The following is a 72,089-nucleotide window of genomic DNA, read 5'->3' on the forward strand; positions in this document are numbered from 1 at the left end:
TTTAATCGCTTGACAGCTCTAGGAGAGATATAACCTATTCCACTGCTTAATTTGAACTGCTAATTTATTTAATTTAACTGTCAGCCACCCCTTGCTCACCGTCATTTCATTTTATTTATCCACTATATTATATGATATTTATCCACAATGTCGTATGTGTGTATGTATGTATGTGTATTGTGGCAGCCCGGTTCACGAATGTTTCTAACTCACACGGAATGCACCACACTCAGTTTCCAGGGTAAGCCGAAGTCGGCGTTTATTCGGCGAAAGGGTACAAGGCAATGCAAATACTGTCAATGGTGGCCTCTGTGAGACTCTCAGCTATCGACTGGTTCTTTGCTGGTCCTTCTTGTTCCCCCCGGTGTGCGTCCACGATCGTCTTTTATGCCGACTCTCCCCCCCCCCCGGCCAGGTGCGTTGCATCCCGGTGATTGCGCCGGGTGCCGACGCACGCTCTGCTGCCGACTGGTGGGTGAAGGCGGTATACCCCGTCGACCACTACCCCGCGGTTCCCCCGGGTGGGGAGCGGGTTGTCACATCCCTTCCCCGTTAGATGAGGCCTCCGGTCCCCGGGAACCCAGCCCAGGCAGGCATCCCGGCATGACAAGGCGTCGGCGTTCGCGTGCTCTTTGCCAGGTCGGTGGTCCACCCTGAAACGAAAGTCCTGGAGGGCCAGGAACCACCGCGTCACCCTGGCGTTGGAGTCCTTGGCGCTGGCCATCCATTTCAGCGGGGCGTGATCGGTGACCAAGGTGAACTCCCGACCTAGGAGGTAGTATCGGAGTTTAGTCAGCGACCATTTGATGGCCAGGGCCTCTTTCTCCACGGTCGAGTAATTCCTCTCATTGGGAAGGAGCTTCCGGCTGATATAGGCGACGGGGTGCTCCTCTCCAGCCCGGACCTGGGACAGGACTCCCCCCAGCCCCACCTCCGAGGCGTCGGTGTGCACTATGAGGGGGGAAGTAAAGTCTGGGGTTATGAGCACCGGTTCGGAGCACAAGGCTCCCCGGAGCGACTCGAAGGCCTTCTCGGCCGCCTCCGTCCACCGGATCCGGTCTGGCAATGTCTTTCGGGTCAGGTCGTTCATAGGGCTGGCCAGGGTGGCGAAGCCGGGTATGAACCGCTGATAGTACCCGACCAGCCCTAAGAACGACTTTACCTGCTTTTTGGAGCTCGGTCGGGGCCAGTCCCGGATGGCAGCCACCTTGCTCTCCTGGGGCCTGACGTTTCCCCGACCCACCTGAAAGCCCAGGTAGGCCGTCTCCTCCAACCCGAGGCGACATTTGGCCGGGTTGGCGTGAGACCCGCCTTCCGTAGCTCGCCCAGTACGGCCCTCAGCTGTTGGATGTGGACATCCCAGCTGTCGCTGTGGATGATGATGTCATCTATGTAGGCGGCGGCGTAGGTCTGGTGCGGCCGCAGGATCTGGTCCATCATCCGTTGAAAGGTTGCTGGGGCTCCATGGACTCCGAAGGGGAGAACGGTGTACTGGAACAGACCCCCCGGGGTCGCGAACGCCGTCTTCTCCCTGGCGGACTTGGTCAAGGGTACCTGCCAATATCCCTTGGTCAAGTCCAGGGTGGTGAGATACCGGGCAGGCCCCAGTCGCTCGATCAGGTCGTCCACCCTGGGCATGGGATAGGCGTCGAAGTCGGAGACCTCGTTCAGCCGTCGGAAGTCATTACAGAACCTGTAACTCCCGTCAGGTTTGGGCACGAGGACGACTGGACTAGACCAGGCGCTGCGGGACTCCTCAATGACGTGCAGCTGCAGCATCCGGGCCACCTCCTCCTGGATCGTCGCCCGTCTGGCCTCCGGGACTCTGTAGGGCGGAACTCTCACCTTTATTCCAGGTGCCATCCGGATGTCATGCTGGATCACCGAGGTCCGACCCGGGAGCTCGGAGAAGACGTCCTGGTGTTGCAGGACCAGGTCAGCGAGGTCTTGCTTCTGGGCCGGGCTGAGGTCCTCTCCTACCGGAACCACCGGAACCTCTCGTCGGGCCACCAACCCCAGGGGTGCCGGACCGGGCGGATTCCCCCCCTCCTTCCACTGCTTCAAAATGTTCACATGGTACAGTTGGGTAGGCTTACGCCTCCCTGGTTGCCGCACTCGGTAATTTACCTCTCCAACTCTCTCGACCACCTCGTATGGCCCCTGCCATTTGGCCAAGAACTTGCACTCCGCCGTCGGGACCAGGACCAGCTGGGCTCCCTAGGCCGGAAGACGCGCAGCTGGGCTCCCCGATTGTAGACCCTCGCCTGGGCCGGCTGGGCACGCCCGAGATGTTCCTGGACGATGGGCCAGACCTGGGCCATACGGTCCCTCACCTGTTCTACGTGTTCCACCACGGTGCGGTTGGGTGACGGTTGACTCTCCCAGGTCTCCTTGGCGAGATCCAGGATTCCCCGAGGCCTCCTCCCGTACAGGAGCTCGAACGGGGAGAAACCCGTAGAAGCCTGGGGCACCTCCTGCACCGCGAACAGTACATGGGGCAACAGCTGGTCCCAGTTCTTCCCGTCTGTGTCCATGGCCTTTTTCAGCATCTGTTTTAAAGTTTTGTTAAACCGTTCCACCAGGCCGTCCGTCTGGGGGTGATACACCGACGTCCGGAGCTGTTTGACCTGGAAAAGTCTGAGCAGTTATTTTAGGACACGAGACATAAAACACGACCCCTGGTCCATCAGTACTTCCCGTGCTATCCCCACCCGGCTAAACAGAGCATGAGCTCCCTCGCTACCGCCTTAGCGGTGGCCGCGCGCAGGGGTAGGGCTTCAGGGTACCGGGTTGCATAGTCTACCAGCACCAGGATGTACCGGTGTCCCCTGCTGGTCTTGGGGAGGGGTCCCACAATGTCCAGAGCTATCCTGTCGAAGGGTGTCTCTATGATGGGCATGGGAATAAGTGGATTCCTAGCCGAGGGGCGAGGAGCTACCTGCTGACACTCCGGGCACGTTTGGCAGTAACGTTCTACGTCCCTTTTCACCCCTGGCCAGTAAAACCTCGCCAAGACCCGATCCCGGGTTTTGTCCATGCCCAAGTGGGCTCCCAGGAGGTGCGTGTGGGCCATATACAGCACCTTGCTGACATACGTCCGAGGGACCACTAATTGTTCGGTCACCGCCCCGTCCCTTTCCACCACCCGGTATAGCAGGGCCCCCCTGGTGCTAAAGTGGGGGTGTGGTAGGCAACTCACCGAGTCCCGGGTCTGTCCGTCGTGTGCGAGGACATGGCTCCAGGCGTGTTTGAGGGCGTCGTCCTGCAGCTGGGCGCTAGCGAACTGGCCCGGCCGAGTGGTTCCTACCCCCCCCTCCGGTAGGAAGTCCGAAAGCTCGGTGAGAGGGGAACTCTCGGCGTCCTCGGGTGGGTCGTTCAGATCTGGCGCCGTCAGGGTATCCGATGTGTCGGGTCCGGGCCGCTGTGGTCCAGAAGCGCCGTCAGGGGCCCCCTCCGGTCTCGTCGGTTCTCGGTCGGCCGCAGGTTGGTCCGGGGACTGGCGCTGAGTTGCTGGGCTACCTGCCAGTTCTCCAATTGCCGGATCAGGTCGTCTACCGTCTCGGGATGGTGGTGGGCCAGGATCCTCCGGGTGTCGGCCGGCAGCTGGCGGACGGTGTTATCAATGAGTACCCGATCCACCGGGCAGGGTCCCTCACCCGTGGCCAGCCACCTCCTTACTAGCCGCCCATGCTGGGCGATCTGGGTCCGCACCGCACCGTGGATGTCGAACCGCCAGTCGTGAAACCGTTGGGCGCGGGCCGCGAGGTTGTGCCCGTAGTAGGCCAGTATGGCCTGCTTGAGCGCTGGATACTGATCGGCGTCCTCGGGTGGTAAATCCTGGCTCGCCTGTTGCGCGGGACCGGTGAGGAAGGGCGAGATGATGTGGGCCCACTGTTCCGCCGGCCAGCTCTCCCTCCGGGCGGTCCTCTCAAACACCTCCAGGTACGCCTCGACATCGTCGTCCGGTCCGAGTTTGGTGAGCCGGCTGGTCGGAGCGGCTGTCGGCGCGGCCGTCGGCGCGGCTGGCGGCGCGTCGCGGACGGCATGCTGCGTGAGTCGGACCACCGCTTCGCGGAGCAGAGCGAGACTTTCCGCCGTCTCCCGCTGTAACGCGGCCGCCTGTGCCTGGAGCTGTAGTTGTCTCTGAACAACCGTGGGAGCGGCGGTGCCGTCGGGGTTCTGCATGGTGGATCGAGGGGGTACGTTACCGTGTGAGGTAGTGGCGTCGAGCTGCCTGCATTCTCCACCATATGTGGCAGCCCGGTTCACGAATGTTTCTAACACGGAATGCACCACACTCAGTTTCCAGGGTAAGCCGAAGTCGGCGTTTATTCGGCGAAAGGGTACAAGGCAATGCAAATACTGTCAATGGTGGCCTCCGTGAGACTCTCAGCTATCGACTGGTTCTTTGCTGGTCCTTCTTGTTCCCCCTATATTTATTTATTTATATTAATCCTCTATACAGTTCTCTACATTTATCTTATTTTATTTTACTTGAATCCTGTTTTACTTCTATTATTATCTCTACTTTCTATATTAGCTAAGAGTTTATTGTTTACTGTTTTTGTTTACTTTTTATAGTTAGTTAGTTAAGAGTTTATTGTTTATCTTATATTATTATTATTATTATAATTATTGTTTACTGTTTACTTTTTGTCTTACTTTTTGTAGTTATCTAAGAGTGTATTGTTTATCTTATATTGTATATAATTTAATATTGTGTTGTGTTTCTTCTGTAAACTACTGGACAATCAATTTCCTTGAGGGAGTCATCCAAAAAGGATCAATAAAGCCTAATCTAATCTAATCCTCAGGGGAAAGGGGGGGGTTGGGGGACAGAGAGAGACAAGAGAGAGAGAGAGAGTGAGAGAGCGAGAGAGAGAGACTGCATTACTTGTACTGAAACTTTGCTCGTCTCTCTTTCAGTGCAGCAAAGCGGTCAGTGACTTTCTCATTGAAATCACGCATGTTGAGGACTAGTTCCCTCTCCATGGAGAGCATGACCAGTGCATTCAGACGTTCCTGGTCCATTGAATTTCGCAGGAATGTCTTGATTCTTTCCAAGGTTGAGAAACATCTCTCAGCTTCAGCTCTTGTCATAGGAGTAGTTATGAGAATGTTCAACAAACTCACAGTCTCAGAGAATGTAACCTGGAGGTTGTAGCTCATGATGACCTGGTACAGTGCCAGTGCACCACAGCAGGCCTTGAATTCAGGATTCTCATAGATTAGAGACAGTTCCGTCTGGAGCTTTGCCTTGTTCAGCGTTGGATATGCCTTCACAGTGGCATTCAAAGCATCAGCAGGAAATGAATCGCAGTACCTGTCAAACATATTTCCTTGTATTAAGGTAGCAATCACAAGGTGGCCAGTGAAAGAGAACCTCGCTTTGGTCTGAGCGAGGATGGTGTCGCAGACCTCTTCAGACAGTCTCTGCTTCGCCTCTGCTGTCAAAGCCGTCCTGTGTCTGTCGGTTCCTGATGGCTCTTGCAGCTGGTCAGAGTCTCTGAATGCAAACAAACCAATCATGTGTTTGTTAGGCTGTGTACAGTACTGTAGTCTACATGATGCACAAGTTCACATTTTATCCAGTACAAAGATGTCAGTGAGTATACCCACTTAAAATGGGCAGGGATGCATAATGTTGTGCCTCGCCTAACCAGGATGTCCAGCACAGAGTAAAGCAAGCTAGATTACACCACTGGCAATATAGTATAAAAAAGAACAATATTATAAAAAAGAACACAAATACAGTCTCCTTTCATGCATATGTTCTCATAACAAAGCTTTGCTTTGAGAAGGATCAAATAATATAAATGTTATCTTGCCTAATGGTCTGCACACTGCTTGTGAAGCTCTCGAGGGCCCTTTTGATGAAGACGGCATCAATGTCCTTCTTCTGGAGCTTCTGGTACAGCATGTCGACGTGGGGCATGATGTTGTGAAAAAAACACAGGAAAAAAAAGTCTTCGTCCTGTAGCATCCTCACGTAGCCAGATGCCTTTCTCACGTTGAGCTGGTCAAATGGACCATGTGAACCCGTCTTGATGGCTTCAAAACATTCAAGGAGGTCATCTCGGTTCTCGAACACAGTGTTGACGATCCTGCTGTTAAAATTCCACCTTGTAGATGAAGCTCTGGGCAGTCTTCGTGAAACAATCTTGTCCAGAACGCTGCACCGTTTCGGTGACCGGGAAAAGAATGACGCAATACCGCTCAGATCGAAAAAAAAAACGTTGACTTTCTTGATGCGGGAGGTAGCTTGCTGCATGATCAAATTAAGCTGATGTGCATAGCAATGCACATAATGGGCATTCTTAAATTGTTCACGCACCTTTTGCTGCACACCAGCCTTCTCTACCCTCATCACACTCGCACCATCGTAAGCTTGTGCAACGAGTTTCATTTTTTCGTTGTCATCGGCCAAAAGCTGGTTCAGTCTCTCCAAAAGCACACTAGCAATTGAAACTGACGTTGAGTCCGAGATGGGAATAAACTCAAAAAAACGTTCCTGCACTGCCTGGTTGTCATCAATGTATCTAAGCACAATCACCAGCTGTGTTTGCGTGGAGACGTCCGTAGTTTCATCAGCTTGGATGGCCAGATAGCGAGCTGACTTGACCTCCTCCACAATCCTTTCCCATGCGACCGCTAGCATACATTCCAAAAGCTCGTTCTGCACCGTCTTGGATGTGCCCTTGGCAACACCGTGGCATTTTTCAGGTGTTCATCGAAAACTTCATCCAACTTTGCCACGAAGTCCACCAATCCAAGAAAAATACCTGGGTTTGTGGAGCCCTCCGTCTCATCCTTGCCTCGCAAAGCCAACTCGAACGCAAAACTTCACACATTGGATGAGCCGGTTGAGGATGTGTCGGTTCTTGCTCACCTCATCGTTGTGGCGACGAACAGCTAGCCGGTATCCCTCGTCCAGTTGAGTGGCAATGTTCACCCTCCCAATAGTCGCAAATCTCAAACTGCTATCCATGTGGATCTTTGACACCTCATTCTTCTTGATTTTCTCAGACAGATGATGCATATCTGTCACACTAGTCGATATCCAAACAGTGCTGTCCTTCGTCAGGGTGGAAGAGTAGGCAGTGGTAGCAGAAGACTGCGTTAGCTTCTTCACAACCTGCTAGCCAGCTTCTTTTCTCGTACCAATTTGTTGAAAATCCTCGGGTGTAGGACTTTCCCCCCTTTGTAGAAATTTGTTTAATGATTAATTTTGGTCTAGGAGGTCCTGATTGTTTTAATGCCAATTTTTCTGAATTGGATCGTCGACTAAAAGGAACTTCTTTGAAATACGAAACGGAATTGCGCCCATTTTCAGCCATGTTGAAATCAGCAAGTGAAGTGACTTGATCGAAGATATCCCTTCGCGCTCTTTGCTCAGTTACGTATGACGCAAGCACGTTAGGGCGAGTCCCAAATCCCCATTGAAAATGCATTGAAGGCTCAATTTCCGAAAAAATTAACATTAGAGTCAACGGAGAAGGCTTTTTCCACGTCGATGAATTTTCCCAAAAAGAGGCGGGACCATTGAAACGCGACTTGAATCTGACGATTCTGATTGGACAATGACAGATAATAAGTCTAGAACACTGAAAACTACTTTTGCCGTGCCTCTTTCTCCCAGTTGGTAGTGCGTCGCCCAAATCGCCCCTATACACCATCCGCCCCTGTTACTAAGTTTGCAGGAGGCGGGATAAGTGCTGCCGCTGTCACTCAGGTTTGTTTTGGTTTGACGCAGACAGCACGGAGGCAGAACAGACCGCAGAACTCATCGCGATCGTCTTCAATGTTGCTGCAACGATGCAGCATATATTCAGAAGATATTCAGAAGAGCAGTACTTACGTGTATATGTGAAAGCAGCTATTATTATTAATATTGTAGCGACCATGGGACATTGAAATAGTTTGCGTGTTATGTGTTGCATAAAGTTCCTTCATGTACTTATGACTGGACATCGTTATGTCACCGGCGAGGTCAGTACATTGGTGTCAGAAGTGAAAGCTTTTTTCTTTTTTTTCTTTGTCCTGCTCGGCGAGTCGGCTGAAGTTGCTATTGCCGTTAGCTCTGTTTTGTTGTCCCTTTTTCTCTCCAACAATAATGCTCCCTGCGGACTGTCGGGTGAAGATAAAGATGGACGACTATGGCGAGGGGGCGTGTGGAGTAGCTTCGGAGTCTCTGGTGAGGGGAAGAACCCAATGGGAACCGGCCGTCGTTGAAAAATAAGATTTTTCCCGCATAGTTCGCAGCCCAGGCTGCCCGTGGCCGCCACAAGACGGCGACAGACATGGCGGCGCCGTTCTCACATCGAGCCCGGTAAGGCTGACTGGGAAGCTTTCCATGCACAATTTGAACTTTTGGCCGATGCTGCCGGATGGTCAGTGCAGGTCAAAGCGCTGCAGCTTGCGATGTGTCTGGCGGACGACGCATTTTCATGTTTGTTGCTGCTTAGCCCAGAGGACATGGGGACTATGTTGCCCTAGTGGGGGCACTAAGGAGACGTTTTGGACAGTGTGTTAAGCCGGGGCTAATGCGCTCAGAACTCTGTAATAGGCGCAGGAAGCCGAGGGAGACGCTGCGGGCCCTGGCGAACGATATCGAGAGCCTGTCTCGGCGAGCATACGCCCACATGCCGCCAGCCGTGCAGAGCGAACTCGCTCTGGATCAGTTTCCTGGCCCTTTCCCCTACAGAACTACGCATGCAGACCCAGCTAGCCCACCCGCAGACTTTGCAAGAGGCCCTGGAGTTGGCCATAGAGAGGGAGCTGGTGTGGGCTGGAGCAATCAACAGTCATCCTGCTCCTCAGCCGATGGTGAGATCGGCATGGGAGAGGAGTGAGGACTCACAGAAGCCAGCCTGGGTGGACGAGCTCACTAAACTCGTCCGCGCTGTCTCTATGCAGGCGGACCGCCGCTCTCCGTCTCGTTTAGGGCAGAGGGTCTGCTGGGGCTGCGGGCAGCCTGGCCACCTTGTCAGAGATTGCCCTAAAGCTGTGAGAGCCCAGGGAAACGGGTCAGGGTCCGCGTAATTGGGGAGACGCGAGGCCCTGCCCCCTTACCCCCGCCGTCGTCGTCTGGAGGAGCCAATCATCGCAGCCGGGGGGGCGGGGCTCCACCCCCAGAAGCGACAGCATCCTGGAGCCTGTTGTCGTGGTGGCTCGAGGACTTCTGTCGCCGCTGTGATGGCTGCACAGCCCGCAAAGACCCCACTGAAAGGTCCTATGCCCATTCCCTATGGAGAGGGTTGGGGTGGATGTGGTGGGCCCGCTACCCTGCACAGAGAGGGGGAACAAGTATGTCCTCACGGCCATGGACTATTTTACCAAGTGGCCAGAGGCGTATGCTCTGCCTGACCAGGGGGCAGAGACCATAGCCGACGCTTTAGTCGGGGGGGATGATTAGCCGTTTTGGGGCAGCAGAGTCCATCCACAGCGACCAGGGGAGAAATGTTGAATCCCGTGTCTTTGCGGCTTTATGTAGCAGGCTGGATATGCAGAAGAACCGTACTACCGCCCTGCACCCACAGAGTGACGGCTTGATGGATCGATTTCATCGGTGTATGGAGCAGCAGCTGGCCATTGTCTCGGCTGAGCATCAGCGGGACTGGGACACTCATCTGCCTCTGGTGCTCATGGCATACAGGTTAACTGCCCAGGAGTCGACGTCCTGCACGCCTGCTCTGCTGATGTTGGACAGGGAGCTTCGTACCCCAGCTGACCTGGCGTTTGGCCGGCCGTCCGATTCTCCCCCTGTTCCTCCCGGCCCAGAGCATGCCAGGAGACTCCAGGACCGCCAGAAGACTCCTGGACCACCTGGAGACGGCTCACTCCTTCGCCAGGGGACAGCTGCTGAGCGCAGGGGTGAGGCAGAAAAGGAACTATGATGTGCGTTCTCATGGCAGGCACTTTGAGGCTGAGGAGCTGGTCTGGACCTACAGCCCGCAAAGAAAGAAGGGAAGATGCCCGAAGCTTGATAGCGAGATCGGGCCATGCAGGGTCCTGGAGAGAATGGGGGAGGTTGTGTACAGGGTCCAGCTACCACCTCGGGGAAGGAGGGTGGCCCTCCACAGTGACAGGTTGGCCCCTTATCGAGGCACCGCCACCCCTCGACCTGCTCCAGCGAGCCCTGCAGCTCCCCGCACCGGTGCGAATGGGCCCCGGACACGCACACCACAGTGTTCTGGCCCTAGGTCCCCACCTAACCCTATCCTTGTCTCCCCTCCCTGTCGATCACCACAGTCAGCAACTTGGCTCCCAGCCCCGCCCCTCCCTTTCCCCCTGCCCGCCCCCGGGCCTGACACTCGTGGGCCCCTCTCACCCCCAGGCGCTTCTCCCCAGCCCCCCGTAGCCCCGACACGGCCTTGTAGGGAGGGGAGAGCGCTGGGTCGCTTCCGGGACTTTGTTTGTTCCCTCGAGGACGAGGAACTTTGAAGGGGGGAGGCAATGTATCGACCATGGGACATTTAAATAGTTTGTGTGTTATGTGTGGCATTGTATATTGTTGTCCGTTAAGCCAGTTGTTCTATATGCATGCATTGCAATGTTCTTCTTATGACTGGATATCGTTATGTCACCGGCGCGGTCATTACAATATATATATATACAGTGGTGTATAAAGTACTCAAAAGCCATACTTAAGTAAAAGTACAGATACCTTACTGGAAAATTACTTGAGTAAAAGTAAAAGTCACCTTTTAGAATAGTACTTAAGTAAAAGTATTAAAGTATCTGATCTTTACTGTACTTAAGTATCAAAAGTACTTTTCTGATATTAAATGTACTTAAGTACTGAAAGTAAAAGTACAAGTAACCGTTATCGAAACTCCTCCCTATAACTGCCCTCGTCCAATCATGCCTTAGCACTAACTGGCTAGATAGATACCTCGCCAGAGATGGAATAAGAATAAATAATCTTTATAGGTTATTAGCTAGCTTGAAATATTATATACAAATATTACCCAGCGGTGAAAGAACCTTACTAGTTTAAAATGTTGTGCTGGTGGTATTTATTTTGAGGTCGTGAAGTTTCTAATTTTTTGATTGAGACCTGTATGATTTTGCTTTGATTATTGTTGTTTCCCCTTCGTTGTTGATCTTTTTTGAAAACATCCTTCCACTGCATATTGCAGTCCATTTTGCCATGATCTGGATGCTGTCGCGGAGTTACTCCAAAAAAAAAATCACTGACACTGACAGATATCATAGCCCGACCTATTATCCCGCAAGCGCTGGTACACGTTACTTAATATTGATTTTGGTGTCATCCAGGATCGCGGATTTTCGGAAAACTTAAGTCCCTGCCCAAAAAGGGTATTTAAATTAGCTTTGTAGCAAAAATGGCACATATACAGCGTATTGAAGTGTATAAGATAGTGTTGTAATACTGCGTGTACAAACCAGCCTGATACAAATAGTAGAATTTTGATAGCCCTTGCCCTCGTCCTAGCCATGCATTTGTGTGTTGACAGTCGTAGGAGTTTTGATCGACGTAGCAACAGTAACTAAGCAAGGGGGCTTTGCGAACGTGCGCTGGGACAGCTGATTCGCCAAACAGGCTTGCAGTCTGTGTTCTACCACAGTCCCCGACGTTATTCTCATATCTCTCATGATTCATTTTTTTTTTTCTAAAGATTAGTTGATTTTGTAACGAGTAACGAAGGTTTCAAGGGAAATGTAGTGGAGTAAAAGTATCCGTTTTCTTCGCAAAATGTAGCGAAGTAAAAGTAAAAGTACAGAGAAATATAAGTAGTAAAGTAAAGTACAAATATCCAAAAAAACTACTTAAGTACAGTAACGAAGTATTTCTACTTCGCTACTATACAACACTGTATATATATATACATATGTTAAAAAAATGTACGGCACAGAGATCCGGGGCTGATCCCAAAGATCCGGGGCTATAGCCTCGAATGCCCAGGTGTAACGCTGGGTATCAAGGGCGCTAACTTGAAGTTGGAGGGTACCACGCCAGAGCTGAGTGAGGCGTTGATGATGGTTACCACTGCAGGGCAAAGGGTGGGTAGACAGGCCTTCACTAGGGTCGAGGGCAGTGGGTCCAGACTGCTGGATGTAGTCCTGGCTTTGGTCATGAGGTCAAGGACTTGGTCAGCATCCAGCAGGGAAAAGGTGGAGAGACAGCACTGTCGAGGGCAGGTAGATGGGTGGTTTGTGTCCTTCAGATTTAATTTTAGCCAGCGGGCAGGGGGTAGACATCTGGAGATGCTGATGGATGGTTTTCAGCAAAGGTCAGCAGCATCAGAGGGTTGTGGGGCATCAGGAGGGTCGAGAAGGCGGTTGATGGTAGAAAAATGTTTTGAGTAAGTGTGGAGCAATAGAGTGGATTTGTCCGGGAGAGAGCCTCTTTGTAATCCACTGTAGGCTTCGTGATGGACAGTGAGGCCAGATCTCTTGTATAGCCTCTCGAGCAGGCGCCCAGTGGACTTAAAAGCTCTGGGGTAAACCAGGGAGCGGGGTGGGTGAAGGAGACAGATCTGGTGATAAGTGGGCCAACGGAGTCCAGGCTGAGGGCGCGAGCGGTGTTGTAGTGTTTGACCAGAACGTCGACTGTGTGGTTTGGGGGTTGGATGGCAAGGATGATCGCTAGAGTGTTGGCCAGCATGGATGTACACACACGTTTTGTTTTCCTGTATGTGATGGACTGCTTTGTGGGTATCACCGCAAAGGACCTAGGAGGGCGCTAGAGGTCCAACTTGCGATGGTCCTAACCCCCCCAAGGATCCCTTGCGGCATCCTGAACACGGCGACCACGCCCAGGGTCGCCACAATATGATCATAACCAGTAGCCATTTCAGTATTATTTATCTGTAATTTATTTGATTAATTCAAAATTTTGGTTGTGATGATGTATGAAATAACCCATTTCATCAATTGACGACTGCATTTTGTGTGCAAGTGTGTTACGAGTGGCAGAGCGTGCATTTATTTAAGATGCCATGGGAATGTATAAATATTCTATGAAACTTGAAATTGGACCATTTATTAGTTAGAGTTGGATTCAAACTCAATGAAGGACCACTTTTGGAGTGGATTGGACAAACATTGGAACGAAATTAATAGTTTGGTGTGCCGCGGCAGAACGAACAAGGAATGGCGCAGTTAACTTAATGTCTGCCAAAAGGCAATACAATAGGCTTAACAAAGGAGAAAGGTGAGAATATAGCATGGACCCAACCCTTTACACACAAATTCTCGAAGGGGATCAATAAAAATAAACCTACCGATTTTTGCCCATAGAAGGCAAATCAGTTAAACATAAACTGTTAAACAATATCCCGGACCAAAAACTGGCACAAAATTGAAAAACAGTGGGCCAACATTAAGTGCAACATTCAGTGCAGTAGTAGTAGTTGTAGTGGTGACTTAAGTGGAAATCTTTCATGACTGATATCGTTTCAGGAAAGCCAGGCACAGGCCTCACTGAGTGAGGATGTGGGTCGCATACAGCCCGCGGGCTGCCAGTTGCCCATACCTGGCCTAGGTTGAGGAGCAGGTCATTTGTTACTTTCAGCAAGGCTGTCTCAGTGCTGTGATGTGATTTAAAACCTGATTGTAAGGGCTCCAAAATCTTGGCATGGTTTATAAAGGTCAATAGTTGTGATAGAACAACCATTTCCAGGATTTTTTAAATAAAAGGTAATTTTGAGATAGGGCAGTCGTTTTAAGGACACTTTGCATCCAGGTTGGGTTTTTTAAGCAGCGGCTGAACAATTGCGTGCTTAAAACTTGCTGGAACACAACCCGTGGTGAGGTAGGAGTTCAGGATGACCTCAATACTTGGGCCGATGTGGTCAAAGGCGCCTTTCATTATTTGGGAGGGGACATCCTCAACACCCTTTAGCACCCGCAACATGAAACAGAAACCTGTTCTGATCCTATATCTCCCGAGTTTCAATACCCAAATAAACAGCAGCATGAGCTCCCTAACTACTGCCTTAGCGGTTGCGGAGTGGAGGGGAAGGGCTTCAGGGTAACGGTAGCATTGTCCACCATGACTAAGATGTACCAATGGCCCCGACTGGTCTTTGGGAAATCTCTAGGGATCAATGAGCATTGGGATCAAAGGGTTTCGGGCCGAGCATTTCGGGGCAGTGCTCTGGCACTCCGGATACACCTGACAATACTGGGTCATATCTCTCTTAACCCCGGGCTAGTACTTTCGTCAGCTAGGTCAGGCCGCAGGAGGGACACGACACTCACTTTGTAAATGAGGGCCAGAGATTCCTTGTCTCCTACCCGTGCTGGGAGGTTCGGGGCTCTGGGTTCCTGATCCATACTCACCACCTGTTGGTTGTGAGGAGGAATTTTCCTGTTAGTGGTGAGGAGGCATGGTCCCGGACGGCCCTCATCTGCGAAATCAAAGGGCATCGAAACATCCCTGTTCCCCTGGACGCTGCCGGGCAAGATGGCCTGTCTGGCCAAAGCTGAAACAGCGCAACTCCTCTCTGGGTTCTTGAGAGTGAGACTGCGGCCTCGGCGGGGCCGGCCATCAAGGTGGCTCCAATCCACATCTGTTTCTACGAGTCTTGAAAGGCTGGGACTGGGGCCTGCTGCTGAAACTCAGCTGCTAGGCGTCCTGCCAGTTCTGAAGCTGGTGGCCAAGCTCCTCCACGGTGTCGCAGTGGTTGGTGGCAAGGGTTCTTCGAGCCATTTCTGATGAGCCGGTCGTGTTGGGAGATCTGGGTCCTCATGGCGCACTTAGGGCCCTATCTTGCATCCGGCGCAATTGACTTAATCACTGGCGCATGTGTCGTTGCTAGTTTGCAACTGGCGCCGAGCGTTATTTTCCCTCCTGCGCCACGCGTCGGTAAATAAGGGAATGATCTTGCATTCAAAGGGGCGGCTCGGCGAAAGGAGGAGGCGTGTTTTGGCGCAAACGTTCCCTGGTGCTATTTTGCAGTTTCCGAAACCACTTGCGCAACAAACCAGGAAATACCTGGTTTAAAGTCAGTGGCGCGTTGTTCAGATGCTATTTTAAGGGCACATGCATAATGTTGCTTGTGCACCTCGCGCATACACTTTGCTTCTCTCATCTATATTGCATATTAGGAAAACAAGTCGATAACGATAATGCATACAATACTGATAAGAAACGATGTTTAGAATGTATTGCGTATATCATTACATTTCATTGAATAGAAACACATTAAATAGGACGTGGAAGTGGAAGAAAACCTTATTCCATGTGTGAATTAGGCCATATCATTTGGCCATAAACTGAGCCATTTGAAGTTTGAAATTCATGTGCATCTGTCTCACCGGAGACTGCAGACGCGCTGTCAAAATATCAACTTGTCAGATTCAAATGCGCTCATGGCTCTTAAAGGGGATGGGAGCTGGCACTCTCATTGGTTTATTGCACGTCACGCCAAACAACACCTACGGGTAATCAGGCTACTTCAGACCAACCCTTTTTAGATTTGCGCCGGGCGCAAGAGTCATTTTTCGTGCCGGTAAAATAGCGACATCGCCATACAACCGCCCATAAAGCTACTTGCGCTTGGCACTTCTCACTTGCGTTTCAGACCGTTAAAATAGGGCCCTTAGGGTCAAGTGAAGTCAGGGGTCAAGTGCCAGTCATGAAACTGCGTGGCCCGGGGCAGCAAGGCTATGTCCATAATAGGCTAGGAACGCTTTGACAGGGATAATTAGGAGGTGGCCACCAAGGAGGTGCTCCCTGCAAGCCACCAGCCCCTCACACTCTCCCCCGATGACGTGTATGCAGCGCTGAGCAGGATTAACCAACGGAAGGCAGCTGGCCCTGATGGTGTCCCAGGACGTGTCTACAGGGCCTGTGCTGAGCAGCTGACTGAGGTCTGGACTGACATTTCCAACCTGTCACTAGCCCAAGGAGTTGTCCCTGAGTGCCTTAAATCCACCACCATCGTGCCGGTGCCTAAACATTCAGTGAGCAGTTAGCCTAAATGACTTCCGCACAGTTGCAATTACCCCCACCATCATGAAGTGCTTCGAGAGGCTGGTCGCAGCTCAGATCAAAATCTGTCAACCACCCACACTGGACCCCATTCAATTTGCCTACCGCCAGAATAGGGGTACGGATGATGCTATTTGTACGGCATTACACTCATCCCTCTATGTTAGATTATATTATCAACAAATAAACAATAATCAATAAACTCTATTAATCCCCCATAGGGGGGTTAATAAAGTTGTATCTAATCGAATGGGCCACCACCAGCGGCTGCTGACAACTCTTTCCAGGAAGATGTGCCCCCAGTCCGGAAACCAGCTCTTCAGCGACCAACTCTTCATGGGCATTACAATCTTCCCCCTCTAAGTTGGTGCCATCCTCCTCTTCAGTTTTGGCATAAGGTGAGGTGTAGGCGTGACAACCAGCACAAAGCTCTACCAGTACCCCATTCCACAGATTAGAAAGGGACATAATGAAGGCAAACCCCACTTTTCTGTTAAAAAAATTATTACCTATCCAGCCCATCGACAACAGATTTGGTGCCCTCCTGAGTACAGCTAAGGCTCATTTTGAGTCTTTGGAATCTGAGCACATTCCGTTTTCTCTGAAATACCACTTATGGCTGTCGCTTTATCCCCCTGTGTTATAGCGTCAGCAGTTTATGCTTACTAGAGAGCTGGCTTTGTTCCAATGAATTCCATGAATGCAGACTGGTCATGGATGATAAAGAACTGTGACAATGTTACTCGCTACCCACTGAGTGAGGTGACAGTGTCAATAGAGGCAACTGCCTACATGCACTGGGCACAAGAAGCCCATTCCAATCACAGTACCCAGAACAGCTTGACCATTTTCATGGTGTGCCCAAAACACAGGGCACAATAATGAGGATAGATCACACACTACTCCACCGGAACACTGGAGGTCCTACACTTTGCTGCGATCCATGATCTTCCCATTGCTCTTTCCATGGTGCCCCCCCGATTCCTCTCTGGAGATCTAAATAAGTTCCTCTAGGGAAAGTCAGCTTTCAATGACATTCCAGATGATGGAGTTTTGTGCACTGCCAGCACTCCAAGGACTGTACTGGATTTGCAATAATTCTGTATGATTTTTCTTCCCACTAAATGGACTGGATCTTGTGCACTAGATTCCGTGCCTGTGCTTCTCATCATCCCCAATCAACAAACATATTATTGGTTCCCTAGCTTGCGAAAACTTCTCCACACACCACCAGACTAATTACACCAGAATTCTAGGAGCCCTTTTAGTTACCAATGGCATCATGTCAGCTCTTGACCCAATTCGTTGTCTGTCTGCATCTGTAGAGTCAATAGCTAACCAAACTGTTGAAGCACTATTAATGATCTCAAACAAACTTGCTTCAACAAGACTAATGCTCTAACTAAAACTAAGGAGATTGTTGTTGACTTCAGGAGACGCCACACTGAGCACCCACCACTGACCATCGATGGTGCGGCAGTGGAGCGAGTGAGTGGCACAAAATTCCTGGCGGTGTACATCAGCGACGACCTCTCCTGGACCACCAACACTGCATCACTGGCGAAGAAAGCCCATCAGCGCCTCTACTTCCTCCGAAAATTGAAGCAAGCACGAGCCCCCCCATCAATCATGTGCACATTCTACCGAGGCACCATTGAGAGCATCCTGTTCAGCTGCATCACCGTGTGGGGCGGGAGCTGCGCTGAATACAGCAGGAAAGCCCTGCAGCGCGTGGTTAACACAGCTGCAAAGATCATCGGTGCCCCACTCCCCTCCATGCAACACACATACAGCACTCGCCTCACACGCAAAGCGACCAGGATTGTGAGCGAGGCCAGCCATCCCGCTCACAGTCTGTTCACCCTCCTGCCCTCTGGAAGAAGGTATCGGAGCCTGCATGCCCGCACCACCAGACTCAAAAACAGCTTCATCCACCAGGCTGTCAGGAAACTAAATTCTCTCCCCTCTCTCCCCTCAGCCACATCAACAGGGCTGTCAGTAAGCTGAAATACCCCCCCCCCCCCCCCTGTTTTCTGCCTTGCTACACTGTGGACTAACTGTCTTTGCACTATTACTATTACTAGTTTAAATACACACCATACAGACTGAAATTGCTGCTATTATTTATTTATCTATTTAAAAAATGCACTACTTTTTGCTGCCAGTATTGACTGCCTCTTTGCACAATTATTTTTACTTATTTTATTCATACAGAACTCCTATATTTTATATGTCATTGTCTATCTTGTCTATTTTTAGTGTTGTCTCGTATATTTGTGTTTGTGCCTGTGCACTTTTTATATGTTCACCGCGGGATAGGGGGAAACGTTTTCTCGATTCCCTCACATGTCTTGTACATGTGAAGTGTTGACAATAAAGCTGACTTTGACTTTTTGACTTTGTTCCTAAAGAAGAGAGCAGCCTTGTAGCGGCTTTAATTGTATGCACAGTAATATTTATGGAATGTGTGCACTGATTTAATTGTCTCTTATGAGAATATCACTGACATTTTGGGTGATTTGTGTAAGGACATTTATGAATTGCACAAGTGCAACTCCAGAATTGGGATTCATTGAGGGAATAGTTTGGGCACTAGGGTGGTTCATTCTTTTGATATGTTATTTATGCAGTTGTCGTACTTCTCTTCATGACACTCATCACTTGCCTCAAAGCTATTCTTGCGTCCTGCTTCAAATCCACAAACAATATGATGGTGAATGTAATTGTGGCAGAACTTCCTATAGAGTACTTTCCACGCTTTGATGTTGAGTTTGAACATTTACAATTACTTTGACCATGCATACATCATCTAGTTCCACATAACCTACATATGTATCCCTAGACAAAATGGCAGCCAGTTACAGGAGCGAGGGACAACTTGAAAAATGACCATTGTTGCCACAGTTACCATTGACCCCTGTCCAGTAAGCAGTTAACCATTGCACCAAAAGATCCTGGGCTTTTGAAGTGAGATAGAGTGGCGTAGTCACGCCCCTTCCGGTAGAGCCCATGGGACCTATGAGATCGAAAAATATGAATTGGTTTCAATGGACAGAAAGTAATTATTTTCTGGTCCAAGTCTTTATATGTCCTGGATTACAAATATGTTGTTTGTGGATTTAAATGATAATTTTTCATGCAAAGAAAACCAAACATATTCGCAAATAAGTTTGATTATGTTAGGTTTTGTGCGAGGCCGCTTTGTGAACTAAAGCTCGTTGCTTCTCTCGACGCGAATGATATACGTACGTCACCACACACACTTGGAACTCCGGTAATAATAATAGATTCAATTTATATAGCGCTTTTCTCACACTCAAAGCGCTTTACATAGGGGCACAACAATAGATAAACAAGAAAAAAAGTTAGAGTTGATGGGGCTAGGGTTGGTGAGTGATCTAGGGGTAGGCAGAGGAGAAGAGATGAGTCTTGAGGCGGGACTGGAAGATGGTGAGGGACTCAGAGTCATGAATATGTTGGGGGAGGGAGTTCCAGAGCCTGGGAGATGTCCTGGAGAAGGCTCTGTCACCAAGGCTGTGGAGTTTTGATGTGTGGGTGGAGAGGAGACCGGCTGAGGAGGATCTGAGGGCCCGGGGGGGTTGATAGAGGAAGAGAAGATCAGAGAGATATGGGGGGGCCATATGGTGGAGGGCTTTGTAGGTGAGGACCAGGAGTTTGTAGTGGATCCGGTGTGAGATGGGGAGCCAGTGGAGATTCTTGAGGACTGGGGTGATGTGGTGCCACGCTTTAGTATAAGTGAGGAGGCGGGCTGCTGCATTCTGGACCAGTTGGAGTCTGTTGATGGAGGTGGTGGAGATGCCGGCGAGGAATGAATTGCAATAATCGAGGCGGGAGGAGATGAAGGCATGGATGAGTCTTTCTGCAGCGTGGGGTGTGAGGGAGGATCTGATCTTTGCAATATTACGGAGGTGATAGAAGGAGGTTTTGACAGTGTGGCGGATGTGGGGTTCAAGGGAGAGTGTGGAATCAAAGATTACGCCAAGGTTGCGGGCCTGGGGGGAGGGGGAGACCGTGGTGCCGTCAATAGTGAGTGTGGGGGGGTTTGCGAGTTTACTGAGGGTGGATTTGGAGCCAATGAGGAGGAGGTCAGTTTTGTTGCTGTTAAGTTTCAGGAAGTTATTTTGCATCCAGAGAGTGAGTGAAGACAGGCAGGATTCAATGTGGGAGAGGGGGGGGTTGTGGGGGGATTTGGTGCTGAGGTAAATCTGGGTGTCGTCGGCGTAGCAGGGGAAGTCCATGGAGAAATGGCGGAGTAACTGACCAAGGGGGAAGAGGTAAATGATCCGCGGTTTGAGGAGGTTGCTCACTGTGGAGAAGAGGGTTCTGGGGTTTTGGCAGGGGTCAGAAAGGATGGCGGAGAGGTATGCAGACTTGGCGGCGATGAGGGCGTCTTTGTAGGCAGTGAGGTGGAGTTTGTAGGCTTGGTGGTGGACTGTGAGTGAGGTTTTTTTGGAGAGTCGTTCGAGTTGGCGGCCGGTTTGTTTCAATTTGCAGAGTGCAGGTGTGAACCAGGGTGAGGAGGTATTAAAGGAGACAGTTTTGGTTTTGAGGGGGGCCAGGGTGTTGAGGGAGGAAGACAGGGTAGCATTAAGGTGGTTTGTGAGCTCATCAGGTGAGATGAGGGTTGAGTCCAGGGGGAGGGTGGAGGAGAGCAGGTCAGAGAGATGGTGGGGGTCAATGGATTTTAGGTTACGGAAGGTGATTTCTCTAAGGGGGCGGGGGCGGGAGATGGGGGAGAGGATGGAGAACCGTAAAAGATTGTGATCAGAGAGGGGAAAGGGGCATGGCCGGAGGTCAAGTACAGGGAGATTAATGGAGCAGACAAGGTCAAGGATGTGTCCTTTGTCATGGGTGGGGGAGGTGACATGTTGGGCGAGAGAGAAATTTTCCAATAAAGTGGTGAATTCAAATGAGAGCTTGCAAGTGGGGGAGTCCATGTGGATATTAAAATCACCAAATAACAGCAGACGTGGAGAGAGGGTTGATGCTAGTGTGAGGAGTTCAGTGAAGTCAGAGAGGAATGAGGGATTAGGTTTGGGTGGCCGGTAGATGAGGATAACTGTTGTGGCGGAGGGGGCTTTGAAAGCAATGAATTCAAAGGATGATACTACTGAAGGGAGGGTGAGTTCTTTAATCAAATAGGTCTCTTTATGTATGACGGCGAGACCACCTCCACGGCGAGAGGGGCGGGGTTTGGCGATGTAGCTGAAACCAGGGGGAGATGCTTGGTTGAGGGAGAAAAATTCATTGGGTTGTTGCCAGGTTTCAGTAAGTAGAAGGAGGTCGAGGTTGTTGTCAAGGATGAGTTAATGTATGATGGGGGCTTTATTGGTGAGTGAACGAGTGTTGAGGAGGGCAAAGTGGACGCAGCCAGAGGGGGGTGGGATCGGGGCAGGCTGGAGAGGTCTGAGGTTAGTCAGGATAGCTGTGCGGGAGGACAGAGGGGAGCTCACCTGCCTGGTGAGCTGCTGCCTAACGGCAGCGTTGAAAGGTCCGGAAGCAGCTGAGTCCTGATGATGTGGTAGGGGCGTGACGGAGCGTGCAGGTGACCGGGTGAATGGGACGCAGAGACCTTGTTGGGACAAAACAAATCCACGGCGGGAGCTCCTGTGGATGTAACGGCGACGACGTAGGAGTCCAAGTTGTTTGATGACTGAGATGGATGATGGGAGGGAGTAGTTGAAAATACCAAACAGCTGTGCAGGCGAATAGGTGAGCATGATGCTGCCGAGGGGAGGGAGCAACAGCTCAGCGATAGCGGCTAGCCGCGGGCCCGGTGCACAGAGATGGATGACAGCGGTGTAGACCAGGATTACCCACGGCAAGACAGGAGGAGATTGACCAGGGAAAAGACTGACTGTGGGGAGACCATGCAGAGTGAGGAGGATGGATGTGACCAGGTCTGGCCGACGGAGCAGCCTAGCGTTAGCCGCCACTCGATAGATGAGCGAGGGAGACCCACTAGCAGGGATCGGGAGGCGAGTGGCTGAAAGTTGTCCGGCAAGGCGATATAGGTTGTTGGAGCCAGATGGCTCTTTTCCCGGTGAGGCAAGATTGACAGTTGGAAGAAGTCAGAAACAGCTAGATGCCTAACTACCCAGCTAACAACGTCGGTGAGTCTAAAAATCAATGTCCCGAAAAACTGGAAGGGCTCGTAACAATAGCTTGTTAAAAGTGAAAAAATAAAAGTGAAAAAAAAGCACGGGAAAACTATTTTATCAGTCACAAAAATCGAAAAAAGTCGTGATCAGAGAAGCGGCGAACAAATAACGCCAGCGTCCTCTCTGGTAGCCATGACAACTGATACAGACATGGCGATCTCTCTGCTCCACTTCACCGCTTTTTTCCAAGGGGAGGAAAAAAGCATTGAAAGAGGTGGAAACCATTATAAGTCTGGACATGTGGAGAGTTTTAGTTATGCCAATGGGGAGATTGTCGGTCTTGTCCACGCCAGTCGCAGGGAGCGTGACGTCACATACGAGACGTGTAGTCTTTCTCCTTGTATTTTCTCTACAGCCTTTAACTCAACAATTGCCCAATAAACGGTCAAACTCTTGACATGAATAATTATCATTTAAATCCACAACATGTGTAATCGGGGTCATCCTTATGTTCCACGGGTCCTATGTTCCCCGGGTCCTATGTTCCCCGTTTTTCCCAAAAAGGGTCCTATGTTCCCCTGTAGCCATACATACCAGGGAACATAGGACCCTTTTTTTGTGTAACGTAACAGCCAATCAGCGTTCAACCGGCCAACTCAGTGCAGTGCAGTCCGGGGTGAACTGCAGCATTGAGGAGAAAGTGATTGTTGCCGTTTGCGTCTCCCGGAGCTCTTTATATAATTGTATATAATATAATATAATTGTATAATCATATCACGGCCAAAAGCTCTGTGCGCCTCCGGATGGCCGTAGCGCGGGGAGCTCTCGTAGGGATTGGGCTTCTCGGGGTTTGTTTACCGGCGTATGAATAGACTGCGTCAGGTTCTCCGACGTCTCTCCCTCTTCCACAAAAGGTCAAGATATGCAATGGTAGTTATCTCGGCCGGAATTTGGCAGTAATGGTGAAAAAAGTAACAGACCGGGAGTAACAGACCTTTTTTGGGAAAAGCGGGGAAAACATAGGACCCTTTTTTAAAAAAAGGGTCCTATGTTCCCCAGTCTCATACAAAGAGGGGAACATAGGACCCGGGGAACATAGGACCCGGGGAACATAGGACCCGGGGAACATTGACACGCTCCCGTGTAATCCAGGGCATATAAAGACTGGGACCAAAAAAAAAATACTTTCTCTCCATTGAAACCCATTCATATTTTTCGATCTCAAAGGTCCCATGGGCTCTACTTGAAGGGGCGTGACTTCGCCACTCTATTCGGGGCTTTTGTCCCGAAAGCCACCCCCCCGCTCCGCGCCTGTGTTGTACGTTCTGGCACTTAATGTTCTTATTGTATGTTGCACATCCTGGCACTTAAAAACAATACCTAGCCTTTATAGCATCCTAGCTATCTTTGTTGCATACAGTGAATGGGTTAACCTAGCAATTTTAAGTGCTTGGCAGTTGACTCTATGAACATCTTTACTGTACCGACAGCGATATATTGTTGTTCTGGACCCTATTCGTCGCTGTTTTTAGTGGCTTTTAGTTTATCGAGCCGTCTTTATTTGTTAGTACTTCCGGTTGGACCGGAAGTGACCTTTCCGGAAATGATTCCGCCGACTACTACTTGCGTTAACACCAGAGAAATCGCATCTTCCTCCTTCTTAGTCTTGCTAGCTGTATAATCGCAATGTTTGTAAGTACTGCAGCTCGTTAGGTCATTAGCAGCATTATATTGTGTTTATGCAGTTTGAGTGCATCCCGTTTTGTAACTGATATATATTTATGCTTGTGTTTCAGTTTCACTCTTTGAATTTGAGTAAACCTTCTTAATCGGCACCACGCTTCTTGGAGTTATTCATCATCAATTAGTTTAGCTGAACTGGATAGTGGGATTGCTGCTCAGATCCACCCAGACCAGTACAGTGAAAAAACAGCATAACATTAAGCTGTAAGAAAGGAACGGCTGGAAGAAAGACTAAAGGACCTCCGTCATACTGGCCCCGAGCAAGCCTACATGACAACCTGCCCCGACGTCTTCACCTCAGTGAACACACACATCTCCTCTCACCATGGCAGAAGGGGGTTCTGAATATACCACAGTGCCCGAAGAACGTTTTGAAGAAGAGGACCACAAGTCAATACGGTCTCGTTCCTCAAAAGCATCAAGCAGTTCTTCTGCAACCCAGACCGCCATCAAAGCCAGAGCAAAGGCAGAAGCTGGTCGCTCCAACTTTGCCTACGTTCAGAGGGAAATAGAACTCAAAGTAGAGAAGGCCCGCCTCGAACTAGAAAAGGTCAGACTGGACGCCACCCTAGAAGCTCTACAAACAGAAAAGGAAATGGACGCTGCACTGATAGAAGCAGAAATACTGGAGTCAGGTTTGATAGACTCAGACCATCAGTCACACCGCAGTAGAGCTTCTAAATCTCTCTCACCCCAGACACGACTCCAGCGTACAGAGCACTATGTACGGGACCAATCCAGCCTGAAGTCTTACTCACACAATACACATGCCTCATCTTATCAGGAGTTAACACTAGCTACAAGTGACATAAAGAAGCCTGTTGCGCCCATTCTTCACACACCCCTGCCTTTGGAAACAGAGGCGCTCTGGCAGAACGATATTGGGATGGACGGGAGAGGCCGACAGCGACCCCTCAACGATCCTCATGGCAACCAGGGCAGAACGGTCAACCAAAGCAACCCCGACACCTCCACCGCCAACGACCTCGCCAGGTATCTTGCACGGAGTCAGTTGGTGACCTCAGGGCTAACCAATTTCGACGACAAGCCAGAGAATTTCTGGGCATGGAAGTCCACCTTTTATGGAGCCACCAAAGGCCTGGGCCTGTCAGCTGGAGAAGAGCTTGATCTCCTCATCAAATGGCTTGGCAAGGAGTCCTCAGAACAGGCAAGAAGGCTCAAAGCAGTAAACATCAGGCACCCCCAGGTCGGATTGATGATGGTTTGGCAGAGGCTGGAAGAGTATTATGGCTCACCAGAGGCAATCGAAAGGGCTCTGTTTGATAAACTGGAGGACTTTCCGAAGGTGACGTACAAAGACCCTCACAAGCTCCGCGACCTCGGTGACCTGCTCCTAGAACTAGAAGCTGCAAAGATGGACGGCTACTTACCTGGCCTGTCTTACCTAGACACTTCCAGAGGAGTGGCTCCCATCGTCGACAAGCTTCCATTCAACCTCCAGGATAAATGGGCTTCATTTGGGTCCAAATACAAGGTAAAAAACAATGTGGCCTTTCCCCCCTTTGCTGTGTTTGCTGACTTCATCCGCAGGGAAGCCAGAGTTAAAACGGATCCCAGCTTCAACCTCCCACCTTCCCGCACAGCAGCCGAAAAGAAAGAGAGGTTTGACAGACAGATGAAGACAGCCATATCAGTGCACAAGACACAAGTGTCCCCCACAGAGAGCCCTAGAAACATTGACCCTGGGAAGCACTGCCCCATCCACGACAAAGACCACCCACTGAGGAAATGTAGAGGCTTCAGGGAGAAGACCCTCGAAGAGCGCAAGCAGTTTCTAAAAGACAATCACATATGTTTCCAGTGCTGCTCCTCAACAACCCACTTAGCTCGGGACTGCATCACAGAGGTGGACTGCAAGGAATGTGGCAGCAACCGTCACACCTCAGCACTCCACCCAGGACTAGCTCCCTGGAAGTCCAAGTCCCCCCCCCCTGCTTCAGAGAACGGGGAGGGAGGAGAACAAGCGGACAATCAGGAAGTCACCTCCAAGTGCACGGAAGTATGCGGAGATGGAATGAGTCTCAGAGCATGTTCCAAGATCTGCCTCGTCAGCGTCTTTCCCGAAGGACGAAGGGAGGAGTCCAGAAGGATGTACGCTATCTTGGATGAGCAAAGCAACCGTTCCTTGGCGACGTCAGAGTTCTTCAACATCTTCAACGTGGCGTGTAGTCCATCGCCATACACACTCAGGACATGTTCAGGTCTCAAGGAGACAGCTGGCAGAAAGGCCCGTGGTTACGTTGTGGAGTCAGCTGATGAGAAAGCCAGTTTCCCTCTTCCCACACTCCTCGAATGCAACCAAATCCCAAACAACCGTTCAGAGATCCCAACCCCCGATGCTGCTCGGCACCACGGACACCTGAGACGCATCGCAGACGAGATCCCACCCCTGGTTCCAGACGCACACATACTCCTGTTGCTCGGTAGAGACATTCTGAGAGTACACAAAGTAAGAAGCCAAATAAACGGTCCACATGACGCCCCATTCGCCCAAAAGCTGGACCTTGGATGGGTCGTCGTCGGCGACGTGTGCCTCGGGGGAGCGCACAAGCCACCCCACGTCGGAACATTCAAAACCTCCATTCTGGAAAATGGACGGCCCACTTTCCTCAGCCCATGCAGCAGCAAAATCCAGGTGAAAGAGACGTTCGCCCACGGCTACTCAGCGTTGGACAACACAGACAGCACACAGACGCTCAGTCAGTCTTCCTTCACACAGCCAACGACAACAAGCTCGCTCCTTCAATGGATGACCTGAGGTTCCTGCAGATCATGGAGGACGAGTATCGACAAGACGAGTCGAAAAGTTGGGTCGCACCCCTTCCTTTCCAGTCCCCACGAAAACAACTGCCCAACAACAGGGAGTACGCCAAAAGCCGCCTCAACTCTCTCCGCCGCACTCTAAGCAAGCAGCCACAGATGAAAGCCCACTACCTAGAGTTTGTCGAGAAGATACTTACCAACAAACATGCAGAGATCGCTCCACCTTTACAGGAAGGCCAAGAGTGTTGGTATCTTCCATCATTCGGAGTATATCACCCAAAGAAGCCAGGACAGATCCGTGTGGTGTTCGACTCCAGTGCACCTTACAAGGGAGTCTCTCTCAACGACGTGCTCCTCACAGGCCCTGATCTCAACAATACCCTCTTGGGGGTGCTCATGAGATTCCGGAAGGAACCTGTTGCCATCACCGCCGACATTCAGCACATGTTTCACTGCTTCATAGTGCGTGAAGACCACAGAGACTTCCTCCGCTTCCTGTGGTTCCGCAACAACGACCCGGACAGTGACATTGTGGATTACAGAATGTGCGTTCATGTCTTCGGCAACAGCCCATCCCCCGCCGTCGCCATATACGGCCTGAGAAGAGCAGCCAAGGAAGAAGAAAATAACTTTGGCAGCGACGTGAGAAGGTTCGTCGAACGAGAGTTCTATGTAGATGACGCACTTAAGTCCTTCCCTACCGAAGCGGAGGCCATCAGTGTCCTCAGACGTGCACAAACGATGCTTGCAGCGTCAAACCTCAGGCTGCATAAAATAGCCTCCAATAGACCTGCTGTGCTAGAAGCATTCCCTCCAGAAGATCGTGCCAAGGATATCAAGGATCTCAACCTCCTCACCGATGACCTCCCTCTACAACGCAGCCTTGGAGTGTCCTGGAACATTGCTTCGGACACTTTCACATTCCAGGCCATGGACGACAACAAACCTTTCACCCGTAGAGGAGTGTTGTCCACGGTGAACAGCCTGTATGACCCCCTCGGCTTCTTAGCCCCCGTCACAATACAAGGCAGGCTGCTCCTCAGAGACCTCACCAAGCAAGCCGAGGACTGGGACTCACCCCTCCCCGGAAACAGGGAAGCTGAGTGGACCAGGTGGAGAGACTCATTAAAAGACCTACAAGAGCTTCAGATACCCCGCACCTACACGTCTTTCTCTCCCTCTAGTACTCTCCTCAAGGAGCTTTGTGTCTTCGCGGACGCGTCTACTACGGCCATCGCAGCAGTAGCTTATCTGAAAGCCACCACCGAAGAGGGACAGACTGAGGTCGGTTTCGTCTTTGGAAAAGCCAAGCTGGCGCCTCAACCAGACCTCTCTATCCCTAGACTGGAATTGTGCGCAGCAGTGCTTGCAGTAGAGATTGCAGAGTTGATCGTGGGAGAGTTGGACCTGGAGGTCGACCGTATCACATACTACTCAGACAGCAAGGTAGTCCTTGGGTACATTCATAATCAAGCAAGGCGGTTCTTCGTCTACGTGAACAACAGAGTTCAACGGATACGACAGTCCACATCCCCAGACCAATGGAGGCATGTGCCTACCGACCACAACCCAGCCGACCACGGGTCTAGGTCTATCCCAGCGGCCCTCTTAAGCAGCACAACATGGCTCTCCGGACCAGCTTTTCTTCGGAATCCACCTCCCCACCCTCTCGAAGCCCAAGAGACATTCAACCTTGTTAACCCCGCTTCCGACTCCGACTTACGCCCCGAGATTGCTGTGAACCTCACCGTAGTCTCTCGACACCTTATTGACCCCACACGCTTTGAGCGTTTCTCAAAATGGACCTCTCTCACCACCACAGTCGCACGTCTGATCCATATTGCCCGTTCTTTTGCCCTGCCGGCACAGAAGGGCAGCTGCAGAGGATGGCACATCTGTCCAAGGGGCCCCTCAGAGGAGGAGATGGATGGAGCCAGGATCTTCGTGATGAAGACCGTCCAGCATGAGCTTTATGCAGAAGAGCTGAAGAGCATAGCCTCCAAACAAAGTCTCCCCCCTCGTAGCAGTCTATTGAAGCTACACCCTTTCCTCGACAGCAATGGGCTTCTCAGAGTCGGAGGCCGCATAGCTCAGTCTAAGCTAGCAACAGAAGAAACAAACCCCATCATCATCCCGGGCCGCCATCACCTCGCAAACCTGCTTGTGCGTCATCACCATGAGGCCGTGAAACATCAAGGGAGGCACTTTACAGAGGGTGCTGTCAGAGCAGCCGGACTCTGGGTGGTTGGAGCTAAAAGATGCATCAGCAGCATTCTCTTCAAGTGCGTCACCTGCAAGAAGCTTCGTGGGAAGACAGAACACCAGCAAATGGCAGATCTGCCGGCCGAGCGTCTACAAGTAGCCCCTCCATTCACCTATGTCGGTGTAGATGTCTTCGGACCATGGGAGGTCACTTCACGTCGTACCAGAGGAGGACACGCCAACAGCAAAAGATGGGCTGTCATGTTCTCATGTATGTGCACAAGAGCCGTGCACATCGAAGTAATAGAAGCCATGAGCTCCAGCAGTTGCATTAATGCCCTGAGAAGGTTCTTCGCCATCAGAGGCCCAGCAAAACAATTACGCTCGGACCAAGGCACCAATTTCATCGGTGCCTGTAGAGAACTCAATATGGATAAACCAAGCCCCAGCTCAGAGACCGTGGAGAAATATCTCCAGGAGCACAACTGCACCTGGGTATTCAACCCACCCCACTCATCTCACATGGGGGGCGCATGGGAGCGCATGATTGGCATCGCCCGTCGCATCCTCGACTGCATGCTCCTTCAACGTGGATCATCGCGTCTCACACACGAAGTCCTGACTACTCTTATGGCTGAGATTACTGCGGTGATGAATGCAAGACCCCTTGTCCCAGTGTCTTCAGACCCGGAGTCTCCTCTCATCCTTACTCCAGCTATGCTCTTGACCCAGAAGACCTGCACAGCCCCTCCTCCCCCAGGTGACTTTGGGGAAGGAGGCCTCTTCAAGGAAGAATGGAAACAGGTTCAGAGTCTAGCGGACACCTTTTGGAAAAGGTGGCGACGAGAGTATCTCCACACACTTCAAAGCCGTCGTAAGTGGCAGGAAAAGAAGCCCAACCTCCAAGTAGGAGACATCGTCCTAATGAAGGACAATCAAGCCAAGAGAAACCAGTGGCCTATGGCTATTGTCGTGGAGGCCTTTCCAAGCCAGGACGGGGTCGTGAGGAAAGTGGACATCAGATTCGTCAAGGAAGGCACCCAGAGAGTCTTCTCCCGTCCCGTGACCGAAGTGGTCCTCCTCCTTTCTCCACAAGACTAGTACTTTTGGTTTTATCTGGGCTCGTTAGAGACCCCAGGGGGGGGAGTGTTCTGGACCCTATTCGTCGCTGTTTTTAGTGGCTTTTAGTTTATCGAGCCGTCTTTATTTGTTAGTACTTCCGGTTGGACCGGAAGTGACCTTTCCGGAAATGATTCCGCCGACTACTACTTGCGTTAACACCAGAGAAATCGCATCTTCCTCCTTCTTAGTCTTGCTAGCTGTATAATCGCAATGTTTGTAAGTACTGCAGCTCGTTAGGTCATTAGCAGCATTATATTGTGTTTATGCAGTTTGAGTGCATCCCGTTTTGTAACTGATATATATTTATGCTTGTGTTTCAGTTTCACTCTTTGAATTTGAGTAAACCTTCTTAATCGGCACCACGCTTCTTGGAGTTATTCATCATCAATTAGTTTAGCTGAACTGGATAGTGGGATTGCTGCTCAGATCCACCCAGACCAGTACAATTGTTGTTTCTCTTTCTTCTGAACAGAGCTTTTGCAGTGGTGCAGAGGTGAGGGCATTAACCCTAAGTTAGAGGGTTTACACTGTTAAACTCAGGTAGGAGGTATAGGGTTTCTCTGTGCAAACACAACAGGTACAAACACTCATTCATCCCTCTCTCAGTCAAGCTCATCAATGAAAAACGGTGAAAATGACTGTATGACAACATGTGAGAAGCAATGTCTTTTTGACAGTGGAATGTATGTTATGAGATGGAGTAATGTATAGGTAGCTAGGACTATATGGGGAATGGGGGGAGGGATAACTGTATGCACAGGGAACAAGATCTGGTAGATGAGTATGCAAGGATGAATGAATGAGACCAGAATTAATGTTGATCGTATGCCTGGTTGGATTGCTATTGCTATTGTTGCACAGGTATGGATGTATGAATGGAGGAGCAGTTTTGGTCAGGATGAATGCTGAGTGTATGGTGTGATTGCTATTTGCACAGGAGTGTGGGAATTTACAGATTGCTATTTTTGCACATGAATGCTTGTTTGCACAATACTATGTACAATAGTTTTTGAGCCTGTTTGTCCAATAGTTTTTACTGATCGTTTTCGTATCTGTGATTTGCCAATACTATGTACAACAATTTTGCACTTGCCCATGTGATGAACTGATTGTATGTTGTATGTTGTTTGTTGTTTCATACTGATGTGATGCAGCTATTGCCCAGATCCAAACAAATTTCTCCCCTGGGAGACACAATAAATTGACTTGACTTGACTAAGCATGCCATACTGGTTATCGGTGTAAGTGAAGATCTTGAAGTGGGCCAAATTGAAGATGTCCTACATACTGTGCGATGTTGAGGACGTGTCCGAGTACGGGGGAGGAAATTCAGCAGTGAGGCTGGTGGCCCTTTAGTTCTATGTGAATGCAAAGAAGAGGCTGTTTCAACTTGGGTTTCCCCTGAGGTGAGGACTGCTGATAGTGACGCTATATGGGCGATTGTGATGGCTAATGAAACTCCTGCTGCTCCTGATGATTTTCTAGAGAAGTTGAAAATATTCTTAACAACTGAGGGCAAATCAGTAGCTGATTTAGAAGGTGTTTGCACTCTTTTCTAATGCACTCAGTTCCCCCTGGTGGGACTTCAGATGCAGTTCTCTAGTCTTTAGCAGATGCTATCGGTAGAGCTAATAAAGGCCAGACTGAGAGTCATAGTTAACGCCGGCTTAGGATTTTCTCCGGTATCATTCCCACCCCAGGCGGGGGAGAAATCATTAGATTACTGGTTAGAACAGGCGACACTGATGGTCCAGTAGTAGACGCCTTAGTAGACCCCGTGCCAGCCCTGAAGAGTATTTTAATGCACTGGATTATGCGTTTGGGTCTGCAGAGTTTGGCTAGGACCTCTATTTCTCTTTTCGCCTCATACAGCAGAAGGCTGGTGAGAAGTTGTCTGACTATGTCTGGAGGCTTGAACCTATTCTGGCCAAGGTGGTTAAGAAAGGTGGTATTTCAGACCGAGACAAAGACAGAGTGAGAGTTGAACAGCTTCTTTGTGGGGTAATCGGTTCTGATTGGATGCTGCTAAGAATGCGTTTAAATGAAAGGAAGATTTACCCTCCTAATTTCCTCGATTTATTTACCGAGAACGGAGGAAGAATATCACCGTACACGGCAAAGAGTGAATACCCGTGTTCGAAGTGTTGCTGCACGAGATGAGTCTGCAGAGAATGATGCAGACATTGTGGAGGAACTGAAGGCTGACTTCAAAGCTCTTAAAACCTATGTGTCTGATATGAATAAGAGGCCCTCCTTCGGTGAGGAGGAAGGTGATGTTCGCGCTTTAGCATCCCAGTCATCCCAGTCAGGCAAATACGGAGCTGAAGCTGTTGGTTTGCGAAAGAAAGTTAACCGATTAGAAAAGAACGGGAAGGCTAAAGGCGGAAATTTGGAAATGTAGCTGAGCAGCAGGGTGCAGCTGCTGCTGTTGCGATGAATACTGCTGATCATGGGTCTTCTGCACCACAGCAGAGGTATAGGAGTGATGGTAACCGTTTCTGTTACCAGTGTGGGGAGGACGGTCATATTGCCACTAAATGCTCTTCTCCTGAAAATGAGAAAAGAGTTATTAGGAGGCTCATAGATTCACTTAATAAAGCCAAAATAATCTATTTTTCTAACAGTGATTTTAAGGATGAGACAATGCACTGTTCAGTCAGAAAACTAGCTGTTCATGCCAAGACAACTGCCACGTTTCCTAAGGGGCTGATTGGTCCGCCGTCTACTGTGCAGGTGAAGGTGAATGGGCACCCCTGTACAGCGACCCCTGGATAGCGGGTCACAAGTGACCATCATTTTTGAGAAATGGTATGAGCAACACTTATTGGATGTAACCATCCCACCAGTGTTGGGGGGGTTGGCTATTTGGGGCCTTGGTGATACAAGCTACCCATACTTAGGATATGTTGTAGTCGACATGCTGTTCCCTAAAGAGCTTGTTTGGAAACCAGAAACACTGTCAGTGTTGGCTTTGATTTGTCCTGGGCCTAGCGTGCCAGGTCAGGTCCCAGTGATTTTAGGCACCAATTCTAGCTTGTTTCACCAACTTACTGCTCTGTGCGGCCATCAAAAGAGTGAAACTCTGACTCATACTTTGAACATCAGCGGGTTTGGGCTTAAGAAAGGGATGTTTTCACAGAGTGTCAGCGAAGGGGAACCAGATGAAACTGTCGGTTTGATCAGATGGATGGGCCCTGCTCAGCTACCCATACCCCCTCTAGAGAGCTGTTGTGTGTCGTGTCAAGTGGACTTATTCCAGTCAGACCCTGTAGGCATAGTTGTGGTGGAGGCGACTGATTCCACGCCATTGCCTCAAGGTGTGATGTTGCAGCCTGTGGTAGCCCCAGCTAAGGCTATTAATCCTAAATGTTTCTTTCTGCTACTGCAGAATGAGTCAAAGAAAGAGGTGAGGATACCTCCAGGCACACCGCTAGGTAAAGTGCAGGTGGCTGACTTGGCGAGTTCGCCAGTGACTGGTGAGATATCAGGAGAGATGGAACCCAGTCAGATTGATTTGGGTGATTCTCCTATTCCTAGGGAATGGAGAGAGAGACTTACCCAGAAGCTGTGCCGGCGGCACAAAGTGTTTTCACTCCATGAATGGGAAGTTGGCTTGGCCAAAGGAGTGGTGCATCGCATTCGTCTGTCTGACCCCCGACCTTTTCGGGAGAGGTGCAGACGTTTGACGCCTGCTGACATAGAGGTTGTGCGTAAGCACCACTACAGAGTCCGTACGCATCACCTATAATGATCGCGAGAAAGAAAAATGGTAGTGTGCGTATGTGCATCTCTTACCGGACTCTGAATACTAAGACTATTCCTGATCAATACACCACCCCACGCATCGATGATGCACTGGACTGCCTAACTGGAAGCCGATGGTTTTCAGTACTTCATAGCGGCTACTATCAAATAGCCATGGCCAAGGAGAAAACGGTGTTTATATGTCCTCTCGGCTTCTACCAGTTCGAGAGAATACCGCAAGGAGTAATGGGGGCTCCTGCGACATTTCAACGTTTAATGGAGAAGGCCGTAGGGTGCATGAACTTGTTACAAGTCCTTGTTTACCTAGATGAAATTCTATAGGGCATAGGTGGCTTGCGGCCCTAGCCACATATGATTTTGAGATCAAATATCGCCCTGGTCAAATTAATGACGCCGATTTGCTTTCCCGGATTTGGATTGACGAGGACACTGAGCCCTGGAAAAAGCTGTCACAGGGTGATGTGAGGGTAATCTGTGGTCATGCACGCGTACTGGAGTCATCTGACAGTGAGGTGCGTGTAGCAGGTAGACTAGGAATCCCTGCAGAAGGTGTTTCCGAGTTGTATGCTTTTGCAACACTGGCCATGAACACTGGCCAGTGTTCATGGCCTCTTGTTAGAGAGGCCATGAACACTGGCCAGTGTTCATGGCCTCTGGCCAGTGGCCCACTAATTTAAGTCAGACTGACCCTAAAGTAGGTTTGCTGAAACGTGAGAGTCAGAAATTCAATATTGAAGACGGACTGGTGTACAGAATTACACACAAAGCACGTCGTTAGAGATAATTTCAGTCGCTACGCGCAAGCATACCCGACTAAAGATCAAAGAGCAGTAACAGTGGCCAAAAAGACTTTGGCCACTGTTACTGCTGGTTGAAAGGCTCTTTGAAAGGCTCTTTGTGCATTATGTCCTCCCAGTTCGAATTCACTCGGATCAGGGCCGTGATTTCGAAAGCTGATTGATCAAAGAACTTTTGAGGACTTTGGGGATCAGAAAGTCCAGAACGACTTCCTATCATCCCCAAGGGGACCCACAGCCCGAACGTTTTAACAGAATGCTGCTTTCAATGCTGGGGACTTTGAGGGAAACAGATAGGAGAAAGTGGAGCCGTCATGTGAGTCAACTAGTGCATGCATACAATAGCACTAAGAGCGATGCCAGAGGGTTTTCCCCCTACTACATTATGTTTGGAAGAGAGGCTAGATTGCCAATTGATGTGTGTTTTGGCACTGATAAGCATGGAACCTTTCAGTCATTCACGTTATGTGAAAGAGTTGAAAGAGGACTTACAGAGTGCATATGAACTTGCTGCCAAGTCAGCTACACAAGTTCACTTACGAAACAAAAGGAACTACGAAAAGGTTATGCGCAACCAAGTTGAGCCAAGGGTGACAGACTCTTGAAAAATTTGGGCTTGAAGGGAAAGCATGAGTTACAGAGCCGTTGGAACTCTCTACCTTATGTGGTGGTAAAAAAGCTACTTGACTTGCCTGCTACAGGTCTACAGGGTAGAGCCTGGAAGTGGGATGGGGAAACTCATAACCCTACACAGAGACAATATTTTGCCTATTGGTGATCTGGTCAGGATAGCTGATGATGAGCAAGATGCTCCATTGCGTGTCACAAGACCGGTGTCTAGGACTCAAAGAAAACCGGTGTCACATAAAGAGTAATAGTTTGAGACAACCAGACCGCTACTTAGTTGATGAGGACACTAGTGATTCTGAATGAAATAAGCCCCGTTTAAAGATGGAGATCTGAACCTCATGATTCCCGTACTCATGTTTCTCTGAGAAGCAGGGAGGTAGAACTGTATCGGATAAAGATTCAGTTGCATCAGCTGAGGAAGTCGAACCTCAGAGAAATTCTCCTAGACGAGGGAAGAGGTCAATTAAGCCTGCTATTAGATTAACATATGATGAAGCAGGGAGATCTAAGGACCAGGCTTTGACTATAGTTTGACTATAGGGGTGTAGTCATAAAAATTTGTTAAAAAACACATTTTTCATTTCTGAGTTATGTCTCATGAAGGCATGAGGACGTTTAAGGGGGGAGAGTAGCCCTGTGCTATATTTTCCTTTCATTTTCTTTAAGTTAAAAGGTGTTAATAAATGTTTCAAATGTTTTTGATTGCATTATGCAGAATGGTTTATTTTCCTATGGCCTGTATTTTATTTTCATTTGAGTATGTACGTTTTTGGTTGATATCTGAATATCTTTCAACCAATATCTTGGTTGAAATCGAACAATTAACGAAATGCAACAAAAGTAAGCACTTACAGGTAACATCGTAGAAAAGAAGAAAGAAGAAACCAAAATGACAAGGGCACCAAAAATTGCAGTTAAACGTAGGTATATACAATATACAATAATACGCACCGTGCAGTTTAGCAGCATAAATTGAAATTGAATAAGTACAAACTAAGAAAGTGATAAGGAGCGACTGGATTAAGTGGTAACAGTGGTAAAAGGGATAAAAAATTTAGCAGCATTTGTTATTAGCATAAATTAACTAAGGTACAGTACATCTAAATAAAGTGACGAAGTGAAAATTGGGTAAAAAAAGGTAAGTGACATTTGCTCAGGGCACAGTGTCTCCACTGTCCCTTTCGCGACCGGAGGTAGATGCATTATATAGTCTGATGGCCACAGGAAGAAAATACTTCCTGTGGCGTTCTGTGTTACACCGGGGGGGTATGAGTCTGTTGCTAAAGGTGCTTCTGCTCGAGGTTAGCACCCGGTGGAGAGGGTGAGCGTTGTGGTCCAGGATACTGTGCCGTTTACACAGCATCCTCCTCTCAGACACCACCACCAACAATGAGTCCAGTTGGACCCCCAGGACGGAGCCAGCCTTCCTGATGATCCTGCTGATCTTGTTGGCGTCTGTTGCCCTCAGCCTGCTGCCCCAGCATCCTCAGCATGATGTTACATACGTTGAATGACCGGAGCCTCCTTAGGAAATAGAGTACTCTGGCCCTTCTTGTAAACAGCCTCAGTGTTCTTGGCCCAGTTCAGTTTGTTATCCAGGTGTACTCCTAGGTATTTGTAATCCTGGACAACATCCACAGTCACACCACTGAGGGAGATGGGTGCAGGGGCAGATTTTCTCCTGCGGAAATTCACCACCAGCTCCTTAGTCTTGGTCGAGTTGAGGCGCAGATGGTTGGCTGCACACCACTCGACGAAGAAGTCCACAATGCCCCTGTACTCCTCCTCCTTACCCTCACTGACACAGCCAACAATTGCAGAATCATCCGCAAACTTCCGCAGGTGGCAGGTCTCAGAGGGACATACTGTGTCTACCCGTCAAATAGTCCCTAATCCAGGAAACCAGGGGAGGGTCCACCTGCATCGCCGTCAGCTTACTCCCCAGCAGAGCAGGCCGGATGGTGTTGAACGCACTGGAGAAGTCCAAGAACAGGATTCTCACAGTGCTTCCCGGTCTGTCCAGGTGGGCGCAGGCACGGCGGAGCAGGAAGATGATGGCGTCCTCCACTCCTAGTCTCGGTTGGTAGGCAAACTGAAGAGGGTCCAGTGATGAGCTGACCAGGGGCCAAAGAAGTGACAGGACCAGCCTCTCCAGGGACTTCATCAGGTGAGATGTCAGTGCCACCGGTCTGTTGTCGTTGGAGGAGCTGGGACGCGCCTTCTTCGGTACTGGTACCAGGCAGGATGTCTGCCACATCACAGGGACCCTCTCCAGTCTCAGGTTCAGGTTGAAGATGTGCTGCAGGACTCCACTCAGTTGGGTTGCACAGGTTTTGAGGACCCTTGGGCTGACACCGTCGGGACCTGCTGCCTTGCCTGGGCGGAGTCTGCACAGCTCCTCCCTCACCTGCCCTGCAGTGAAGGTCTGTCTGCCTTGTGTGTTGATGTGGGTGGGGAGAGGTGATGGTGGGGGAGAGAGGACTGGTAGGGCTTAGTCAGGAAGGAACGGATATATACCATATATACATGGGGATACTCTGTCTAGGATATAGGAGAGTTATACTGTTTCCGGTTGTCGGATAGATAACTATCATCGAAATGAGGATCTTCCCGGTCGTTTGGATAAGACAAAGACGGAGGTGAAGAGAAGACGCCAGCATGGACCAGGCGACACAAGGGCCGTGACTTTTCGACACGGTAAATAAATGGCAAAAAATAGGCTGAGAACGAATTCGTATTTTCTATATGTTCAATAAAACGTAGCACGGACAAAATACGTTTTTCAGACAAACGTAATTGAGAATGCCGAATAGTTCTCTGGGAACGTAATTTTGATGAGATAGGGTTGCTCAAACAAAGCGGACGGACTTGTTCTCTGTAGCAACGACCTCAGATACCCAACACTGATCCAAAAAATTATTGTTTCTCTCAATCAAAGCACAAAACAGGACAACTGATGTCCATAGCCTTAACCCATACATGTTGTGTAATTAACAAGGACACGTTGGTGTAGTTGTGTTGAGTAATGTCACAGATTTCACTGCTAATGTAATGTGCAGCCATCGGGTCTTCCGTTAGCCAATGGGATGAATGCTCATAGCTTCATATATTGCAGTGGAGGGATTACATTGTAATGAGTGGAAAACCCCCTGCGTCGAAAAAAGCAGCACAAGGTCCTCCGTTAGGCAATGGAATGAATGCTCATAGCGTCTCTAGTGCAGCCATCGGGTCACCCGTTAGCCAATGGGATGAATGCTCATAGCTTCATATATTACCGTGGAGGGATTACATTGTAACGAGTTGAAAACCCCATGCGTCGAAAAAAGAAGACCAAGGATACCCTTTTGCGTCAGAAGCTGAAGCCAAAGTCACTGACCGTTCGTCAAAAATCGAAGCGCTCGGAGTGAGAATGTGTTGTCATAAAATACTCTATGAGACACTACAATACAAATCACATAAATCGTGTAGATTACCACATATAGTGTGTGGTCAGCTAATTTAATTGCACTTAGGAGCGTCCCAGTAAACTGTTAGTTAATTAAATGGTCACTCATGCCCATAGCAATGGCATGGGGGCGCTTCATGCATATCTTGCCTTCGTTTAAAACATCATGAAATAGCTGCTCATATGTTCATTATTGAAACCCTTTTTTATTAGATTATAAGATAATAAGTAATAAGTATTTCTGTTTGCAACTAAGTTGATTTGTAAAATTTCATCTCAGTCCGACTATTTAATATAGTAGTAAACATAGAATGACTTTGGCTCTTATATTCTCACTGTGATGTAAAAGGTCACAGAGAGAAAAATAAGTTGTGCAAGTGGCACCATACAGTAGCATGTCTGCACATATGTCTGCGCCACCGTATTGTTTCCATCCTGTCATTGTTGACAGGAAGTCTTTCATCAGCGGCCTGCGTCATACAAAAATATGCTGGGTGCGATGTGCAGCTCTATGCTCATAAACCTTAACATACCGGATGCATATCTTGCACATTTCCAAAAGTCATGCACACTACAAGACACCACACACACACACACACACACACACACACACACACACACACACACACACACACACACACACACACACACACACACACACACACACACACACACTCAATTAAGAAATATAAAATATAAGTATTAAGTAATACCCGAGCACACTTGAGCCTGTTTCCTAAAGATTTATTTATTTGGTCTTTTTTTAACTGAATTTGGATACTGCAAACTTTTGTGATGTGTATATGTAATTATGCAATTGTTATATATGATAACGGACTGTGGTTGTTTTTAGTGATCTGAGGGTTTACGTCTACTATGAGTGTCTGTGCCTGTATACTTGTATTGTTGTGCAAGCACTGCCTTCCATCAGGTATGAGTTCCAATAGCCTAAGAAGGACTGTAAGAAATGACATTTTATAGAGTACTCTACAACAACTTCTTGACCACCGTTGTCCATATTGATGGTTGGATATCAAATATGAAGAAAATGTTTTAGATGCTTGCACACCAGCCCAACAAGATGTTGGCCACAAGAATTCAAAAAGTTAATCAACATGAAACTTTACCCGAGCGGCCAACAGCCAAAGTGCTTGTGTATGTGCTGTGTGATCTTTGATTATTGACTTTAATTTGAATTGCTCAAAGAAAATTGTCGTTATTTATAGCGAGACAGTAATTAACGCTTGCGTTGCACTGTAATGACGGTGTCCATTAAGTTATAGGTAGTATGGTAATATGGTTAGCAATGTGATTAAAAGATTCAGTTGGATTTTTATTTTTATTTAAATGAGTACATCAAATACATTTGCAGGTATGCATAATGCAAGACAAATATTTTGATGAATCAGTTCCATGTTTAAAGAACTCTGTACAACATAAGCATTCAACAACAGGTTAAATATGACCCAACCCTTTCAGCAAAATAATTACATAGTACAGAAATTGGCATGAAATGTTATTAACTTGACATGGACTTAACCCACCTACCAAATTTGGTGCTAAACTTTGAGATATTCAGAGGAGCCAAGCTTCCCCCCACCATCCCGCAAAAAAAAGGAACTAACCCTCACCGCTCCATTGTTGCAAAGCTTTCAGTCTCTAACTCTGAACATAAATGACACGACTCCGGTGCAACTTTATCTCTCAAATATAGAGAATCTAGTCAAGAGAATACCCTCAACTAGTCTAGTTCACATCAAGAACCTTTTGACAGCCTGAGCTTTTTCAAACCACTACCTACTGTGTGCACATCAGGCATGATGTCTATCAAACGACCTCAGTGAATACATTTCTGAACAACTAATTTGTACTGCATACATTGTTCTTCTGCTTCCCCAGACATCTTGCAAATTAGAAGTTAAGCAGTTTTTTAACCTTTTTAATTATAAGGGCCCTATCTGCCTGGTCTGACACCAAGCGCCACCCAAATTATTTTAAACTCTTTTCACTAAACTGATTGGACCCCAGAAGTAACAGGGAGAAAATAAAGAGGGGGGAGGGGGGGGGGGGGGGTCCCTCCTCATTAATGACATTGCACACATTTATGACATAGCACACATTCTATAAATTTCCCCCAGGCAATCATTCTAGAGAGCTCCACAATGATGGGAAGATAGGGAGCAGATGGGCCTATCGCCTGCAGGTGCTCCTCATGTCCTCGTAGACGTCGCTGGGGTTGGCTCGCTGGACAGGCCTCACAGCATTAATGTGCATGGACTTCACCTGGCAGAATGAGGTCATAACAGTCAGATTACACAAATACATGCCAGCACCCAATCAAACACACATGAATGCACGCACATATGTCACTCATACCTGCAAACACAGACACAGACATATTCTTTTTTTTTTTTTGTCTGTTCTTGCAAGTGCATGAACAGACATATTCACGCAGTTGCATAATACTTTCATGTACTTGCCCAAGCACACACACTTGCAATTACTCACACACGGAATTACACACTCATCCTCTGGCACATAGACTCGCACACGTACACATACATAATGATTATACATTTTATTTACGCTTCACAAGGACACGCAATACAACAACAACAAAAAGTAATGTATAACATATAGTATGCTTGCATACCTTTCGAAGAATCCACATCATCACCAGAACAGAGAGAAGCAGCAGGATGACACCGCACAGCACAACTACTAGGATCATGGGGAAGGTTTCGTCTGCATCTATGAGATATATGAGATACAATCGAATAGTCGTTGGACTATTTTTGGTGTTTTGGACAGAATAAAAACAAACATAATGATGTGTAGTAAACACAAAGTATAACTCACCATGAACCACCAGGAGAACAGAGCCGGCTCCACTCGTCTCGACCACATTGTAACGTTCCATCGCCTTGTACTGACAGTGGTAGTAACCTGTGTCTTCTACTGTCAGGTTGGCTATTGTGATGATTAGTTCTTTGGTCTTTGTCGTTTCTGTCGTGACTCTTGGCTTCCATTCAGCTTTAATGGTTGTTGTATCTTTTAGGTTCCATTGGAGAATATCGAAGTCCTCACAAAAAAACTTCAAATGCAAATGTTCTTGTTCTGATGTTATACTGCATCTAATTTTCACAGATTCACCAGGTTCTCTCCATTGGATGCAACTGCTCTTCGCAGCTGAAAATATGTAGAAACATAAATAGATACATATTTATGTTTACATGCAAACATATACATATATTTCGACCGACAGACTGTCAAATCGTTTTGTATCACGTTGGCCTTAAACCGGTATCAAACCATAAGTAGTAACATGACGTTAGTGAAACAGAGGCTCATTTTGAACTCTCAAATGGCAACAAATGTCTTCATTTTCAGAATCAGGCACTTTTTCTTACCTCGGCTACTGGAGAGTGTGAGGGAAAGGAAGAAGACGGTAGAGACGGCTAAGCAACTTGCACCCATTTTTAAACTGACTGCAGTGTGAAAGAGTTGGAGTGGTGGTCTAGAGACAGCATCTTATCTTTTCTGGCTTGCCTTGAGAAAAAAAAGAAGCATTTAAGATGTACTGCCCTCTAGCGTTAAATGGTGTTATAGTGTTACATCCAAAAGCAAGAGTATAGCCCTGTGATGCAGGGCTGTAGGAATATTTTTGTTCGTCACTTGTTTCAACAGCAAATAAAATCATACATCTATGAGTTGTATATTATATATTATCTTCATTGATTTTAATCAATAGATAAACCTTCAGTGTAGGGGCTACTAGTCGTTTACTTAAAGCGGGAAACATTAAAGTGATTGAAATGCATTTCATACTGAGGGTTACCCTTTATTTAAAGGAGACATAATATGGTGTTTTCCCAACAAGTAAACATAGTATTTGAGTTCTACAAAACATGTTTTGGAAGCTGTTTGCTGGAAATAGCTTTTAGTAAAAAGAATCTTGCCTACTGCTATACACCTCTATTTCAGTCCCTTCAGAATGCGCTGTTTCTGGTGTCTGTAGCTTTAATGCAAATGAGCTGCTGCCCATTGACCAATGAGCTGTCAGACTGAACCACAGCATGGAAGAGAAGGGATGGTTGTAGTTTGCAGACTCCTGGAGCTCTATATCTATATAATATAATATAATAATAATATTATGTATGGGTATATATATAATATTATATCTAATATCACGGCCAAAAGCTATGTGCGCCTCCGATGATATTATGAATCATAAAGACTGCGTCTGAAGTCTCTGGTACTTCCACAACCAGTAAAGACTCATAGTGGGGAATATCTCGGCCACGGTTGAGAAGAATTGGGGGAAAGGAACTTTGGCCTTGACTCTCTGAAGTCCATGAACCGCGACATGGAGGAGAAAGGGATTGTATTCCAGGAGCTGAGCTGCCGGACATGCCGCCGAGACCTACCCCCGCCGGACCTGCCAGCTTCGGCGGCAGTTCAGCTCCCGGAGTACACCCGCTGGAGTAGCCGGAAAGCTTCGGCCACAGTTCAGCTCCCGGAGGACTGCCGCCGAAGCTTCTGCGGTGGCCGGAAGGCTTCGACGGCGGCCAGGCGGCAGTCCGGCGGGGGTAGCTCGGCGGCAGTCCGGCAGCTCAGCTCCGGGAGTACAATCCCTTTCTCTGCCGGACTGCCGCCGATGCTTCGACGGCAGTCCGGCAGAGAAAGGGATTGCACTCCCGGAGCTTAGCTGTGCAGGGCTGCCGCTGAGTTTTTTTTTGTGGTCCACTGGTCCACAAAATCTTAGCTATGATCCGATTGGAGGGGAGTGGGGAAGTAGGAGGTAATATTCAACTGTGCTCCCTTCCTACGTAGGAGGGGGCGCCGAAACTGACTTGCTCGTTTGGTAATTGTTGGCGGGGTACTTTCAGAAATTAATATCATCAAAAAATCATGTACAGACTTTTTTCAAAGTTTGTATGCGTGTGGGAGCACCAGAGACCCAAAACAACACCCCAAATCCCAGGAAAAGTGTTGTTTTCATAATATGTCTCCTTAAGAAGGGAATTTGATTAGCATTCTGATCTCTTGTGACCTCTAAAGATGAAACGGTTGTTAGTTAAATAATGTTTATTGAAATGAGCAGACGTGTGGAATTTAGTCACATGACTTGGACTCGAGTATGACTTGAATAACAAATAGGAAGATATAAAGTGTAATTCCGGTGGAAATTTAACCCAGGGTCTTATCAGCATGAAAACCCATAAATTAAGCCCTCCAGTCACATTGTTTAGTTGATAATCGAGTAAGGAGCTTGCCCAAAGTTGGCCGGAGCAATGTAAGGGTCCAACTTCCATGTTATTGGCTAGGGGCACCGCGAACGCTTCCACATCTGCATTTTTAAACGACTAATATTGCTCAAACCTCTGCAGTAGCATGATTTGGGTCCCTACGCATAAAACAAAGCATCAACAACTTAGTTAGCGTACCGGGAGTTTATTTAAAAAGACCGAAATTAATATAATAGAGGCGGCAACAAATTAAAACAGCGAAGTATCAAGAGGGGAGATGATTAAGTTAAATTTCCTGGAAACATGGACCTACCGGTAAGGCACAGACTTGGAAAACAATCCTTTTTAATAAACTCCCGGAGTTGTTGTTGCTTCGTTGTAAATGTAGGGATCCTTATCATGCTACTGCAGAGGTTTGGTGCTATTTTGAGCAATTTTAGTGGTTATAAAATGTTGAGATTTGGAAGCCAATAACAAGGTAGTTGTTGGTAATTTGGAAGTAATTTTGGCTGTTACATTATATCTATACTCCTTTATCAATGAAAAAATGTGTCTGGTCGACTTATTTTATGGGTTTTAATGCCGAAAAAGACCCTTTCACCGGAATTACACTTTAATACTCAACTTGACAAAATATTACAAAAATTATGCAATAAAAAAGTGTGCAGCGAATCAACTCTTCAATTAAAGGATTACATTAAAGTTTTTAATAGCAGCTACATGAAATACATTTGCAGGTATACTGAAAATAGTTCTACAGACAATATGTTCAGACATATTATATATATTCTCTGGTACCTTTGGAATGATCCAGATAAACACCAAAACATCTGCATCATTGTCATTAATGAGCCAGCAAATGCACAAGAAAGTAAAAGATTGGGAGGTCTACTAGGAGGGGTGTGTGTGTGTGTGTGTGTGTGTGTGTGTGTGTGTGTGTGTGTGTGTGTGTGTGTGTGTGTGTGTGTGTGTGCGTGTGTGTGTGTGTCCATGGCTGTAGTCATAAAAGAGAATAGCAGGGGACTCAGTAGACAGCCCTGAGGGGGGCCAGTGCTGAGTGTGAGTTGGGAGGAGATGTGTGGGCCTATCTCACACTTTGAGGTAGGAATGCGCGATATAAACGATAGACGATATAAACGATAAAAAATGGCCTACGATAGAGATTTTAGTTGGATTGCTCTATCGCGATAATGCATGTTTGACGCGATCTATCCATGACCCGCGAAATATAAAGAGCCACGTGCTGCAACCGTCTGCAACGCATCATCCGCGACCCGCGAAATTTAAAAAGAGTCACGAGCTGCAACCAGCTGCATCGCATCATCCACGACCCGCGAAATTTAAAGAGCCACGAGCTGCAACCGGCTGCAACGCATCATCCGCGACCCGCAAAATTTAAAGAGCCATGAGCTGCATCCGGCTTCAACGCATCATGTCATCTAAGTAAATATGGCTGAAAGCGAAATGGAGGAGCTGGTGATTGCGCTCATTTCATGTTCATTTCAAAATTGTATGCGTTCATTTTGCACTTTTATGTTTTAATATCAATTATCTGTGCACACACTTGGAAGATTTTTCCTTATTTAAAATAGCCATGCCTAATACTAGACGTATTTCCCTAATTCACAGTATCCGTTTCTTTATTAACAAGACACCACCAGTTTTAATTTCATTAAGAGAATTATAAGTCTCTGCAGCTACAACATTATGTTGTATGATTACAGTTTTGCACAATAAATGTTCTCAAAACGACATACTAAGTTTCTTTCTTTTGTTTTATACATTTAGCAGTTTGGCTTTCCTTAGAGTCTATGTAACCTGTTCTGAAATGGTTCTATTATGATTTATATATCGTGATATATATCGTTATCGCAATAGGTTGCAATGCATATCGCAATATGGATTTTAGGCCATATCGCCCATCCCTACTTTGAGGTGGGTTGGTCAGGAAGTCCATAAACCATTGACAGATGGATGGTGAGATCCCTAAGGTGGTGAGTTTGATGACAAGTCTCCCCAGAATTATAGTACTGAATGCAGAGCTGAAGTCTACAAGGAGCATCCTCACATAGCTCCCCTGGTGTTCAAGATGGGACAGTGCACAGTGAAGAGCAGTTGGCATCTTCTGTAGACCTTCTTGCTCTGTATGCAAACTGGTGCGGATCGAAGGGAGGCTGGCTAGGATGTCCCTCTGGATCAACCACTCAAAGCACTTAGTGATCACTGGTGTGAGTGCCACTGGGCGGTCGTCATTTAAGCTGCTTATGGTAGGTTTTTTGGGCAGGGGAATTATTTTTAGCATATTTGATGCATGGCAGAAAAATGGCTTTGGACAGGGACAGGTTGAAGTGTCTCGTAAATATATCTGATAGCTGTGGATATACTCCCCATCACCATATTTTATACTTCATCGAAATGCTGAGGTGAAGTGATCATGTGTCCATTCTCCTACTTCCCAAATATAAACAGAAAATACTGCGTGAAGCTCCAGTGACGAATGACGTCAGGCGCTGGACGGTCCAATCAGAAGCATTGCTCCAAGTCGCGTTGGAAAACGTGGATTGGGAGATGTTCCGTGAGTCCTCGGATGACGTCGGTGAAATGGCGGAAGTGGTTGGGAGTTACATCAATCTGCTATACTGCGAGACCATACAGGATGTCAAAATAAAAGTCTTCTCAAATCAAAAACCATGGGTAGATGGAACTGTCAAGGCAGCATTAACCGGGCAGACTTCCGCCTAAAATGCCGTGATCATTTCAAGTGACATGACTGAATATAAAGTTGCAGCCTATGGCCTGAGAAGGACTGTGAAAGATGCAAAGCGGTGATATAGGGACAAAGTGGAAGCTGATTTCAATATTGGTGACCCTGCACAAGTGTGGAAGGGCCTGCGGATTATGACTGACTTTAAGAACAAGCCCTACTTGTTGAGTAGCTCTGCCCCCTCTCTTGCTGATGAATTAAATACTTTTTATGCACGGTTTGAGCCAGACTGGGGAAAAAACAACTTTATTGCAGATATGGCTGAGGAAATGGCAAAGGACAGGGAGATCCCATTCATTGTCACTGAGAGTGATGTGAGGAGGGTCTTCAAGGGCGTGAATAGGAAAAAGGCTGCGGGGCCGGACCAGATTCCTGGGAGGGTTTTAAAATCCTGTGCAAACTAGAGATGCACCGATCAATCGGCCGCCGATTAAAAAAGCCGGTTTTATATCCAATCGGCCACAATCGGTGACCTGCCGGTCACTGTCGTAATTTCCGGTTTTCGGCCGATCAAACTCACCCGCATGCGCGGTGCGTAGCAGCTCAAGGGGCCCAGAGCAAAACAGCTCAAAACTAGCAAGACTCGGGAAGAAAACATGTAGCTGATTTGGACTTATTTCACTGTGTGCCAGGACGACCCAAAACACGCTGTTTGTAATGCTTGCAAGTCAAAAATAAGCCGTGGGGGATCAACGCCTAAGACATTTGGAACAACAAACTTAATACGCCACTTGGAAAAGAAGCACCCAGGTGTGTTTAGCACATATAAGGACACTGCCGCTAAGAGGAGGGATGCAGCAGAGTCGCAGCAACCACAACAACCCTCCACCATGGCTGCTATGTTCGACATCAACACTGAAAAGTCCAACGCCACCACTAAGAAAATAATGGAGTTCATGGCTCTGGACGACCAGCCGTTTAGCGTAGTACAGGATAAAGGCTTCGTAAACCTGATGAAACACCTGAGTCCACGGTACAAATTACCAAGTAGGCGGTACTTTTCTGACACAGCGCTGTGTTGGGAAAAACGGTCTGTCTAGTTACTGGACCAGATGAAATGAGACGGAGAGGTAATAAAGTCTATCGGCACGAGGACCTTGGATTTATTAAGTAAAGTGGCAACGGTTATACAGAGTCATAAAGCGTGAGAAATCGAATATGTCTAAGTCCCTAATCAGCGCTGATGGTTCGTCCAGAGCTTCGCCTCCGTGGAAGGTCTGCTGCAGAAGAAGGTGATGAGTTCCTGTGTGATACACTCTTATGCTGTATCCTCCTCTCGATGAGGTGTGTGCGTTTGAGATGTGTATGGTTCTGTGTGTCTTTGCTTGACCTTGCCTCCCAGGCCCTAGTGTATGCATGTGTATCTTCTTGTGTTCTTCCTGACTGGGGAGAGCCTCACAGAGTCTCCTGTTTGTGGCCCTCCCGTTCTGAGGATGAAACGGTGCATTGTCTGAGTGTTTACCATTTGCCGGGAGGAGAGATGGGGCCTTGGTTCTGGCCTTCACCTGACCATGTTCTCATGTGTGTGTTATGTGTTAAGAATTGACTATATTGTAACGTGACTGCCATGTGTTGTGCTCCTCAAGCTAGGGTGGGAGTTAGCTATATTTATAATGTACATGTGATGTGCTCAGCAGGTTATTTTGCCCAACATATCCCCCTCAAGTCGTCGCAAGACGACTTTTACTCATTAGGGGTACGAGGGATAGGACTTCAGCGCGGGACTACCATCATAACACTTTTAGAAATAACAGAAAGAATGCAAAACGATCATAAAAACAAACAACCATGAGCATGGGACTAAAACAACTCGCTGGACCGGGTGTATGGGGAACCACGTGGGAGAAACGCCACCCATGCTTCAGACATGGGTATGCCATACACACCCCACCTAGGGGGTGGCATCCACCCCGGCCTTACATCGCGAGCAGACAATACCAACAATACTGGATAATACACAAAAAACATACCACACGCAGACAATCATACAAAAAAAAAACAAATATCAAACTATACCAAAAAACAACAACCAACAACAATGCTGGCCATACAACAAAACCAACACCAAACCATAATAATAACAAAAAAATGCAACAATAAAACAAACTCCAAACAAAAAACAGTAATAAGACTAACAGTAAACAATAACAATATCAAAATGCAACAATCACACAAACACTACACTAACGATCACAGGAAAGAAATGTAACCATGAAACGTGTCCCTAAATAATAATAATAATATCAGAAAGATATGAGGTAGACAACGATTGGCAATCCCCCTCAACCCATCCCTAGATGACTACACACTAAGGATGTGAGGAGGGGTCAACCGGTCGTGTAACAATAAGCAATCACACGCATGGGGTAGTCAGGGTAGGCCCGGGGCACGGGAACAACTGAAACCACGGAATAGTCCTGAGCGTCATCATGGGCAGGTGGTCGCAAGGCGCCACCTGAGCGTTAGACCCTTTTATTCAACTGCGCTCAGGACCTCATCTGATAAACGGGCAATCAAGGCCCCTGGAATCTCGCCCGTGTGTATCCCCGAGCTCCATCTAGTGGGACAGCGATATAAACAACAACATTTACGTTCCCGGCGTCGGTTGCGTAGACGCGGGCATAGATATGGGAGCGGCTAAAAACAGTGAAGCGTACAGAAGCGAATACAGCCAGGGGCGCCCTCAAGCCTTAAGGGAACGGGCCGCAGCCCCTGGTGCCGGAACGCAGATCCCTGGTCCGGGCGACGTGGGCGCATCAGGTGGGAGGGGGGGTGGTGCCTTTGGCGGGGACGGGAATGGGGCAGCCCACCCGGAGAGGTTACTAGCACGTCACAGGCGGGGGGGGGGGGGGGGGGAAAGGGGGGGGTGCCGTGGTGGGGTTTCAGCATACGGTGGTGGAAACAGGACGCCGGGGCCGTGCACCTGGAGAGGCCACTAGCACTCACGGGTAGATGTCCGGCTCGGCGGGGATGCAGTCGATGGCGGGGGTTGGGAGTGTGGAGGGGAGCTCGTACTCAAAGTCAAAGGTTGCAGGGTGAGGGAGGCCATACTCACAGTCAAAGTTTGCAGGCACTATCTGGTCGTCCAGGGGAAGCTGGTCCAGGCAATCCAGAAGGGGCATGAGGGGGGCCGCTTCGGAGTAGGGAGGGGGCTGTTGTTTCTCCTTTTCGAGGGCCGTGGTGATGAGGCGTGAGCAGAGGGTGCGGGCACAGGGGATGCAGCAACACCCGCAGCAGACCACAATCCCGACGAAGCAAGCCAGGGATGACAGGACGGCCATGAGAAGGCCCTTCCACTTGCCGAACATGTCAGTCATCCATTTCTCCATGGGGTTGTCGACCCCAGAGTCCTCTGCCATCTGGACGGAAAGAGCTCGAAGGCCGGCCAGGGCCCTTGTCACTGACCCGTCAGGGGCCGTGTTGTTGGGATAAAAGTACAACATGTTGTCCTTATCATCCCACACACCCCTCCTTGCACTGCCAATAGCATATCTATATTTATATAGTCCCTTGACCTTATCCGTGGAAAAATTGACAAACCGTTGCTGATTATAGTATATATTATTTATCCAATTAACATTTTTGTTAATAGTGGACCACCAAAACAGGACTGATTCAAACCCTGCCGAAATTTGATTGCATCATTCTTGGGTAGTTCGTTGGCTCCGGGCGTGTCTGCATCTGGCTCCTCCTCCGGCCCTGGAACTTTGTGTTTCTCTTGCTGGAATTACAAACTTATGTACAACAGTTAGATGTTCAAACATATTTTCCTTAATTCTATTTCTACTTACTCTAATGGAAGTCCCTTTTGGGACCCTCGAATGTTAAGTGAAGGCATGGGTCGACCCTTAAGCATTTAATGCGGGGTTAGATGCGTCGTTCTGTTAGTTTTCATGCGATAACTCATTAGTGTCAGTCGTAGTGCATTAGTCCTTTAATTTAGTACTCTAATTTAATTTTGTTAATCTTTGTCTTAAGCGTCCCATTCCTCTCTCCACCATACCTTGTGGTTTGAGGATTGTAGACACAGACTAGTCTTTATTCGACATGCAAATGTTGAATCACTTGTTTGAGTGTTTTCTGAATAAACACTGCCCTATCGCCTGAGCTAATTTGTGACGGAATTCCAAACATTGGCATGACTTCTCTAGTCAGAACCTTGATTACCGTAGCCGCACTTTGGTCGTCTGATGGGACTGCTTCTACCCCTCTGTTGAACACTGTTTTTTCAAATATTTCACACTCATTTAGCTGGATGTCAATCATTGTTTGCAAGTATGGTGAAGAAAAACCTTGTTTTCAAAAATGTTCCAAATTCTCCTCAAAACCTCCCCCTCCTTGCGCAATGGTCAAAACCATGCGCATTAAATGATAAGCAAATCTAAGAACGCCGTTGGTGCAACCAACGTCGAAACGTCTAACTTTAAGCATCAGCAAACTGAAACCAATCTTTTGGGAAGGGAAACGAAACCAGTATGTCCAAATCCAAAGCCCAATATGGGTGGGTTTACCATCAGCCGCCTGAAACCACGCTGTTCCAAAGTCATGCACTAAACCGAAAAAACGTTCATGCGTTAGTGGCCTTCTATACCACAAAGGTAAAATAAAATAAAATAAAACGCGACATGCCCCGTTCCAAGACCACCTCTGCTGCCAGAGCTGACATATCTGACTCCTGTTCCCCCTCCACCTTTCATCAGCCGGCTTTTCCTATGATGGTTGCAGTTCGTCACTTCATGTTCAAGTGAGCCAGTGCTCACAGTGACTCTGCCAAGTAATCGTGACTGTACCTGTTTTAGGTTGTCCCGGGCTTCAAGGTGGGATCTTACCCGTCATTGGCTAACCAGCCTTCCATACTGGCTTAGTGCAGGATGCCGTACCTGGGATACGATCAATCCCCACCTATATGGTGGTATAGATCGCAAAGTGGAGGGATGGAGACAGTCTTCAGCCGCAACTGCCCTATGCAGCGTGTGTGTGCGTAAAAGATACACATCAGGGCAACTATAAAACAAAAGGTAATTTATCAGAGTTAAAATTATTAAAGTGTTGCAGCAGCAGTAGTGGCATTTGAAAGGTAAACCCACTACTTCCGAATCCAATTTGACAACATAGCATGTATGACTCCTTCCCAGCAGATGTGGCGTCAATCCACCTATTGTCCTGAACTAGGGAGATGTGAAAGAAAACAAAATCACAATATTAAAACTTGCATTTTCAATATTGGGCGACATACTTCGGTCTTAACCGTTACTTAAAATCACAATTCTCTTCATAATCCTACCCGATTGCCCTTCACTATCTATTTAAATTGGACGACCTAATTAAACCTTTTATTCTACCTATTGATTGCATTTAGTGTTTTCCACATTTTGATTCACTACTATGCCAAACCCAAACCCTCTACGTTGTCCTTATCTAGTTTATTCAACACTGAATTGATACATTGTTTCTATTTACTAATTAACCATATTGTTTTATCTGAAGTGTGCTTGTGTATCCCCTTGTGTACTCCATCACTCGGAGTAGGAGAGGATTCTCCCCTACCTCGGCAGCCCTGACACACACACGAGAACAGGCTCACATACGCATCCTTTCTTATTTTATTTTGCTTATTTATTTTAAATGACATTTGTCATTGTGGATAGCCTGAATTAGAAATTTGGATAACGTTTGATCATACTTATTTGGTCTAATTTTTAAATATTGCCGATTGTTTTTTCTAAATTATAAGATCACTTTTAATAAATTGTCTATTACTTATCATAATCTCTAAGGAAATATTTTATTTGTGTTGTTATCTTGGCACCTAGACCTCGTCAGGTCCAAGCACCAAAATAACATCCACCTATCCACGCAGAGTCCATGGGTTGGGTCCGCTCCTCTTTTGATGAGTCACTTTACCCTGGCGCCATTGAACCCATTGACTCCTGTGGAGTGGTGTGCAGACAATTTGTAACGCTAATTGCTCATGTTTTGATTTCTAGATAATTATTCCTGAATCCTGTGATCACCATGTAACTTGCTCAGGGACACATCAACACTCGGCTAGGAGGAGCTGGTCCAGCAGGGGGCGGTGTAGTTGGGGAAGGGTAGGGTCGGAGTGGTCCAGTAGGGGGCGCTGTAGTTGGGGAAGGGCAGAGTCGGAGCGGTCCAGCAGGGGGCGGTGTAGTTGGGGAAGGGCAGGGTCGGAGTGGTCCAGTAGGGGGCGCTGTAGTTGGGGAAGGGCAGAGTCGGAGTGGTCCAGCAGGGGGCGCTGTAGTTGGGGAAGGGCAGGGTTGGAGTGGTCCAGTAGGGGGCGCTGTAGTTGGGGCAGGGCTGGAGTGGTCCAGCAGGGGGCGGTGTAGTTGGGGAAGGGCAGGGTTGGAGTTGTCCAGTAGGGGGCGCTGTAGTTGGGGAAGGGCAGAGTCGGAGTGGTCCAGTAGGGGGCGGTGTAGTTGGGGAAGGGCAGGGTCGGAGTGGTCCAGCAGGGGGCGCTGTAGTTGGGGAAGGGCAGGGCTGGAGTGGTCCAGTAGGGGGCGCTGTAGTTGGGGAAGGGCAGGGCTGGAGTGGTCCAGCAGGGGGCGGTGTAGTTGGGGAAGGGCAGGGTTGGAGTTGTCCAGTAGGGGGCGCTGTAGTTGGGGAAGGGCAGAGTCGGAGTGGTCCAGCAGGGGGCGCTGTAGTTGGGGAAGGGCAGGGTTGGAGTGGTCCAGTAGGGGGCGCTGTAGTTGGGGAAGGGCAGGGCTGGAGTGGTCCAGCAGGGGGCGGTGTAGTTGGGGAAGGGCAGGGTTGGAGTTGTCCAGTAGGGGGCGCTGTAGTTGGGGAAGGGCAGAGTCGGAGTGGTCCAGTAGGGGGCGGTGTAGTTGGGGAAGGGCAGGGTTGGAGTTGTCCAGCAGGGGGCGGTGTAGTTGGGGAAGGGCAGGGCTGGAGTGGTCCAGTAGGGGGCGGTGTAGTTGGGGAAGGACAGGGCTGGAGTGGTCCAGCAGGGGGCGGTGTAGTTGGGGAAGGGCAGGGTTGGAGTTGTCCAGTAGGGGGCGGTGTAGTTGGGGAAGGGCAGGGTTGGAGTTGTCCAGATTTGGCGGAGGGGGAGGTGTGGCTTGGGACTGAGTGAGAGAACTCAAAAAATGGCGGCCGTGATGCTATAACTCTGTGTGGCCTGTCTAACACACGAGAGCGGATGAGAGACTAGGGGGTAGCTCTTGTCACTCTTGGAGGAGGAGAAAAGGAGGAAAAAACAGGGGGGGGGAAGCAAAAAACAACAACAGGGCCTAGAGACGTTATTCAATACATCCAGATATTCCTCATAGCCAATAATCGTTATCTATCTTTATTGATTAATCTGTTTCAACAGGCTAAATCGTCAACCAACGCGACAAAGAGATGTTGTTTAGTATCGTAGTTTATCTATGCGACAGGTCCAGTAGTAATTCAAAGAAACACAGTAAAAGAGATATCCTTTCTCTTTGTCAACTTATCTAGGTCTAGTTTTAACGGGTCAAACGGTAGATTGAAGCAACACAGTAAAAAGGTTATTTATCATTGTCAGTTTATCTAGGTCCGCAGGTTAAGCCATAGACCGAAGCAATACGTCAGAGAGACATTATTCATTATTATCAATCTATCTATTCTTTCCTTTACCCGTTTTAACGGGTCAAGATAGAGCGGGCCACGCATACACACCCACTGATTCACTCACAGATTCCCTCTTTCTCGCAGACGCACACAGAAACATATCAACAGACTTCTCATTCTGTGTCCCGCGCCCACAATCATCAGACACGGCAAAATAGCGTTGAGCACGACAAAGCAAGCAAGCGCTGCACACATAGCGTTGAGCATAACAAAGCAAGCAAACGCTGCACACACACACACCCGGGTTATCATTGAATGATTTATTTCTATATTTAGCCGGCCCACAGATACGCTCGTTCTCTTTTTTTTTTTTTTTTTCTCTGGGCCCCTTACACACGCACACACACACACACACATAGTCTCTCCGTCTCAACCTCTCTGGGCCTCTTACACACACACACACACACACAGCCTCTCTCGCGCATACACACACTGTCTCTCTGTGTGTCACTCGTGCCCCAGGCATACGGTTCCCTCTGCAAAGGGACTCTAACCTTCTTACCACATAGAATTATTTAATACACATTCATTACTTGGCCATCGGTAGTCTTGTATCACTATGACCGATTCTTATAGGCCCTTCTCTTTCTCCTCATTCCCTCTGGGTTCCACCCGCGGCCCAGGCACCCCTCTGAGTTCCATTCTTGGCCCAGGCATCCATTATACGGCCATCGGTAGTCTTGTATCACTATGACCGATTCTTATAGGCCCTAGTTTTTTCTCCTCATTCCCTCTGGGTTCCACCCGCGGCCCAGGCACCCCTCTGAGTTCCATTCTTGGCCCAGGCATCCATTACACGGCCATCGGTAGTCTTGTATCACTATGACTGATTCTTATAGGCCCTAGTTTTTTCTCCTCATTCCCTCTGGGTTCCACCCGCGGCCCAGGCACCCCTCTGAGTTCCATTCTTGGCCCAGGCATCCATTACACGGCCATCGGTAGTCTTGTATCACTATGACCGATTATTATAGGCCCTATGGTCTCGAGGGTATTCTTTCACCATGCAACGAGCCGATATTCGATGTGTCACGCGTTCAGGGTCAATCGGATTTAGGGGGAATGCTGGGATGCAGCTCTATTCGTCCCCACGAGATATCCCGTAGCGAACCGCTCTCACAGTCTCACCTCCTAATGTGGTTCCTATATAACTATGCAGAGTTTGGATTTTATCAACAGGTTCTGCCTACCTTTTGTTGGGCGTACGCGAGGTGAGACTGCAGGAATCGGTCCGGTGCTCCGGGGTCCCGAGGTCGTGCCGCTCTCCGTCTCTCGTTTCCCAGTTGCGTGTTCAATTCAGAAAAAATCACGTCGTGGGTCACCAAATTGTTGGGAAAAACGGTCTGTCTAGTTACTGGACCAGATGAAATGAGACGGAGAGGTAATAAAGTCTATCGGCACGAGGACCTTGGATTTATTAAGTAAAGTGGCAACGGTTATACAGAGTCATAAAGCGTGAGAAATCGAATATGTCTAAGTCCCTAATCAGCGCTGATGGTTCGTCCAGAGCTTCGCCTCCGTGGAAGGTCTGCTGCAGAAGAAGGTGATGAGTTCCTGTGTGATACACTCTTATGCTGTATCCTCCTCTCGATGAGGTGTGTGCGTTTGAGATGTGTATGGTTCTGTGTGTCTTTGCTTGACCTTGCCTCCCAGGCCCTAGTGTATGCATGTGTATCTTCTTGTGTTCTTCCTGACTCGGGAGAGCCTCACAGAGTCTCCTGTTTGTGGCCCTCCCGTTCTGAGGATGAAACGGTGCATTGTCTGAGTGTTTACCATTTGCCGGGAGGAGAGATGGGGCCTTGGTTCTGGCCTTCACCTGACCATGTTCTCATGTGTGTGTTATGTGTTAAGAATTGACTATATTGTAACGTGACTGCCATGTGTTGTGCTCCTCAAGCTAGGGTGGGAGTTAGCTATATTTATAATGTACATGTGATGTGCTCAGCAGGTTATTTTGCCCAACAGCTGCCCGAGTTGTTTGAGAGAGTTTCAAGCCATATACACAAACTGCTGGACGGTACTAAATCCCCGGTCAGTTTCACAACGGACATTTGGACTTCTAACGTGAGCTTAATGTCAATGTTGAGCCTGACTGCTCAGTGGCTGGATGATGAATTTGAGCTACATCAAGTCCTTCTACGTTGTGAGGAATGCCCCGGGTCCCACACCGCCGACAATCTAAGAGCCAAATTTGACAAAATGTTGGCGGAGTGGAAAATCGATAAGAAGAGGGTTCATGTCGTGTTGCGTGACAACGCTAGTAATATGACCAAAGCACTGGAAGATGGCAACCTCCCCAGTCTCCCGTGTATGGCACATACACTACAGTTAGCGGTGATTGAGGGACTGCAGTCTCAACGCTCTATCACTGACGCTGTGGCAACAGGCAGGAGAATAGTCACGCACTTCAAACACTCATCGCTAGCCTATTCAAAACTCCACGCTATCCAGGAGGAGTTGGGTCAACCCACGAAGCGCTTGCAACAGGATGTCCCCACGAGGTGGAACAGCACATTTTATATGTTGCAGTCGCTGTTGGAACAGAAACGTGCCCTGGGCTTATACGCAACAGAACACGAGGCGAGGCGAAAACATGGGTATTTTTTCTTTAGTTCGTCCGTGAACTTACATTTACGTTTAGGCATGGCTGCAGATGTAATGTGCTGTTGTAAACAGAGTGGAAGCGGCAAGGTGCTCAATGTTGCCAGATTGGAAATGGCAAAGTAACGTACCAAAGGCTCAAAATGGTCGTATTTGGAGGATAATTATCGTGGCTCTGGCAACCCTGAGATCGGTCGCCCAATGACAGACTCTCTCTACAGTCAGCTCGCGCAAGAAGGTGGAACGTAAGGGAGATACCATTTCCAGAACTTGGAAGGCCGTAATAACCATAGACATATACAATGGTAATAACTAGTAGGTTATGTGAAAGACCCAGAAACACAAATATGCGACGAGGCAAAAACAAATATGCGACGAGATAATGTCCGAAAACCGGACATTATCATCAATTAATAAAACCCCCCCGGACGGGACGTAAAAAGTGGACATGTCCGGGGAAAAGAGGACGTTTGGTCAGCCTAGTTGATACAGATACAAAACCTGCTACTTCTCAGCAGAAGTAAAGGATGAGGTGAAAAGGGTGCTTCTGAACATGCTGGACACAGTGGACACCAGTGCCAGCAAACCCACACCTGATGGGTTTGCCTTCTGGGGAACCTGCAGCCAAAAGGGCAAGTCCACTGCTTTCGGTGCATGCTGAGATACTGAAGGAGAGTGCTAGCAATGAGGAAGAGCGACTGCTGGGCAGCCCTTCATCTGTGCAGTTACATCGTTACCTCTCCGAGTTGCCCACCAAGAGATCTGAAGATGAAACTGTAAATGATGTACTGAAATACTGGCATGAAAACAAAACACACTACCCTGCACTTGCCCCGCTTGCCCAAGCCTACCTCTCTGCTCCATGTACAAGCGTCGATAGCGAGCGCTTGTTTAGCTTGGCTAGTAATGTCATAGACGAGAAAAGAAACAGGCTTTCTGGTGAGAAGGCAGAGATGCTTCTGTTTGTGAAGAAGAACCTGCCATTGATGGTTAAGTGATTGCATTGGGAGTGGGATGGAGTACTTTGATCACAACCTAAAGCTACCTGTTTGTATTGATGTTTTTTTTTTATCCCATATTATGATGCACTTTTTTATTTAGAGAGGTCAAAGACCTGAAATGTGCAATTTACTTTGAGAACCAGTTTATTTTCAGTACATAATAGTGCACTTTATCTTTTGTTTGTATTTATTTTAGTTTTATCCTAGTTATTGACCTGTAAACTGGACTGAATGTAAGTGTTCAAAATAAATCTGCTCAGGAGGCACTGTTGAAACTCTCACTCTATTTCTTATTTGTGATGTTTTATTCTTGAAAAGGGGAGTTATGATAGCATATAGCCTACCACTAGTTGTGGTTTTAATTGCAGTTATATAAGCAAAATGTTGTCTGGGAGAAGGGTACTCAAGCCAACAAATATGGTGTCTATTATATGATTATAATTATTTCTTAGAAAATCGGTATCGGAAAAACCGGTTTTGGCAGGTCAGACCTCCTTAAAAACCGGAAATCGGTATCGGCCAAGAATTTTGCAATCGGTGCATCTCTAGTGCACCTATTTTAGTATCCACAAAAAGTGTATACTAAAATCTTTAACACATCCCTGGCCCAAGCTGTCATTCCATCTTGCTTCAATCAGTCCGTCATTATCCCTGTGCCCAAGAAAAATACACCATCGTGCATTAATGATTATCATCCTGTGGCCCTGACATCAGCATTGGTGAAATGTTTTGAGAAGCTGATAGAATCAGTTCCTCCCTGCCCAGCTCATTTGACACCCTTCAGTTTGCGTACAGGGAAAACAGGAGCAAGGATGATGCCATTTTCAATCTCTTACACAACTCTCTGACCCACCTTGATGAGGTGAGAGGGAATTATGTGAGAATGCTGTTTATAGATTACAGCTCGGCATTCAATACCATAATTCCCTCTCGTCTGATCCAGAAGCTCGGGTAGCTGGGAATCAACAACCAAATATGTAACTGGGTGCTCAGCTTCCTCACTGATCGCCCCCAGGTGGTTAGAGTAGGGGGAGGTGTAATGTCAGGACCCCTGATCCTCAAAACGGGTACCCCCCAGGGGTGCGTTCTGAGTCCACTGCTCTACAACATCTACACGCTTGACTGCATAGCCTCCAGCAGCTCAACCTCCATCATCAAGTTTGCCGATGACACCGTGGTGCTGGGTCTCATCACTGGCAACAACGAGCAGGGCTACCTGAACCAAGGGGCAGAACTGGCACTGTGGTGTCAGACCAATAACCTGGCCCTATATATCAACAAAACTAAGGAAATGGTGGTGGATTTCCGGAGGAAGCAGGGCAGTGGGCTCACCCCACTCATCATCAGTGGGGAACCTGTGGAGAGGGTCGCCAGCTTCAAGTACCTGGGGATGCACCTCACTCAGGATCTCATGGTATTTCCACACACAACACCTGCTTTCCAAGTCACCCTTCACCCTGCTGCAGTCAGGCAGACGCCTACGCTGCCTAAAAGCTTGGACTGAGAGACTGAGGAGGAGCTTAAATCCGGTGGACTATAACTGGCACTCCTGCACTTTCTGCACCACAAGGACTGTTTTTATAGCATCACCTCATTAAGGCATCTTTGTTTTTAAATTACTATTATCTATTATTTATTCAGGTTCCAGTAATTTGCACAATGAAGGACAGAGTGGTGACCCACTTTTTAATTTCACTGTATGTAAAACGTTATTTTTGCCAGGGCCGGCCCTGACCAATTTGGCGCCCTAGGCAAGATTTTTGCTGGCGCCCCCAACCCCTTTGGATCGCACAGTAAATTCGACTACCAATGTTAATAAACTCAGAGAAGCTACAAAGCTTTGTCTTTGAGACTCTTTGATTTTAGATAGAAAATTAAACACACAAAACATATTACAAACCAAGTAACAAGCAATGAATCATAAATACAATATGGTATGCACGAAATACTGCAGACGTTAGAACTTTTAATAATTAAACACTTTGCAGTAAAAAAAAGTCTTGCAAAACAAGTGACAATGAATCACTCATACAATAAGGTATGCACAAAATACTGCAAAGAAATGCATGATGTTTACTAAAGGCATTCATAAGCAAAATAATAGATATGAGTTCAGATTCAAATTATTGTAAGTACAATTAAATGTAGTATGGTTTATCTAGTTTGGTTCTAACCAGAGATTAAACAAGCACTCAACTGAAGTGTAAAAAATATACAATAGTATATTATTATATGAAAGATATTGGAAATGTAAGATATGCAAACCACAAACTATCATCCAAATCAGCTTGAAAATAAACACTGCTCCAACAATGGTTGCTACAATGCATTGGATAATACCCCCATTTTACTGTTGGTTACAAACTGTTATGGACCTATGTACATAGCAGGTATGTTTTGATTTTCATTGAAGCGTGTGGGTTTGGATTGAGCAGCCTACCAGCTAGGTAAAGAGCTGCCGTTCCTTTTCCTTTTTTAAAAACAAACACTGCATGACTAGTTAACTCCAGTTAAGTTGTTTACACGTTGCTTGGCAACGCGCTACTACGCTCTGACAACTGTTGGCGGATTATTTGTATTTACTAAATAATAAAACCACATATTGCTTCGATAAGTTTAATAAATTAAACCAATAGCCACGTATTAAGCGGAGTTATGTATAGGGAACAGTTAGCTCCAGAGAAATAAAGATATAAAGGTGAACAAGAGCCAGACAAAGTGACCAGTTGGCTATAGCCAGCCAGGCCTACATTAAAGATAAACAAATTAAAGTTACTGTATATCTGTCTTTTCCCGTTTTTCCTCCTCTTCTTTCGTTCTCTTCCTCCCCTGGGCGCCAGAGTGTTTAGGTTTCTTAGACATTGTGATGTGCAAATAGATAGCTTTCTCCTCTCCGGTCAGAATGATGTATCAAGTGGTTAACTAAGGTAACTCGTCCCTCCAAACCTCCCGATTCAGGTAGAGTCTATTGGGAGGGGGCATGGAAACTAGGGCGCTCTTTTACAGCTATTTAGAAAATAACAATTATCTCACAAGACTATTCTGTTCTTCCATACTCATCTCCAATAATTAGGGTGATTGCAAAAGCAAGCCAAACTATTATAATCATGTGTCTTATTATTATTCTTCCTCCCTATTTTCCGTCACTCTCTACCCCCATATTTATTTTGGGTTGCACCAAACCCCTAACAAAAATGTGGGAATATATCAATGCAATGCGCTACTACTTCTAGAGACCATCCATGTTAGACTTATTTATTAATTCTTCTATTCATATTTTCAATATTAATATTAAATATAGAAAGTGATTGGGGTAGAATGCAAAAATCAATAACTCCAAACATAGAACCTCAAAGTTGTGAAATTAATTTAGCATATCTAGACCGGAAGACCGGAGGTCCCCAAAATGTTTTGTCCCTGCTATGACCACAGGGGCCGCTATAATTAGTGTGCAAACCTATACGGCTGCTAGACAAACACTTTTTTGTAAAAAATTCTGAAACTTGTGGTGCTTTCCATTTTATATGGTACACCGGTACATCCGACCTGCTCTAGGTAGAAAGTGACGTAATTTCCTGGCTTGCAGCGCTTATAGCTTTCTCATTGGATAGTCATTGTTATTGTTAGCTACATTAGCCTCTTTGACAAATCAGCTTGAAAAGAAAACCCACATTTGATTGTATTGCACGCACAGCAAGACCGTGCAATGCATAAATTGGTGAGCAATGTAAACAAGTGTCTAAGAGCATTTAAAATCTACATTAAAAATGATCAACGTGATACAAATACAAAGAAATTAAATCTCTTTACGGGCGCAGCCATTTTTGTTGTTGAGTCGTACGGTCGGCCTCACTGAACTTGCTCTACTTTCAGAATTGCACAAAAGGGAGCATTCCTTTGTGAATGCCGCAAAAAAGCTGGGAGATTTACACCTTACGACTAGGACGTACCGGTGTACCATACAAATGGATAGCACCTTTGGTGTCTTGGCCTTATTTGACATGCTGAAGCTTTTTGCCAAGAGGACCCATAACGTCTCATGCAGGCTAATGCGCTCATGGGCACCATCTGGGGTAAATCGGTGGTACACCCCGTCTATCACTTCTCCCCCGGGCCGCTTGGGGTGCTGTGCCGGAGCCTGGTTGCCAAATCACGCCACTGCATGTGCATTTATAATTGTTTTATGGTACCTGCCCTTGATGGTACATCTCAAGCCAAAGGTTGCGAACCACTGACCCAGGAAACCCTTGCAACTAAATCACAATATGAACCAAAATAGAACACCATAAAAAACACCCAGATACACCATATCAACAACTTAAAACACCCTAGCAACCAGCAATAACACACTAGCAACCTTGTAGATCATTGAAACCATCTAAAACACCCTAGTGATTACCCAGTACACCCTAGCATCCACCTAGAACACAATCAAAACCAACTAGTACCCCGTAGAAATCCCCCAGAATCCTAGCAACCACCTAGAATAGGCATCTCCAAACGGCGGACCGCGGTCCGGGTCCGGACCAAGTGACGGTCCTATCCGGACCCATGACCAATTTAAAATAATAATAATTAAAAAAAAAGTTTTTTTTTTTTTTTATGATTTCACTATACAAAGCATGATTATGTTAGTAAAATCATTTATCACTGAAACACAAATTGAAAAGGCAGAATAGTCTGTAGTACAGCATAAAAACAGCAAAAAGCAATGATCTTCACAGAGCGAAGATCATGCACTCACCGAACTCCCCCCCTCCCTCCGTCTGTCACGGCATGTGCGTAATAGCGTCACTCAAAAAATAGCCAATCAAATTTTTTGTTTACCGGAAGAGCGATTTGGAATGAGAAAATGGCTTGCTCGAAAATAAGGAAAGTTGAAATGTGATTTTTTTTTTTTTACATTTTAAAGATGACTGGACTGACCAATACTTTTTCATTCTCCCGCAAGGCAGTACAAAACCTTTGTTGTGTCTTTTATGTGTTGAAACCGTGGCGCTGATAAAAAGCGGGAACATTAAGCGGCATTACGAATCCAAACACAGATCCTTCGAGGAAAAGTATCCCCAGAAGTCAGAAGTAAGAGCGTGGAAAATATCCGAGCCGAGAGCTCAGTATGAGAAGGCTACGTGTGTCTTCGCACACTCATTTACAGGCCAGCAACGTGCAAATAAATGCTCACTTAAGATTGCATGGATTTTGGGGCAACTGTCACAGCTTCATGCGGCTGTTCAGAGTGCCCCATCCTTAGCCATTGATGAGTCTTCAGGTGTAACGGATAATGCCCAGCTTTTGGTTTATGTGCGATTGTTTCATCAAGACAAGAAATAGATCTGTGAGGACCTATTGCGTCTAACACCTATTGAGACACTGTTTTGCTTACTTGAAATGAAGGCCTAATGCTCTTTTTGTGTTTATTTGAAATGTAGGTCTGGTGTACCTGTTTTGCTTACTTGAAATGTAGGCCTAATGCACTTTGTGTTTATTTGAAGTGTAGGCCTAGTGTTCCTGTTCTGCTTACTTCACATGTAGGCCTTATGCAGTTTTTATGTTTACTTGAATTGAAGGCCTAATGTACCTGTTTTGTTTACTTGAAATGTTAATATGCGTTACTTTGTCTTTTCATAGTTAAAAGTAAGCTATTTGGAAATTGAAAATAAATACATCTGAAATTATAAGGTAATATGCCGTGTTGATTGTATTTGACAAAAGAAGGCTATTAGAACGTGGTAGGTTTGGACCTTTCTTGGAAGGAATTTTTAGTAACGACCTTGTTCAATTTTAATTGAAGACCCCTGCTCTAGCCAGTATGGATGGTTAACTTGCCAAAACTAACAAATCAGCTCTCATGGATTTATTAGAGGCTAAAGGTGTTGGCAACAGGACAAGAATCATTGACCTTGTTAAGGTGTCAACAGCCCTTGGAAACAGTGTGTGTTTGGCACTTATTGGAATTCATACCTTCTCAGGTTGCGACTCCACAAGCGCCTTTCATGCAAGGGGAAAAGAAAGACGTTTTCTGTTGCTTGCGAAAAGGAAGAATACCTGTCTGCATTTACACATCTGGGCAGCAGTTTTGAATTGGACCAGTCAACATTTGCTGAGCAAATATGTGTGCCACCTGTATGGCCAATCATCTGCAGAAAATGTCAACGACGCAAGGTACAGAGCATTCTGCATGGCATCATCAGCTTTGCCGGAACTTTCAATGCCCCCTACAAGTGATGCCCTGCACCAACACTGCAAAAGGGCAAACTACCAGGCTGCAATAATGAGACATTCTCTCAAAGGTATAATGTCCGCCCCTTCACCCAATGGCAATGGATGGCACATTGAGGATGGGGAGTTAAAAGTTACATGGATGACTACAAATCCTGCCCCTGAGAGTGTGTTAAAGGTAGTCCACTGCAGCTGCAAGCAGAGCAAATGTGAGACAGGAAGATGTTCCTGTATGTCTGCAAGACTGTCCTGTACTGATTTGTGTCGGCGCCAAATTATGCAAATTTTTCCATGGAAACAGAGGATAAAAGCACATGGGAAGATGGCTCTGATGATAGTGATAGCTAAGAGATTAACAATGTCTCCCTCGTTCAGAATACGCAAAGTCACACTTAATCAGTTAGTTCTCTAATAAAAAAGTATTTTACCATTTCTTTTTTTTTAGTTACTGAAGTTAAATACTTTAAAAATAAAATGTGAGGTTACAGTGCACTTGACCTTAAAAAAATTATAATAATCATAGTTTGAGTTTGTGCCAAAGTTGAGGAAAATGTATCAAATAATTCTTGAGATATGGCTATAACAATGTGCAAAGTTAAGACAAAAGAATAAAAAAATGTATAAAAAAAATACTCAAGACCTGCTGTGACATCAACACATTGTTTTGTTCAGGTAAATATTGTTTTATACCATATTGTGTACAGATTCTGAACTGTAATGCAGTTTTTGTTGTATTATCCATTTTTCGGCATTATTCAATATTTTGATTGATGTCATCCATTTTCGGCCAAAGCGTTCTTTATTTTATTTTTTACTTCCTCTTATAACACAGTATCTACTGAAAATTGTAATGTATAAAACATCATTGTTTAGCAAAATTTACCATGTGTATGTTCAATTGTACAGGTTGCTATTCACTTATTTTGAAGCGTTTTTCAATTTTTTTTTGTATATTTCATGGTTTAAATTCAAATTAAAGTATCTCATCTCTCATCTTTATCCGCTTATCCGGGGTCGGGTCGCGGGGGGAGCAGCTCAAGCAGGGGGCCCCAGACTTCCCTTTCCCGGGCCACATTGACCAGCTCTGACGGGGGGATCCCGAGGCGTTCCCAGGCCAGTGTTGAGATATAGGGCCCTATCTTGCATCCGGCGCAAGTGACTTAGTCACTGGCGCATGTGTCGTTGCTAGTTTACAACTGGCGCAGAGCGTTCTGTTCCCACCACCGCCACTCGCCGGTAAATTAGGGATTGATCATGCGCCCCAAGGGGCGGTCCGGTGGAAGGAGGAGGCGTGTTCTGGCGCAAACGGTATTTTGCCGTTTCTGATTACCATTGCGCTACTGACCAGGAAATACCTGGTTTAAAGTCAGTGGCGCGTTGTTCAGATGCTATTTTTAGGGCGCATGCATACATGCGCATGCGATGCATACGGATTGCTTGTGCACCTCGCGCATACACTTTGCTTCTCCCATCTACCTAGCCGCACATTCTTGGTAAATTATTTGGGAAAGAACAGCTGTTGCAGCGGCAATAAGTTGTCCTTTTAAATCAATGCATCTGCAAACACCGTACAGCAAACACATATTTTCTTGACACAGACATCGTGTAGGCCTACATGCCCATAACTTTTAGGATTGATGAGTATTTGATCGTGAAAAGCATTGTTTTACCGCGAGTGAGTGTTAAAAATAATGAATGAATGCGGGCGCGCGTGTGTGCTCTGTTTAAACACACGCAAACTAAACATGTAACGCATAATACAATCAATGGCAATGTCTATTACCGCGGGGACACATGCATATTAGGATAGCATACAATACTAATAAGAAACAATGTTTATAATGTATTGCGTATATCATTAAATAGAACCACAGTTACCGCATATCATATGTTATATCATATACGTTTTCTTTGCCGAAATTTATTTGAGGACTCAGTATTTCTGAAGTTGTGGAAGAAAACCCCTTATTCCATGTGTGAATTAGGCCATATTATTTGGCAATAAACTGAGCCATTTGCAGTTGGAAATTCATGTGCATCTGTCTCATCGGAGACTGCAGACGCGCTGTTGTTGGGAAAAACGGTCTGTCTAGCTACTGGACCAGATAAAATGAGACGGAGAGGTAATAAAGTCTATCGGCACGAGGACCTTGGATTTATTAAGTAAAGTGGCAACGGTTATACGGAGTCATAAAGCGTGAGAAATCGAATATGTCTAAGTCCCTAATCAGCGCTGATGGTTCGTCTGGAGCTTCGCCTCCGTGGAAGGTCTGCTTCAGAAGAAGGGCTGAGTTCCTGTGTGATACACTCTTATGCTGTATCTTCCTCTCGATGAGGTGTGTGCGTTTGAGATGTGTATGGTTCTGTGTGTCTTTGGTTGACCTTGCCTCCCAGGCCCTAGTGTATGCATGTATATCTTCTTGTGTTCTTCCTGACGGGGGAGAGTCTCACAGAGTCTCCTGCTTGTGGCCCTCCCGTTCTGAGGATGAAACTGTGCATTGTCTGAGTGTTTACCATTTGCCGGGAGGAGAGATGGGGCCTTGGTTCTGGCCTTCACCTGACCATGTTCTCATGTGTGTGTTATGTGTTAAAAATTGACTACCGTATTTTCCGGACTATACGTCGCTCCCGAGTATAAGTCGCATCAGTCAAAAAATGCTCCATGACGAGGAAAAAAACATATATACGTCGCATCGGTGTATAAGTCGCATTTATTTTTAAACATTTAAACAAGAACGTTTAGTCTGGAGAGACTGAATGAAATTACAATAGCAATATAGGTGTGTCGGTCCCTCGTAGTTCTGAGAGTATACCGAATTCAGTGACACCGGGATTCCACCGGACGCGTATGCGCCGCGGTCAGATGCCTTCACAAGTCCAGCGGAGGGCTCCAGTTTTCGCCGGCCAAGTCATGCGCTGTGATATGTGTGACAGCTATGTTGCACAAAATTGCAGCTAAGGCTGGGGTAGCTTTGGTTGAACCGGAGGACATTGAGGACGAGAATATAATTTATTCAGTGGTGCAGTAGGCTTGCAGCGTTCAGTTGTAGGCCTAATGAATGACGGTGCCCTCTTGCGGCCGAGGATTATGTACGCACAATTTTGGCATATAAGTCGCTTCGAAATATAAGTCGCAGGGCAAGCCAAACTACAAAAAAACCGCGACTTATAGTCCGGAAAATACGGTATATTGTAACGTGACTGCCATGTGTTGTGCTCCTCAAGCTAGGGTGGGAGTTAGCTATATTTATAATGTACATGTGATGTGCTCAGCAGGTTATTTTGCCCAACATATCCCCCTCAAGTCGTCGCAAGACGACTTTTACTCATTAGGGGTACGAGGGATAGGACTTCAGCGCGGGACTACCATCATAACACTTTTAGAAATAACAGAAAGAAGGCAAAATGATCATAAAAACAAACAACCATGAGCCTGGGACTAAAACAACTCGCTGGACCGGGTGTATGGGGAACCACGTGGGAGAAACGCCACCCATGCTTCAGACATGGGTATGCCATACACACCCCACCTAGGGGGTGGCATCCACCCCGGCCTTACATCGCGAACAGACAATACCAAGTAAAGTGGCAGCAGGTAATACACAAAAAACAAACATACCACAAGCATACAATAATACAAAAAACAAATATCAAACGATACCCAAAAACAACAACAACAACCAACAACAAAACTAACACCAAACCCTAAGAATAACAACGAAATGCAACAATAAAACAAACAGTAAACAATAACCAAAAATGCAACAATCACACAAATACTACACAATAACAATCACAGGAAAGAAATGCAACCATGAAACGTGTCCCTAAATAATATTAATAATAATAGAGAGATATGAGGTAGATAACGAATGGCAATCCCCCTCAACCCATCCCCAGATGACCACACACTAAGGATGTGAGGAGGAGTTAGCTGGTCGTGTAACAATAAGCAATCACACGCATGGGGTATTCGGGGTAGGCCCGGGGCACGGGAACAACTGAAACCACGGAATAGTCCTGAGCGTCATCATGGGCAGGTGGTCGCAAGGCGCCACCTGAGCGTTAGACCCTTTTATTCAACTGCGCTCAGGACCTCATCTGATAAACGGGCAATCAAGGCCCCTGGAATCTCGCCCGTGTGTATCCCCGAGCTCCGTCTAGTGGGACAGCGATATAAACAACAACATTTACGTTCCCGGCGTCGGTTGCGTAGACGCGGGCATAGATATGGGAGCGGCTAAAAACAGTGAAGCGTACAGAAGCGAATACAGCCAGGGGCGTCCTCAAGCCTTAAGGGAACGGGCCGCAGCCCCTGGTGCCGGAACGCAGATCCCTGGTCCAGGCGACGTGGGTGCATCAGGTGGGAGGGGGGTGGTGCCGTTGGCGGGGACGGGAATGGGGCAGCCCACCATGTTCTCCAGCCGGATCAGGTCGGGCCCCTCTGGCGGTCCCGCGTCCAAACTCTCCGGTGTATACTCGATCCCCAGGTAAGCTTGGATGGCACCTGCTGCACCTGTAGCGCCCATCGCTCATTGGGCTCTCCATCCATCCTGTGAAGGGGTCATTAATGCCGGAGCTCTCTGCCAAATCTAATCTGAGGGACTGTAACCCTGCCAGCACCCTGGCCACCGACCGATCCGGTGCGAAATCTGATTGCATCATCCTTGGGTGGTTGGTCAGCTCCGGGCGTGTCTGCATCTGGCTCCTCCTCTGGCCCTGGAACTTCGTGTTTCTCTTGCTGGAATTACAAACTTATGTACAACAGTTAGATGTTCAAACATATTTTCCTTAATTCTATTTCTAATTACTCTAATGGAAGTCCCTTTTGGGACCCTTGAATGTTAGGTGAATGCATGGGTCGACCCTTAAGCATTTCATGCGGGGTTAGATGCGTCGTTCTGTTAGTTTTCATGCGATAACTCATTAGTGTCAGTCGTAGTGCATTAGTTCAATTTAGTGCTTGCACAAATGTTGTTAATTTTTTGTCTTGAGCGTCCCATTCACTCTTTCCACCATACCTTGTGGTTGAGGATTGGGGCGTAATCTAGTCTTTATTTGACATGCAAATGTTGAATCACATGTTTGAGTGTTCTCTGAATAAACGCTCCGTCTGAGCTTATTTCTGACGGAATTCCAAACCTAGTCATGACTTCTCTAGTCCGAAACTTGATTACTGTAGCCGCACTTGGGTCTTTTGATGGGACTGCTTCCACCCATCTGTTGAACACTGTGTTTCACACTCATTTAGCTGGATGTCAATCATTGTTTGCAAGTATGGTGAAGAAAAACCTTGTTTTCTAATTATTATTATTATTATTATTATTATTATTATTATTATATTATTTTTTTTATATATATATATATATATATATTTTTAAATTCTCCTCAATACCTCCCCCCTTGGGCAATGGTCAAAACCATGCACATTAAATGATAAGCAAATCTAAGAACGCCGTTGGTGCAACCAACGTCGAAACGTCTAACCTTAACCATCAGCAAACTAAAACCAATCTTTTGGGAAGGGAAATCGAACCCAGTATGTCCAAAACCAAAGCCCAATATGGGTGGGTTTACCATCAGCCGCCTGAAACCACGCTGTTCCAAAGTCATGCACTAAACCGAAAAACGTACATGCGTTAGTGGCCTTCTATACCACAAAGGTAAAATAAAATAAAACGCGACATGCCCCGTTCCAAGACCACCTCTGCTGCCAGAGCTGACATATCTGACTCCTGTTCCTCCTCCACCCTACACCCCACCCGGCACTTCCCATGATTGTTGCAGCTCGTCACTTCATGATCAAGTGAGCCAGTGCCCACAGCGACTCTGCCAAGTAATCGTGACTGTGCCTGCCTTAGGTCGTCCCGGGTGTCAAGGTGGGATCTTACCCGTCGTTGGCTAACCAGCCTTCCATACTGGCTCGCTGCAGGATGCCGTACCTGGAATACAATCAACCCCCACCTATATGGTAGTATAGATCGCAAAGTGGAGGGATGGAGACAGAGTCTTCAGCCCCATCTGCCCTATGCAGCCAAGTGTGTGCGTATTGGATACACATCAGGGAAACTATAAAACAAAAGGTAATTTATCAGAGTTAAAATTATTAAAGTGTTGCAGCAGCAGTAGTGGCATTTGAAAGGTAAACCCACTACTTCCGAATCCAAATTGACAACATAGCATGTAGGACCCCTTCCCAGCAGATGTGGCGTCAATCCACCTGTCATCCTTGACAAAAGAGATACACCCCATATTTTAATAGGTGTAGTCCTACTTGTACAGTTTATCAAGATTACTTTATTTTATTTTATTATTATTCTCCTTCTTTATCATATCCATATTTATTCAATTATTCTTTCCTGTGTGAAAATAATATGAATCACTTAGTTAATAGCAACACCTTCTTTAGTCCAATTGCATTAGATTATCATCACTGTTGTCCTATTAAAGTATCAACGTTATTGTCCTTATAACCTCCTCATGAACTTTGATGTTCATCATCCTGAATGATAACTGTGTCAGGATGTTCATCATCCTGAATAAAAAACAAAACTAAAACTAAACTTAAAGAAAAACAAATTAGCCATAATGTGAATATCCACTGCGTGTCTCCCTGTGACTCTCTCCCTCCTTCGGGAGAACACGCTCTCTCTCCCTCCTCAGTACGGGGTGCTGTTTGGTGCAAGACAACAGATAAGGGTGGAATGTGGCTTCTCTCTCTCTGCGTGTCTCCCTCCCACGTTGGGTGCGGCCATAACGCCTTGAAAGCGAGTGTGCTCTGGGGGCTGGGTGTGAGAGAAACCATGGGTAGTTCCTTTTCTCGGCCAGCAGAGGGGTTGTTCAGGTGAAACCTATGGACAGAGACTACAAGGAACTTCAAACATGGCAGACAGGGAACTACAAATTTATCAAAGCCTGAAAACTCAACAGAGCTCTACCTGCATTCCTCGGATATGTGGTATTTTATGGCGTATGGCCACCACACGCTTTCAGTTGAACGCACTCTATTTCCTTTCTCTGTACTGTGTGTTAGTGTGTCTCTCTGTACTGCCTGAATGGTGTAGGTCGACAAATGGGGGGGGAAATGTGTTCTCTCTCTCTCACCCTTCCTCGCTCCCCTTAGGGTCAAGCAGCAGCTAGGACCGTTAACAGATAAGCCTGGAATGCAACATCCTCAACTCTCCATCATGGAACAAGGCCTAATAACTATCTCTCACACACAAAAAGATCCTTCTGTCCCTTCATTCACAAATAACTTTTCACTTTATTATATATAACTTAATACTGCTCCCCCTTTCCAAATTTATATATTTTAGGGAGGGGAACTACAACATGAGGTGGAGTAGAGGACTTCAAATATGGTGGACGGGGACCTCAAATGGGAGGACTACACATATGGGAAAGGGGATTACACTCTGGGCCTGAAAACCATACAGAGTCCCTTCTCGTGGTCCTGAAACAGCCGTTCATTGTTAGAAAAACACGCACTCTATCGCTACCTCCAACTGTCTAGAGGGAAAATGGTCCCTCTCGATCGTCCTTCGACTTTAGCTCTCCTTGCTATCTCTCCTTGCTATCTCTCTCGCTCCCTCTCACACAAACACACACACACACACACACACCTAAACAGACCTTTCTCATTCTGTCTCCTCCAAACGCACACACAGAAACATCACCTCTTGCGTACACGCGCACAGAGACGCACACAGCTTTTCTCACTCTGTCTCCTCTAAACGCACACACAGAAAAATCACCTCTTGCGTACACGCGCACAGAGACGCACACAGCCTTTCTCACTCTGTCTCCTCTAAACGCACACACAGAGACATATCAACAGACTTCTCGTTCTGTCTCCCGCAGACGCACACACGTAGTTTATCTATGCGACAGGTCCAGTAGTAATTCAAAGAAACACAGTAAAAGAGATATCACTTATCCTTGTCAACTTATCTAGGTCTAGTTTTTAACGGGTCCAACAGTAAATGGAAGCAACGCCGTAAAAGGTTATTTGTCATTTGTCAATTTATCTAAGTCCGCAGGTTAAGCCATAGACCGAAGCAATACGTCAGAGAG

Source organism: Gadus macrocephalus, chromosome 2 (assembly GCF_031168955.1).
Source record: "Gadus macrocephalus chromosome 2, ASM3116895v1".
NCBI classification, from domain to species: Eukaryota; Metazoa; Chordata; class Actinopteri; order Gadiformes; family Gadidae; genus Gadus; species Gadus macrocephalus.